This window comes from Rhinopithecus roxellana, chromosome 7, assembly GCF_007565055.1.
Source record: "Rhinopithecus roxellana isolate Shanxi Qingling chromosome 7, ASM756505v1, whole genome shotgun sequence".
Classification (NCBI taxonomy): Eukaryota; Metazoa; Chordata; class Mammalia; order Primates; family Cercopithecidae; genus Rhinopithecus; species Rhinopithecus roxellana.
Genome location: NC_044555.1, coordinates 5754273 through 5826361, shown reverse-complemented (window position 1 = coordinate 5826361; position 72089 = coordinate 5754273). Strand labels below are relative to the sequence as shown.

The 72089-nt window shown below is 36.7% G+C and overlaps 1 protein-coding gene across 1 annotated transcript; it reads left to right on the top strand.

The window, feature by feature from the left end:
- The first annotated feature begins 35205 nt into the window (after window positions 1–35205).
- On the top strand, window positions 35206–64901 carry TMEM47 (transmembrane protein 47). Its single transcript, XM_010370552.2, has 3 exons — window positions 35206–35811; window positions 52268–52408; window positions 61483–64901. Exons 1-3 carry the CDS (start codon window positions 35586–35588, stop codon window positions 61659–61661), a joined length of 546 nt encoding a protein of 181 aa, XP_010368854.1. The 5' UTR covers window positions 35206–35585; the 3' UTR covers window positions 61662–64901.
- Window positions 64902–72089: the final 7188 nt, after the last annotated feature.

Here is a 72089-nt window from a genome sequence, read left to right as displayed (position 1 = left end):
AAATACAAGAAGTGAAGGACCTCTTCAAGGAGAACTACAGACCACTGCTCAAGGAAATCAGAAAGGACACGAACAAATAGAATAACATTCGATGCTCATGGATAGGAAGAATCAATATCATTAAAATGGCCATACTACCCAAAGTAATTTGCAGATTGAATGCTATTCTCATTAAACTACCGTTGACATTCTTCACAGAATTAGAAAAAAACTATTTTAAAATACATATGGAACCAAAAAAGAACCTGAATAGCCAACACAATCCTAAGCAAAAAGAACAAAGTTGGAGGCATCACACTACCCAACTTCAAGCTATACTACAAGGCTACGGTAACCAAAATAGCATTATACTGGCACAAAAACAAACACATAGACTAATGAAACAAAATAGATAACTCAGAAATAAGACCACACATCTACAGCCATCTGATCTTTGAAAAACCTGACAAAAACAAGCAATGGGGAAAGGATTCCCTGTTTATTAAATGATGTTGGGAAAACTGGCTAGCCATATGCAGAAAATCGAAATTGGACCCCTTCCTTACACCTTATACAAAAATTAAATCAAGATGGATTGTAGACTTAGATGTAAAACTCAAAATTGTAAAAACCCTAGAAGAAAACCTAAGCAATAACACTTATAACTCACTTATAACTGGGAGTTGAATAATGAGAACACATGGACACAGAGGGGAACAACATACACTGGGGTCTGTTGTGGGGGACAAGTGGCGGAAGAGCATGAGGAAAAAATAGCTAATGCATGTTGGACTTCATATATAGGTGTTGGCTTGATAGGTGTCGCAAATCAGCATGGCACACATTTGTCTACATAACAAACTTGCACATCTTGCACATGTACCCCAGAACTAAAATAAAATAAATAAATAAAATACATGGTCAGAAGAGACTATAGAAAAAAGAATTTTTCAAAAAATGAAGCATGCCTACACGTCTAGAAAATCGCCTCATAAAAACATATCTAAGAGTTACTGGCCTTAAAGTGGAGGTAGAGAAAGAGATAGGAGAGAAACTTTACTAAAAATGATAATAACAGAGAACTTCCCAAACTTAGAGAAAGATATGAATTTCCAAGTACAAGAAGGTTATAGAATAACAAGCATATTTAACTGAAAGACGACTACCTCAAGATATTTAATAATCCAACTCCTAAACATCAAGAATATAGATTAAAAGCAGAAAGAGAAAAGAAACAAATAACATACAATGGAGCTCCAATACGTCTGGTAGCAGACTTTTCAGTAGAAACCTTACAGGCCAGGAGAGAGTTGAATGACATATTTAAAGCACTGAAGAAAAACCATCTTACCATAGAATAGTATATCCAGTGAAAACATCCTTCAAACATGAAGGAGAAAGAAACACTTTCCCAGGCAAACAAAAGCTGAGGGATTTCATCAATACCATAACTGTCCTACAAGAAAGGTAAAGGGAATTCTAGTCAGAAAGAAAAGGAAAGGAATGAGCAATAAATAATCACTTGAAGGTACAAACTCACTAGTAATAGTAAGTACACAGAAAAACACAGAATGTTGCAACACTCTAACTGTAGTGTGTAAACTACTCTTATCCTATGTAGACAGACTAATGATGAACCAATCAAACATAATCACTACAACTTTTTAAGACATAGTCAATACAATAAGATCTAAATAGAAAAAACAGAAAGTTAAAAAGAGGGAACAAAGTTAAGGCATAGAATCTTTATTAGTTTTCTTTTTGCTTGTTTGTTTGTTTATGCAAATAGTGCTAAGTTGGCATCAGGTTAAAATAGTGGTTTATAGGATAGTATTTGCAAGCTTCATGGTAACCTCAAACCAAAAAATATACAATGAATACACAAAAAAATAAACATCAAGAAACCAAATTATATGACCAGAGAAAATCACCTTTGCTAGAGGAAGACAGGAAGTAAAAAAAGGAGGAAGAGAAGACCACAAAACAACCAGAACACGAAAAACAAAATGGCAGGAGTAAGTTCTTACTTATTAATAATAAAATTGAATGTTAATGGACTACACTTACTAATAAAAAGACAAAGACTGGGCCTGGCACAGTGCTTCATGCCTGTAATCCCATCACTTTGGGAGGCTGAGGTGGGTAGATCGCTTGAGCTCAGGAGTTTGAGACCAGCCTGGACTATATAGTGAGATCCCGCCTCTACTAAAAATACAAAAATTAGCCAATTGTGGGTGGTGCACACCTGTAATCCCAGCTACTAGAGAGGCTGAGGCATGAGAATCACTTGAACCCAGAAGGTAGAGGTTGCAGTGAGCCAAGGTCATGTGACTGCACTCCACCCTGGGCGACATAACAAGAGTCTGTCAAAAAAAAAAAAGAAAAGAAAAAGAAAAAAAAAAAAAGACATAGAATGGCTGAATGGATGAAAAAACAAGACCTATTGATCTCTTGCCTACAGAAAACACACTTCACTTATTAAGACACACCTAGACTGAATAAAAATGAAGGGAAAAAGACATTCCATGCTAATGAAAACAAAAAAAAAGATAGGAGTAACCATGCTCACACAAAATAGATTCCAAGACAAAACTATAAGATGAGGCAAGGAATGTCACTCTATTCACTCTATAATGATAAAGATGTCAATTCAGCAAGAGGTTATAACAATTTTAAATATATATGCACCCAACACTGGAGCATCCAGATATATAAAGAAATATTAAGAGTTAAAGAGAGAGATAGGTCTCAATACACTAATTTGTGGAGACTTTAACTGCCCACTTTCAGCATTAGACAGATCTTCCAGACAGAAAATCAACAAAGAAACATCAGACTTAACTGAACTATAGACTAAATGGATCTAATATATATTTACAGAACATTTCATTTTTTATACTTTTTGGAGAGACAGGGTCTCACCATGTTACCTGCATTGGCCTCAAACTCCTGCACTTAAGCAATCCTTCCACCTTGGCCTTCCATAGTGCTGTGATTACAGGCATGAGCCACCATGCCCAACCTACAGAACATTTAATCCAAGGGCTACAGAATACACGTACTTTTTCTCAGCCCGTGGATCATTCTCAAGGATAGACCATATGTTAGATCCAAAACAAGTCTTAAAACATTCAAAGCAATAGAAATATCAGGCATCTTCTCTTACCACAATGAAATAAAACTAGAAATTAATTACAAAACAAATTTTGGAAACTATACAAATATATGAAAATTAGACAATGTGCTCCTGAATGACCAGTGGATCAATGAAGAAGTTAAGATGGTAATTGAAAAATTTCTTCAAACAAATGGTATTAAAAACACAACATACAAAACCAATGTGATACACGGAAACCAGGACTCAGAGGGAAGATTATAACACTAAGTGCCTACATCAAGAAAAGAGGAAAAACTTCAAATGAACAATCTATCGATATTTGTTAAAGGACTAGAAAAGCAAGAACAAACCAAACCCAAAATTAGTAGAAGACATAATAACAATCAGGGCAGAAATAAATGAAACTAAATGAAAAAAAAAAAAAATCAATGAAACAAAAAGTTGTTTTTTGAAAAGTTGAACACAATTGACAAACCATTAGCCAGACTAAGAAAAAAAGAGAGAAGATCCAAATCAAATTAAAAAATCAGAAATGAAAAGACATTACAACTGATTCTGCAGAAATTTAAAGGATCATTAGTGGCTACTATTAGCAAGTAAACACTAACAGATTGGAAGATCTAGAAGAAATGGACAAATTCCTAGATACATACCACCTACCAAGATCGAACCAGAAGAAATCCAAAACCCAAACAGACCAATAACAAGTAAGAGAATCAAGGCCATAATAAAAAGTCTCCCAGTAAAGGGAAGCCCAGGACTTGATGGCTTCACTGCTGAATTCTACCAAACACTTAAAGAACAACTAATATCAATCCTACTTAAAATTTTCTGAAAAATAGAGAAGGAGGAAATATTTTCAAACTCATTCTATAAGGACAGTATTACCCTGATAGTAAAACAAGAAAAAGACACCAAATAAAGAAAACTACAAGCCAGTTTCTCTGATTAATATTGAAGCAAAAATCCTCAACAATACACTATCAAACCAAATTCAACAATACATTGAAAGTATCATTCATCATAACCAAGTGGAATTTATCCCTGGGATGCAAGAATGGTTCAACCAACACCAATCAATGTGACAAATCATATCAACAGAAGGAATGATAAAAATCATATAATCATTTCAATTGATGCTGAAAATGCACTTGGTAAAATTCAACATTCCTTCATGATAAAAGAAAAATTCTCAAAAAATTGGGGATAGAAAAAAATACCTCAACATAATAAAAGCCATATATTACGGACACATAGCTAGTGCCATACTGAATGGGGAAAAACTGCAAGCCTTTCCTCTAAGATCTGGAACATAACCAGGTTGCCCAATGTCATCACTGACATTATTCAACATAGTACTGGAAGTCCTAGAGAGAGCAATCAAACAATAAAGAGATATAAAAGGCATCCAAATTGAAAAGGAAAAAGTCAAATTATCCTAGTTTGAAATGTTATGATCTTATATTTGAAAAAGCCTAAAGACTCCACAAGAAAAGTGTTAGTACTTATTTAAAAATTTAGTAAAGTTGCTGGATACAAAATCGACATACAAAAATCAGTAGCACTTTTTCTGCTAACAGTGAACAATGTAAAAAAAATTTTTTTTAAGCAATCCCATTTACAACAGCCACACATAAAATGAAATACCTAGGAATTAACAAAGGAAGTAAAAGATCTCTATAAAGAAAACTATAAAACACTGAAGAAACAAATTGAAGAGGACAACAAAAAATGCAAAAATAAGCTAGGCACGGCAGCTCACACCTGTAATCCCAGCAATTTAGGATGCCAAGGTGAGCAGATTGCTTGAGTTCAGGAGGTCAAGACGAGCATGGGCAACATGGTAAAACCCTGTCTCTACAAATATGCAAAAATCTTCTAGGCGTGGTGGCTCACACCTGTAGTCCCCAGCTACTCAGGAGGGTGAGGTGGGAGGATCACTGGAGGCTGGGAAGGAGAGGTTGCAGTGAGCCGAGATTGCACCACTGCACTCTAGTCTGGGTGACAGAGTGAGACCCTGTCTAAAAAAAAAAAAAAATTCCATGTTCACAGATTGGAAGAATGAATATTGTTAAAATGTCCATACTTCTAACAGCAATCTACAGATTCAGTGCAATTCCTATCAAAATACCAATGACATTCTTCACAGAAATAGAAAAATCAATCCTAAAATGTATATGGAACAACAAAAGACCCAGAATAGCAAAGCTAGGCTAAGCAAAATGAACAAAACTTCAGGAATCACATGAGCTGACCTTGAATTATACTACAGAGCCATAGTAACCAAAATAGCATGGTACTGGCCTAGAAAAAGACACACAGAACATTGGAACAGAATAGAGAACCCAGAAACAAATCCACACACCTACAGTGAAGTCATTTTTGACAAAGGCTCCAAGAACATACACTGGGAAAAAGGTAATCTCTTCAATATATGATACTGGAAAAACTAGATATCCATATGCAGAAGAATGAAACTAGACCCCTATCTCTCACCATATACAGAAAAACAAATTAAAATGGATTAAAGACTTAAATCTAAGAACTGAAGTTCTATAACTACTAAAAGAAAACTTTGGGGAAAATCTCCAGGACATTGGTCTGGGCCAAAATTTCTTGAGTAATACTCCACAAGCACAGGCAACTAAAGCAAACATGAACAAATGGTATCATATCAACTTAAAAAGCTTCTGCACGACAAATGATAATACAATCGACAAAGTAAAGAGACAACCCACAGAATAGATTTGCAAACTACCTGTGTTCGTTTGTTCTCATGCTGCTAATAAAGACATACCCAAGACTGGGTAATTTATATATATATTTTAAAGAGGTTTAATTGACTCACAGTTCAGCATGGCTGGGGAGGTGTCAGAAAATTTGCAATTATGGTGGAAGGAAAAGCATAAACATCCTTCTTGACAGGGCAGCAGGAGAAGAAGTGAGAACCAAGCGAAGGGGGAAGCCCCTTATAAAACCATCAGATCTTGTGAGAACTTACTCACTCTCATGAGAATAGCATGGGGGAAACCGTCTGCATGATTAAATTACCTCCCCACATACTATGGGGTCCCTCCCACAGTATGTGGGGATTATGCATACTACAATTCAAGATGAGATTTGAGTGGGGACACAGCCAAACCATATCACTACCCTTCTGACAAGAGATTGATAACCAGAACATAAAAGGAGCTCAAGCAACTCTACAGGAAAAAGATCTAATAATCTGATCAAAAGATAGTCAAAAGATTTGAATAGATATCTCTTAAAAGAAGACACAAATGGCTAACAGGCATATAAAAAAAGTGCTCAACATCTTTGATCATCAGAGAAATGCAAATCAAAACTACAATGAGATATCATCTCATCCCAGTTAAAATGGTTTTTATCCAAAAGACAGATAATAACTAATGCTAGTGAGAATGTGGAGATAAAGGGACATTCATACACTGTTGGTGGGAGTGTAAATTGTAGAACCGCTATGAAGATCAGTTTAGAGGTCCCTAAGAAATCTAAAAATTGAGCTACCATATGATTCAGCAATTCTACTACTGGGTATATACCCCAAAGAAAGGAAATCAGTATTTCAAAGAGATACCTTTGCTCCTATATTTGTTGCAGCACAATTTACAATAGCTAAGATTTGGAAGCAATCTAAGTGCCCATCAACAGATGAATGGATAAAGAAAATGTGGTACATCTACACAATGGAGTACTATTAAGTCATCAAAAATAATGAAATCCAGTCATTTACAAAAACATGGATGGAAATGGAGATCATTACGTTAAATGAAATAATTCAGGCACAGATAGACAAACATCACATGTTCTCACTTGTTTGTGGGATCTAAATATCACAACAATTGAATTCATAAACACAGAGAGTAGCAAGATGGTTACCAGATGCTAAGAAGGTTAGTGGGTAGCTGAGGACGGGGGAAGACTGGGATGGTTAATGAGTACAGCAAAAATAGAAAGAATGAATATAACCTGCAATTTCATGGCACAATTGAGTGACTACAGTCCATGATCACTTAATTGTGCATTTTGAAATAAGCAGTGTAATTCAACTGTTTGTAACTCAAAGGATAAATGCTTGAGAAGATTAATACCCCATTCTCCATGATTTGTTTATTTCACATTGTATACTTTTCTTGAAACATCTCATGTACCCCATAAACATATGGACCTACTATGTACCCATAATTGTTTTAAGAAAAGAAAGAACAAAACCTCTGTGCAATATGGGATTGGCACAGATACCAAATCCATGACTCATTGGAAGCCCTGAAATACAGAGATAATAAATGAGAGAGCCATTTGGAAACATATTTGAGGATATCATTGATAATAATTCCTCCAACCTGTCTACAAAGGCCAGCATTTAAACTCAGGTAATGCAGGGAACCCCTGCAAGATATTATACAAGGTGACCATCCCCAAATCACATAGTCATCTGATTCTCCAAGGTTTACATAAAAGTAAAAATATGAAAAGCAGCAAGAAAGAAGGAGCAGGTCACCTACAAAGGGAACCTCATCAGGCTAACTGAAGACTTTTCCACAGAAAACCTACAGGCCAGAATAAATTGGGAGCCTTTCTTTAGCATTCTAAAAAAAAGAAATTCAGCCAAACTATGCTTCATAAGTGAAGGAGAAATAAGATCCCCTTCAGAGAACTAAATATTCATACTACAGGGTTTTGTTACTATCGGACCTGCCTTACAAGAGGTTCTTAAGGTAATACTAAATATGGAAATGAAATGCTATTACCAGCCAACACAAAAAAGCACTTGTCATAGACCATTGACATTACAAAGCAACTACACAATCAAGTCTGCATAATAACCAGCTAACATGATAATAGGATCAAATTCACATTTAACAATATTAACTTTGAATGTAAACTGACTAAATGCCCCAATTAAAAGACATAGTGTGGCAAGTTGCATAAAGATGCAAGACACAAATATATGCTGTCTTCAGGAGACCAGTCTCACATGGAATGACACCCACAGGCTCAAAGTAAAGGGATGAAGAAAAATCTACCAAGGCAATGGAAAGTAATAAAAGTAGGGATGCTATTTTAAATTCAGACAAAACAGACTTTAAACCAACGACCAAAAAGACAAAGTAAGGCTTTACATAATGCTAAGGGGTTCAATTCAACAAGAAGACTTAACTATCCTAAATATATAAGCACCCAACACTAGAACACGCAGATTCATAAAACTGCTTAGAGACCTACAAGGAGACTTAGATAGCCACACAATAATAGTGGGAACCTTCCACATCCCACTAACAATATTAGACAGATCAGTGAGGCAGAAAACTAACAGAGATATTCAGGATCTGAACTTGACACTCAACCTAATGGACCTGACAGACATCTAGCGAACTTCCTACTGAAAAACAAAAATATATACATTCTTCTCATCTGTATATGGCACATACTTTAAAACTGACCACATGATCAGCCATAAAACAATTCTCAGCAAATTAAAGAAAAACCATGACCCAGTGCAGTAGCTCATGCCTGTAATCCCATCACTTTGGGAGGCCATGGTGCGTGGATCACCTGAGGTCAGGAGTTCGAGACCAGCCTGGACAACATGGTGAAATGCTGTCTCTACTAAAAAAAAAAAAAAAAAAAATTAACCAGGTGTGGTGGTGGGCGCCTGTAATCCCAGCTGCTTGGGAGACTGAGGCACGAGAATCACTTGAACCTGAGAGGCGGAGGTTGCAGTTAACCAAGATCGCGCCATTACACTCTAGCCTGGGCGACAAGAGCGAAACTCCATCTCAAAAAATAAGAAAAATGAAATCATACCAACAACACCCTTGGACCACAGCACAATAAAAATAGAAATCAATGCTGAGAAGATCTCCCAAAACCATACAATTACCGGGAAATTAAATAAGTTACTTCTGAATGACTTCCGGGTAAACAATGAAATTAAGTCAGAAATCAAGAAATTCTTTGAAACTAATGAGAACAAACACACAATATATCAGAATCTCTAGGACACAGCTAAAACAGTATTAACAGGAAAGTTTATAACACTAAATGGCCACATCAAAATGTTATAAAGATTTTAAATTAACAACCTAATATCACACCTTCAGGAACTAGCAAAACAAGAGCAAACTAACCCCAAGACTAGCAGAGGATAAGAAATAAACAAAATCTGAGCTGAACTGAAGAAAAGTGAGACACAAAAAAATACAGAAGATCAACAAATTCAGGTTTTTTGTTTTTAGAGAGAATAAATAAGATTGATAGACTGCTAGCTAGACTAATAAAGAAAAAAGAGAAGACCCAAAGAAACACAATCAGAAGTGACAAAGGGGACATTGCCACTGACTGCACAGAAATACCAAAAATACAAACTATCCTCAGAGACTATTATGAACAGTTCTATGCACACAAAATAGAAAATCCACAATAAATGAATAAATTCCTGAAAACATAAAACCTCCCCAGATTGGACCAGGAAAAAATTGAAAGCCTAAACAGACCAATAATGAATTTTGAAATTGAAACAGTAATAAAAAGCCTACCAACAGAAAAAGCCCAGGACCAGATGTATTCTCAGTAGAATTCTACCAAATTGATACCACTCTCACTGAAGCTATTCTGAAAAAATTGAGGAGGAGGATGGACTCTTTCCTAACTCATTCTATAAGGCCAGCATCATTCTGATAGCAAAATTTGGCAAAGACACCACAAGACAATAAAAAATCAGGCTAATATCCTTGATGAACATAGATGTAAAAATTCTCAACAAAATAGTAGCAAACAAAATGTAGCATTTCAAAAAGGAAATCTACCATGATCAAGTTTTTTTTTTTTTTTCTGGGATGCAAGGTTGGTTCAACATATACAAATCAGTAAATGTGATTCATCACACAAGCAGGGACAAAACAAAAACCACACAACCATTGCAATGGGTACAGAAAAGGCTTTTGATAAAATTCATTATCCCTTCATGTAAAAAAAAAAAAAAAAAAAACTCAACAAACTAGGTATTGAAGGAACATACCTCAAAATAATAAGAGCCATCTATGACAAACCCACATCCAACACCATTCTGAACAAGCAAAAACGGTATGCATTCCTCTTGAGAACAAGAACAAGACAAGATGACCTATTTTCACCATTCCTACTCAGCTGAGTACTGGAAGTCCTAAGAACAGCAATTAGGCAAGTGAGAATAATAAAAGGCATCCAAATAGGAAGACAGAAAGTCAAACTATCCATTTGCAGATGATATGATTTTATACCTAGAAAACCCCATTGTCTGCTGAAAAGTTCCTAGATCTGATTAACAAATTCAGCAAAGTCTTAGGGTACAAAATCAATGTACAAAAATCAGTAGCATTTCAATACACCAACAACGTCCGACCTGAGTGCCAAATAAAGAACACAATCCCATTCACAACAGCCACAAAAAGAATAAAATACCTATACATACAGCTACATATAGAGGCGAAAGATCTCCACAATGAGAATTACAAAGGCTGCTAAAAGAAATCAGAGATGACACAAACAAATGAAAATATATTCCATCTTCACGGATAGAAAGAATCATATTGTTAAAACGGTCATACTGCCCAAAGCAATTTAGAGATTCAACGCTATTTCTGTCGAACTACTAATGACATTCTTCACAGAATAAGAAAAAAACAATTCTAAATTTCATGTGTATTAGTACCTTCTCACACTGCTAATAAGGACATATCCAAGACTGGGTAATTTATAAAGAAAAGAGGTTTAATTGACTCACCGTTCAACATGGCTGGGGAGGCCTCATGAAACTTACCATCATGGTGGAAGGGGAAGCAAACACATCCTTCTTCACATGGTGGCAGCACGGATAAGTGCCGAGCAAAAGGGGGAAAAGCCCCTTTTAAAACCATCAGATGTCATGAGAACTCATTCACTATCAGGAGAACAACAGCATGGGAGTAACTGACCCCATGATTCAATTACCTCCCACCGCGTTCCTCCCATGACACGTGGGAATTATGGGAACTACAATTCAATTCAATTGGAAAAGCATTTAAACAGCATAGGATAATAACAACCAGAATGCTTAAGGAATTGGTTGCTGTTGATTAATTAAATTTTTTAGTTATTAAACAGTTTGCTATAACTTTTTTGTAAAAAGGAAGAAAATATTGTCACAGGCTACAACATGGATGATCCCTGAGGAAATTATGCCAAATGAAATGTCAGTGACAAAAAGACAAATACTGTATGATTCTACTTATATGAGCCATCTAAAATAAATTCATAGAAACAGAAAGTAGAATGCTGGTTACCAGGGGCTGGGCAGAGGGGAAAATGGGGAATTATTATTCAATGGGTATAGCGTTTCAGATCTGCAAGCTGAAAAAGGTCTGGAGGTCTGTCTTACAACAATGTGAATATACTTAAGATTACTGAACTGTAAACTTAAAATGGTTAAAATGATACAATTTTGTGTTGTGTTTTTTACCACATTAAAAAAAAAACACACATTACATGTAGAGTAGTTTAATAAGAGTATTGTCAATTCCACAATCATCTTACAAGAGAATATAGTTGCTAACAGCATTTAATAAGACCAGTCATGGTGGCTTCTGCCTGTAATCCCAACACTTTGGGAAGCCGAGGTGAGACGATCCCTTGAGACCAGAAGTTCAAGATCAGCCCTGGAGATATAAGGAGACTTTGTCTCTATAAAAAATAAATAAATAAATGAAAATTTAGCCGCGCATGGTGGTGCACAACTGTAGTCCCAACTACTTAGGAGGATGAGGTAGGAGGATTGCTTGAGTCTAGTAGGTTGAGGCTGCAGTGAGCCATGGTTGCACCACTGCACTCCAGCCTGGGTGAGAGAGTGAGACCCTGTCTCAAAAAACAAAAGGTTAAATTAAGTTTCACCTATAGCACTCACCTAGGCTGTGAAATATATTTTTAGATCATTGATCTCAGGAAATGTACTTTCAAATGAAAAAGTGAATGATTATTTCCCTTGGCATTTAGAGTAGCTCTACACCACCACTTACAGTGGTTATTTTGCTCTCTGAACCACCAAGAGTAACATGCAAGTTCATTTTCCATACAATTTTAGCTATCTTTAGATTGAAGCATGACATATCTTTGTCCTTAAGCATTTTTTTTTAATTTAAGTATATGTGAAATGACCACTATAGGTAAAATGACCACTATAGGCTACTAGTCTTATTCGTGATTAGGTCTGCTTTTTACATCCTGACAAAAATCAGCCCCTTCTGCATATAGGGATGTTTATTCCTAGGTGGGAAAACCCTATCTATCTGCCAAATTGCTGGTAAACAAAATGCTATACTCCCTGCAAATGAGCTATTTAATATTTTAGCTCTTGGGCCACAAATTAATGTACCAGTTTCTTGGAAGAAATTAGTGCAGTTCAGGGTTCATTTCTTTTATTATAACTGTAGGGATAAAATAAACTTCAGAGGCTTTTTTTGTTGTTGCTAAAATACATGCATTTTAGCAGCATTTTATGCAATCAAGAATTTTCTCTTCTTTTAAAAATATTGTTTATATATGTGCATCTTATCTTTTACCCATGGTAGAAATTTAATCGTCCTTCACACTTTCTCTAACAAATCATCACGATCTGGTGATTTTTATCAAATAACATTATGAAATCCATTCTTTTCGATCAGTTAGTGTTGTTACACTAAGAGTGTAGACTCTGGAACAACATATGCTGGGATGTGTCCAAGTCCATCCATCTCATTCAGTTCAGTTTGCTGAACTGATTTTCAGCATTGTACTTAAAATTTTTGTGCCAGTTTCCCAAAAATGGATATAAAAGTAATTGCTATTGATACCATTGTTGTAGTAAGTGACTTATTATATAAGAAGCTAAAAATGAGTTTGGCACATACACACTGCTAAATAATATTAGCTACTATCAATATTGTCTGTATTATCATTATTGTAGTTTCCAGTTTCGTGAGCTCATCACTGAAGCTATACAACAGTCTCTGAATTGGTCCACTTCGATTCCATCTCCAAATACCTTCTTGAGTGACTGATCTGGAATGCAAATCTGACCACATCACTCCCACACTTATAATCAATTCACAGTTTTCTGTCACTGACAAGACAAAAGACAAAATGTCCTGACATGGCAAACAAGTGCTTCCATGACTAGTTGGCATATTGTCTCTTCAGCCCTATTTCATGCCATCCAGCCACTCACATTACATTCCAACTGCAGTCAAGTATTTATGGTTCCCAAAAATGTCATGTATCATGCCTTCATATAAGTGAAACCATGCTGTTTCCAGCTGCATTTTTTTTTTTAATGTTTTCTCTAGCCACTAAGGCCCATTTTTTCATCTACATAGTAAGTAAAAGTGCTGGGGAATTAACACTTCCCAGGAGAAACTTTCAATCACTGACTAACAAGAACTGGTGTATACAACTCCAGCTCCCTCAACCCTATCAAACACTGAAGAATAACTCAAAAGTGCATATTCTACACTGTTCCCCAGAACTCCCTAGCAGAATCAAGTTCAAATTACCAATAATAAATGCTTGAAAATTAATTTTCTATTGGCTGCTATCTGATCATCATCTTACTTCCTATCTGGCATGTCCTGCTGTCACTTCCCAAATAAACTACTTGTTCTTGAATCCTAGTGTTGGCATCTGTTCCTGGGGGATCCCAAACCTAAAACATACTGCATTAATCGAGGTAATTTACATTACCTACCACTAAAGCCAGGGTTCAAAAATCTCATCACTAAACACAATGTTTGTTTCTCACTTTTGTAAAGTCAAATCAAGACTGGTCAGTCCTCCATATTGAGCACCATCACATGCACAATTTCCTAGGGCATGTCTGGGGGCAGAATGGGATGGAAGAGGCTGATGAGGTTTGGCTCTGTGTCCCCACCCAAATCTCATCTCGAGCTGTAATCCCCACATGTCAAGGGAGGGATCTGGTGGGAGGTAACTGGATCTGGGGGCAGTTTCCTCCATGCTGTTCTCAAGATAGTGAAGGAGTTCTCATAAGATCTGGTGGTTTAAAAGTGGCAATTTCCCCTGCACTCTCTCTCTCCTGATGCCTTGTGAAGAAGCTGCTTGCTTCACCTTTGCCTTCCACCATGATTGTAAGTTTCCTGAGGCCACCCCTGTGAGTCAACTAAATCTCTTTTATTTATAAATTACCCAGTATCAGGTAGTACCTTTATAGCGGTATGAAAACAGACTACTACAGAGGCATTCCCCATTCTTAACTGCCTTAGTTAAGAAGTGACTTATGCTACTCTCACTCATTGTCTATTGGCCAGAACTAGTAATATGGTCAAACCTAACTGCAAAGCAGGTTGTAAAATATAGATGGGATAACTGGCAAGCACCAACTGTTTCTCACCTACCTAACCTCCAATTTTTCTGAAAAAGTCTATTACGGCTCAACCCCTTTGTCTCAGCATACCAGATCAAGGGTCTTTTTCATGTGATTCCATGATGCTTTTTATAAATCTGTTCACTGTACCCATATAATTTATGTTTTTGTCAGTCAGGCTAAACTACCACCCAATGATCTCCTTGAATATAGAGATAATTTTTATTTTTCTTCTAATTTCACCTCTTTTAAATATTTAATAAAAATTATAAATATTTAAGGTGTACAATGTGATATTTTGATGCAGATGCTCATAGTGAACTGATTACTACAGTCAAGCTAATTATCCTATACAACCCCACATAGTTAGCATTTGTGTGTGTGGGTTTGATATAGTCCCACTTGTTTATTTTTACCTGTGCTTTTGGTGCTATATCCAAAAATCTTTGCCAAGGCCAATATCAAGGAGCTTTTCCTCTGTTTTCTTGTGAGAGCTTTATGGTTTCAATGTATTGTATTCTGAAAAATTGCTAAGATAATAGATATTAAGTGTTTTCACCACGATAAAAGTTAAGTGAGGTAATACATATGTTTATTAGCTCAATTGAGTCATTCCACAATACATACATATTTCAAAATACATTGCTATACACAAAAATATATACAATTTTTATTTTTCAATTAAAATTTTAAATAAATGCATAAATGATAAATGCATAAAATGCAAGGATCCAGTTTCATTTTTTGCATGTGGATGTCCCATTTTCCCAAAAGCATTTATTGAAGAAGCTAATACTTCTTCATTGTGTCTTGTTTGTGGCCTTACCAAAAACTGATTGACCATATATGCTTGGGTTTGTCTCTGGGCTCTCTACTTTTTACCATCAGTCTATATTTCTATTTTGGTTCTAACACTATACATTTCTGACTATTATTGCTTTGTAATATAATTTGAAATCAGGAAGTATGATGCCTTCAGCTTTGTTTTTCTTTATCAAGTTTGTTTTGGCCACTCAGGGTCTTTTGTGGCTCCATACAAATTTTATAAGAATTTGTTCTATTTCTGTGAAAAATGCCTTTGTAATTTTGGTAGAAATTGCATTGGATCTGTGTATCATTATAGATAATTTGAAATTTTAACAATATTAATAGATTTTTCTTATCAAGGAGCTTATTATTTTATAAAAGACTGTTATTTTTACTGATATAATTCTATGCTCTTTTAGGCATATATCCCCTGGTTATCAGAATGGATGTCAATGACTTGATAGAAATTAGAAAGAAGTTCAGGGATTGCATTTTATCCATCTCTCTTTCATAGTACCTGTCCAATTACCTAGCATTGCTGGTGAAAGTTAGAAGAAATATAACCCTAAAATAGAGATTATATTGAGTGGTTTTTGCTTATAGCTTTCAGATTCCCAACTTGGAAAATGGTTGTCCACATTTTATACTAATAACTGTGGTTTACATTTGGCTGGTTTCTAGTAGACTTGGGTGATAATATAATTGAATATTTTTCTGTGACATACTAAAATATTGTTTGTTTCCAATTTTATCAACAATTATCAAATTATCAGGATTAATTCTTATCACAGTTTTCTCTCTTCAAAGTAATCATCTGGGAGATAGTAAAGGTTAAACAATACCTAAACAATACTGTACACATAAAAGAGGAAAATAATGTCCATGAAGAGAAAGAGTTTGTAAAGTGGCTCTATTAGAAGCCATGCGGCTGACTTCAAACCCTGAGCATCCCTTCTAAGAAAAACAATGAAAAGTTGCAAAAATGTGAACTTTTTTTAAATGTCACCACTGATTTGGCAAGAAATAAACAATGAAAATATGACAAAAAAATAAAATGAAAGCATAAAGATCAGAATGTAAGAGATAAATAAGGAATCCTTTGTCCACAGGGCGTCTGTAAACCTTGACAACCTTGAGCAGAGTATTATTTGCTGCTACAGAAGGCACAGGGACAAGAGAAGAGTTTAAGGCTTGCTCAAGGCAGGAGTCTAATACAACTGAGAATAAAGCTAGGACCCAAGAGGGAAAGACCTTCCATGTAACAGTAATAAGAAATAAACCTGACACACCAATAAGACAGCAAGAAAACTTGTTGTCTTGACATTCACCTTGTACAAAGGGAGGAAACAACCTCCCCTGAGAATTTTTAAACACAAACTAGTCTCACACAAGTTTGCAGCCTAAATTCATGTAAACAGAAACCTCGAGAGGTGTATTTAAGATAACTGTTCTGAACCCCCAAATGACTGAAATAATAAAACAAATCCTCTTTGAGTGAAACAATTGCAACCCAATTCTCAAATAATTTCCAGAGGTAATAATCTAAGGAACATGAGTTTACAGAAACAAAAATACAAAAGCCACAAGAAGCCAGTTACTATAACTGAGAGAGAGAATATGATGTGCAATGAATCCCAATGTTGGAATCATCAAATCCATAATACAAAATAACTACGTTCATATACTTCAAAACATAAAATAGAGGTTTGAAAATTTAACAATGAATAAGAAACAATAAAAAATACAAAAGCGTATTTGAAGTAGGATCAAGGGCATTTGTAGAAATGAAAACCATAATAATTAAAATTAAAAATTTGATAGTTAAACAGCAAATTGTTCAGTTAAGAAGAAAAGAGATAAATAAAAGATAGATTCATAAAAGCTCTCAAGAATGCATCTCAGAAAGACAGAGTTGGAAAATGTGAAAGAGACTAAATAAATTATGCATGTATAAAGAATGCATACAAAGTAAACTGAAACTCAATAGAATTTTAAAGAGTTTATTTGAGCAAACAATTCATGACTTGGGCAGCTCCAAACCAGAAGCAGTTCAAGAGCTTCATGGAGGAAATACAAAAGGGAGGCTTTTATAGAACAGACACAGAAGTAAAGCAAAGAAAATATTTGATTGGTTAGTTATATAATTGCCTTATTTAATCTATTCCATTGGAAAGTCCTCAGTTGTAGAATTACAAGTTTGTTGGTCATTTCTGATTGGTTGAGCTTAAATTCTGTTTTTCTTTAATATCAGCATTTATAGGAAATAGCTCAACTTAAATTTCACTTACGTTTGCAAATTCATCAAGTTTAGGTCACTTATGAGGCCTAACTAGTTTTGTCTACTCAGGGAATCTTCAGACATGGTCTCTATTTTAATTTATTTTAACAAGAGTTTTACAAGGTGAGAAAAACATTTAATTTGCAAGAAGATAATTATTCTTAACTCATATGTGCCTAATAATATAGCCTTAAGCTATATAGAGCACACATTGACAAAATTAAATGAAAATTTTCAATACTAACACACTGAGAGACTTTAACATATATCTGTATCAACTGATGAATCAAATAGATTTAAAAAATTAGCAAAATACAGAAGATTTAAACACCACAATGAATAAGTTTGATCTAATGAATGCATATGTAACACTGCATTCAGTGATTGAAGGATATATGTTTTCTGCAAAAACTTGGAGAACATTGTAGATATTGACCATGCTCTAGGCCACAAAGCAAATGGAAATATTGTCTTTTTGCTTTCTTTTTCCCCACACTGTTTATTCTCAACTCCACAACTATAATGATCCTGTGAAAATCTTAGCTGGATGAGTCTTACCTCTCTTCATATTACCTCAATGGCTTCTGGTTTTGTCTCTCTTACCTCATCATGTCATCTCCTCCCCTCTCCCTTATTCAGTCTGCTCCAGATACACTGGCCTCTGTTGTTCCATTACCACATTAAACCTGATTCCACCTCTGAACTTTTCACTCGCTATTTCTTCTGTCAGGATCCTTTCTGAAAATATCTGAACACTCGCTCCCTCGTATTCTGCAGGTCTTTTTACAAATGTTATTATTTTTTTTTTTACTGAGGCCTTCACCAAACACCTTCTCGATAACTCAATCTCTATCCCTCATCCATACTTTATTTTTCTCCAAATCATTTCACACCATATACAATATTATGTATCTTATCATGCGTCTCCCCTCTCTAGAATGTAAACTCCCAAATCGTATAGATTTCATTCTGCTATATTTACTGTTATATCACTAGTGACTGGAATAGCTTCTGGTACTTTCTATGTATGTGACAAATACAGGTTGAATAAATAAAAACTGAATGAATTTTGCAACTTAAAGCACCATTTTATATGACCTTTGAGTTAGGAAAAAATCATAAATGAAAAAAATCATAATGAAATTATGAGCCATTTCAAACTAAATAACAAAAATTATACACATCAAAATTGTAGGATCTGGCTAAAGTTGTACTTACAGAAATTTTTAAAGCCTTCAGTATGTATATTGGAAGACAATAATCATTTAAAAATAATTAATCAGGTATCCAACCTAAGAATAAAAACAATAACAGAGTAAACCTTACCCACCTAATAGGAAATAAATAATAAAGATTATTTTAAAAATAGAAACAAAAGAGGTCAACAAAGCCCACCAAAAACAGTTCTTTGAAAAGACTAATAAATCTTGAGTCATAATAATAAATCAAACAAAATAGAGAAGACAAAATAGACTATTAGAAGTGAAAGAGATGAAATAACCACAGATACTAAAGTGATTAAAAAGATAATACTACAAATAATTTGGTCAATAAATTTAAAATATTAGATGAAATGGGGAAAATTTCTTTAAAAATATCACCTACCTTAACTGGTTCAATTAAAAAAATTAAAATTCATTAAAATACAGCATCAATAGTTGATTCTACCAAAAACACAGACAGACAGACACACACACACACACACACACACACACACACACACACTAGAATCAGATGGCTTTACAGGTAAGTAGAGAAAAAGAAGGAATACTTCAAATTATTCAATGATTCCATAAAAACCTTAATAGCAAAAATTTTTAAAGAATAGTGTATTAAAAATGTATAGGACTGGGCTTCCCTGAGAAATAGTTGATTCTAGGACTTGGGTTAGAAATGTACAAGATGAGCCTGGAGCATCTTGTAGTGCTAGAAAGTAAGGATGTGTTTGAAAAAACAAAATGAAACAAAGTACAATGATTGTGTTGTGTGAAAGGATCACAGGAACCAACATTTGAGCAACAAAATCACGTAGCATTAGACTGTAACCTAAACTATAAAATAAATGTCTATGAATCCATAGCTACATAAATAAGTGATTGAATAAATATTTGTAAGAAAATAAATAAATCTCTTGTGCAGAAGATTTACAAATAACTTATGTAAATACTCACCCTTCAAGGAGGTAGATTATAATTCTCCACTCCCAAGTGTGAACCGTGTATAGTGACTTCCTCCCAAAGAGTGTGAGATGCAAAGTTACAAGAACATTTCATGAATATAGATGTTTACTCATGAAGAAACTAGTAACAATATGAATATAGTCTTGTTTATTTTAAAAAATCATCATTATCAAATTGCTATCTCAGGAATTATTTAAATAGTAATAAAGTATTAGTGCAATTCACTACTTTAAGAGACTATAAGAGGAAAAAACCAAGATGAACATATCAATAAATTAATAAAACACATTTGATATAATTCAACATCCTTTCCTGATATGAATTTTTTAAAATTAGAAATGAAAGGGAATCATTAACCACTATTATTAACTATGGAAGGCAGATCCACCATTGTCAGAAGGTTATTGACTGCAAGGGAAAATGAGGAAACTTATAGAGTTTATGAAAATATATCATGATGAGAGTGGAGGTCACATGACTATACATTAGTAAAAGCTCATTGAATTGTACTCTTAAAGTTAATTTTACTGTATGCATATTTCATTTCAATAAAGCTAATAAAAATCAAAAGAGAACTAATAACTCGATAAAGGATACCTACGAACAAAAAATAACACAAAAAGTATTTTAAAATTTTGTACTCTCTTGTGTGTCAACTCTTATTTCATCCCCTGCTTTAGCAACTGCTTCCATACTGTCTTTAATGAGCTTGCTCAGGAGCTACTTAAAGAGCTCTCTCTCCCAAGGGTACACCCTGTACCTCTCCTTTCCAGAATCCATGCTGTCTAGGGTTGCCTGCATGAACTCATCTGCATTCACATATATGAAACCTAAAAGTACAAAGTAGTTAGTTAGCAGCACATGAGTCTATCTTCACCAGAAAGGTAGAAGACCCCATGGATCAATCAGTACTTCCTTCCTTCCTCCTACAGGTGGACAATTCTGAGACGTTACATGGATCAACATCAACTTTGGATCAACATAAACATGGATCAACATGGATCAACATAAACTTTATTTCATGCAGTACTGGTGGAAGTATAAATTGGAAAACAGTTCATTATTGTCCAATAAAAGTAAATAAGATCATACTTTATAACCCATAATTCCACTCCTGAGTACATAATGCTTGCACATACACCCTAAGCAATGCTTACAAGAATATTCTTAGCAGCATTGTTCTTAAAAGCAATAAATGGAACTAGCTCAAATGGCCTTCCACAGAAGAGAGGACACATATTCACTCACTGTATGAATATACATTGGAATATTACACAACAGAAGAAATGAGGGGATAGCAACTACCTGTATCATTATGGAAGACACTCAGAAAAGGGTCACAGAAAAATGCATGCTGTACAATTACATTCATAAAGCACTAAATGAAGTAAAGCTAAATAGCAGATCGTTCTTGTGGGAAAAATGCACAGTAAAAGCAAGAGAAAATTAATATAAAATTTTGTACTGTGGAACATCTAAGCTGAATAGAGAGGGGAAGATGAAGAAGACCATATAGGGGCTTTAAGGTGCTGATTATAATTCTATTCTAAATGTGGGTTGGGCACATGAGTGTTCAGTTAATTGTTGTTGCTTATATTTATATACCCTTTGTTATAAGTATGTTGTACTTCATATTAAGAACTAATTGGGAAGAAACATGGTTTTAGAGTTGGTAATTTGCTCAGAGGCAGAAGCTGCCCAATGTGAACTTGCTTCTCTGGTGTGGAGGAACTCATTTACCATCTATATAGCGATTTAGTGTAACAACCTTTGAGGACCTACCTACACCAGGTTGCAATACCCATCCCAACCCCATCCCATGCCCACTGGTGTTTTCACAAAGTTAGAACACTGTGTATGAATACAGTGGAAACTGAAAAAAAAAATGTCTTCAGCTGAGAAATTACCCACTACTGTCCAAGCCATGTGAGAGCTGGTGACAGCTCCCTCCTGAACAAGTGTGAAGCCTTGTATATCTTGTAAAAATCCATGGCAGCTACTGCTTCTTCTCAGAGAATTTCTCGGTATTCTACCTCTCCACTTTTCACTGTGGGCCCTCTAGACATCATCTCATTCCCTCAGTCCCATCTGGTTGCCATAGGCCTGGATTTTACTTCCTGGTCTGCACTTTAGGGTTGAAAATCTGTTGATGTGGTTTGCCGGGTTTCTCCCCAGCATGCAGTCCCATACATGTCTTGAATTAGCTGCATTCATTGTACTGCTCATGAAGAAGTAATGCTCTGGCCCCGTGCCAGAGCTCTATCATACTTGTTTTCCTCTTTTTTTCATGAGGGAAGGAGGGGTATAAGCACCTACTTTAGCTTAGGTGTTTTAACTACATATTTACGGAATATTTATAATGCTAAAAACAAATAACCTGGATGGAACTAAGTACAAACATTAGCTCACTGCAGTAGCCAAAGCAAGAAAATCTGTGTTTTAACTATAAAGAGTATTTCTAGGGCATGTACCTATAAGTGGAATTATTGGATAAACCAAAAGCAAGAAAATAATGTTAAATGCAAGACATTATACAGGTTGGGTATCCCTTATCCAAAATGCTTGGGACCAAAAATGTTTCAGATTTCAGACTTTGGGGGGTTTTAGAATAGTTGCATTATACTTTAATGATCATCTCAAATCCAAAAATACAAAATCTGAAATGTTCCAGTGAGCATTTTCTTTGAGCACCTTGTTGGGGTTGTTCAAAAGTTTTGGATTTTGAAGCATTACAAATTTCAAATGTTCAGATTTGGGATGCTCAATCTATAATTATTTTTAATAAAATCATTGTTTCTCTAAGTCTGTAGCTTCCTCCATTTGCAAATAAAGTGATACTAAATAATCTTTTGTAAAGATAACTAGAAAATCAGGTTTAATGTGTATGACCTTTTTCAGTAGGTTGAGATGTAAACACAGTCACATCTCTTTTATTTTTCTAATGTATTAAAACCTCACATATCTTTACTAGCAGAGCATCCAGTTTCTTCTTTTTAAGCCCTTTAGCTTGCATTAAGCAAAAAGATAATTTACTTGATCCAAATAAATCTTTTTTCCTCCCAAAAGTTACCCATATAGAGGGCTAGAAAGTCCTGTTCTAATGACACTGTGTTGTTGCCATAAGGATTCTAGTTTAACTCTGGTTCTCTAAAGTATGATGATTGCCTGACCCAGGCTTTTGGTGGTTTGGACCCTTCATGGGACACAGGGGTACCCTGGTCAAGGGCTCCAGCTTTATCATTGGGTTGTGTGTGTGTTGTGTGTATGTGTGTGTGTTTCATGTCACACTCAAACGTTCTCAACCCTTGTTCTTCAACATAAAATGAGACTTTCTCAGAGTATGAGCATCAATTGACCAATCATGTGATACAGGCTCAAGAGACTTCCTTTGAATAAAGGTCCATGGATAGAAGTTCCCTAATATCTTTCATGAATCAATTATTATCCTTTTTGTTCATTTGTTTGTTTGATTTTTAAAAAGAAAGAAAACTTAGATCATTTGGGGTTATTCTGGATTTGGGCTGCATCTAGATTTTTGTCCAACTATTTCCAAAGCTCTACCATTTCTTTTGCCACAGTTAATTTAACAATTAATAGAACATGTGCAATATCACAATGAGGTATCACAGCAAACACAAACCCTTCCTGGTAAATATCTCCATACATGAGTGGGTCAACAATAATGTGATCTACTAACCATGAGTCTTGCATTAGTATGTCTTGGCTTGCTTTACAGACAGAGTGCAGAATGTTAAGTTGGTGAGCTGGATAAGTAGAAATAGATTCCTTACATGAGATCATGATACATCAAAATGATATATAAAGTATTATAGTACAAAAGAAATCTGAACTAGGAAACAATAGTGTACTGACATCTATTATCTCTCACTTGAGACACATCCATTCATCTCTGGTTAATATGCAGATTAAGCATCCTTAATCAGAAAATATTAAATCAAAAATGCATGAAATCTGAGTCTTCTTGGGCAGCAACATGTCACCAGAAGTGGAAAATTCTACTCCTGATACCAGGTGACAGGTGACAGTCAAAAAGTAGTCAAAACTTTATTTCATGCACAAGATTATTTAAAAACACTGTGCAAAATTACCTTCAGGCTATGGGTGGAAGAGATATACATAAAACATGAATGAATTTCATGTTTAGACTTGGGTCTCATCCCCAAGATATCTCATTATATATATGTGACTATTCCAAAATCTAAAAAACAATCCAAAATCCCAAACACTTCTAGTCCTAAGCACGTTGGATAAAGGATATTAAAACTGTAGTAGTCTTACAAATTTTTTCTTTGTATGTGTATTCAGATCATGCTTTACATAAAATTAACTTGGTATGTGTTTTTTGTCAATACTGCTTGGTCTAACAGACTCAGTCTCAAGGTGGAGAGAAAGGCAATTAGCAATACCAAGGGGAAAAGGGGGAGTGATGGGAGTCAGTCCTGAGCTGGTCTACTGTAGTTGTAGGAATAAAACAAAAGGCAATTAGCAGTGCTTGTCAATCCTTGTTCCCTCTGTATAACATAGCTTTTATGTTTTATCAATTTCAGATGACATAAGATTAAAATTTCAGCTTTACTACTTAATTATGTGGCCTTAGGGAAGTAACTCAAATTTTGTGCGATTTGGTTCCCTAACCTGAAAAGAAGGGCTAGCATCTAGTGTACTTGCGTTCATTTAATAAATACAAGCACATGTGTAGAACACCTAGAAAATGATGGCACATAGTAGGCATTCAGTAAGTTATAAAAAATGATATTAGTAAAATAACATGCAGTAAAATCTTTTTAGGAGCTATTTAGATCTCAAATGATGTTATTAATACACACTGTGATAAGATTTAAATCTCTGACAGTTCTTGACCAGCCATCTGAATAATGTTCACACCGTCCCCTCTCTTTGTCAACCTCCTGGCCAAGTTTGGCAGCACATTGTAACTGGGTGTCATAATGGAACTCCCCTTTCCTCAAATTTAAGGGAGGTGCCATATAGAACAGATACCAAGACACCAGAGTGTCTTGATAAAGGTGAAACAGACCCCCTTTTTCCAGTTGCTGAATTTATAAGCAAAACAAAGTGGGACCAATTTCATATTTATTGAACCCCTCAGCCTGATCAAAGACATAAAAATATCCCTAGAAGGGAAGCAGCACCCCTTAAAGAAAGGCTCAGCTTTATATGTCTGACCTGGATCAGGCCTGAGCTACAAAGAAGATTTAATGCTAAATCAAGTTTGAAGTTTTGATTAATGTATTGCAGCTGGCCATTCTAATCAATGACTTGAAATTGTATTTGCAAACTAAAGTTTATTATTAACTCTATTACCTGAAAGTGAACAGAACCCATGAGCTCTGTAAGACATTTCAAGTAGGAGTGAAGAAAAATTAGCCCATACTAAAAATGTTTCAAGTGACCTTGAAAGAGAGCAAAAAATAAAGTTGCCTTTTGAATCAGTTTTTTTTTTTTTTCAAACAGACTGATTACCTAAACATTGTGGAATCATTTCCAATTCTTCACTCTTTAGCATTCACATATCTTGATTGTTTCCAAAGAGGTTTTGCATTTTTTCCTATGCAATGCTTTTCCTAATGTCTCATTCTTATAGAATCACTACCATATCAATTATTCAGTGTTCAGTGAACTCTGCTCAATCTAGACTAACTTCTCTATTTCTGACCTCTTTGCATTTACAGCATCATTAATGATCACCACCAAAAGTATCCTCTTTTATGCACATATTCTACTACTATCTTACATTATCCTTATTCTTCCCAGAAGGGATGATGATAAGGCAAGAAATACCTTTCAAGACTAAAGAGTGCAGCATTAATGCATATGATGATAAACTTGGGCATGGTCAGAAAAACATTTGGAAGTGTGAAGAAAAAATGAAGTTGAGGACAAAGCCATTTAAATGTTTGGCTTCAACGGTAAAGAAGTTTGAGAGGAGAGATCAAGGACAGAGTGAACACTTTGCACTGCAGATTTAGCAATCCTATGTTGCAAATTTGGCAAGACATGCCTGATTTTTAATATTTTGTCTAGTTATTCCTTCAGAATATCTTATCTAGTTTGTCACACCTTGTGTCCCAAATTTGCGTTTGATAAACATACTGGTTGGCATGGATCTGGCTTGGCAATGGCAAAACAAGCACTATATTCAGTAAAATGGCAGTAGAAATAGTATCCCCAAATATGCAGATAGTTTTTAGTTTGATGAAATGTGACTATACCTCAGAGAAAGATGGTTCTACTTCTTTCCTGGGGCAACACAAGAATATTCACAAGGATGGGATGTCATAAAATAATACAGTATGGTCTGTGTGTATGGTGTCTGTGTGTGTGTGTGTGTGTGTGTATGGGTGTGCCTGTGAATGTGTGTGTGTGTTTTCACACAATTTGATTTACTGCTTTCTTATTCCAAAAAATGTGGATCATGTGAGAGACTAAATAAAATAAGATCAGAAAAAGAAATAAAAAGGAGTACGATTTTTCTAAATGGAAAAATTGTAAATTTGTGTACATACTTTAGGAATGCGTTTTGATTGTTTTTATCTCTTTCTGTCTCCGTTTCTCTCATTTTTGATTTGGAAAATGGTAGTAAACATTGAAAACTATCAGGAAAATACCATAAATGTAAAATGATATAATAAATGAATATAGAATTAAGCATGGAATAACTAAAACTATTTTGCAGCAAGTCTATAATTATAACCATATCCTTTAAAATGATTACCACTTTGGTTTTGCTGACTTTAAAGCAAAACTTTAATCTATTTATTTTCTTTCACATTATTTGATCCTGCATTCAGAAACTTGAGCAAATAATGAAAACCAGATTTGTTTTTTTTCTCTTAAAAGGAAGGCTGTTTCTAAGAAAGAAACATATTCCAGGGAAGGCATGAGCAAAATGCATACTAGTTCAGTCACTGAAAAACTAATGTTTTAAAAAATAAGATGACCGAAGGCATGCATGCACACACACACATTATGTGCTTCCCTTCCTGGGCACACTCAAAGTGTTAAAATGCATGACAAAGGAATGCCCAGAGATTGAAATGAAAGTGACAGTGAATTGATAAAAAGGTTCAAAACCTTATGAGAAAAATTGTAATTGGCATTGAATAGAATCTATAGGAAAAATGTATTTCTCTGAATATATTTAGGAATCTGCTTTATCTGTCTAGCTTTATCAAAATTGGTGATACCTTGTCAAGAAATAATAAATGGTTATCAGATATCACAGCTTTACTTAGTTCACTGTAGGGCAGTGGTGTCAAAACACAGAATGATGGTGTCAATCATCCTGATTCAATGTCAGCCATGAAAAGTTGATCCCCACAAAGGTAACTAGCCTGTCCTTTAGTCTTAATGATCAACTCTAGTAATCAATGTTTTATTTCCCTTCTATTTTTTCTCCTAACCTATCAACCATTCATATATAATTGAACTTTTCTAATTCTATTTAAAGTAAATTTCACTTGTCTTCCACTTTAACTTTCTCGCCATTATTCTATAAACCCTATATCCACTATCTCTGTACATCATGTCACCTGGATCCATTTTTCCAAATGCCATCTCTAACTTGCTTTGGCTTCCATAAGCAGCTTCTATTCACAGCACTGTTCATGGGCACACCATTTTTTTGTTTGTCAACTAAGAAGACTATTCGAAAATCTGACAACTGGGTTGGCTAAAGATAAGGGATTTAAAAAGAGCTCAGAGAGCAAATGTCAACGTGGCCACAGTTTGAAACCACAATGCAGCTTCATTCTCTTACTTTAACTAGAGATATCATTTCCAAGTCTGTGACTCTTCCTATTTGATAGTTTTTATCGGTGGGGATTAGTAGCTTTTTTTACTTTGTTTCATGATGTTCTTTCAGATGACTTGGGTAAATGAACTTTTGCTTTTTATTTCTAAATCTCTAGTAGTTTATTTATGCATTGTGAAGCTGTATGAATGTCACAAACTGAATTCACAGAAGCCATATGTCACTCTTTTTATTCCTTTGTCATAAAAGTTGGTGTTTAAGGTGTACCTAGAGAGATGTCCTCATTTATCTTTATCAGCCAATTAATACATTGTCAGAATTATGGGCTGCACTGAGAATCACAGCCCCCAGTAGTGGGAGCATAACAAACAAGGTGGTTTAGAACAATTGAGTGAAGAATACACTTACGTCAGCTAAAACAAAGCTGACTCACCATTGTCAATGGGACCAAAATCAGTGACAAATAGAGCCTGCTGAGAAGTGGACATGAAAGAAACACCATTCACCCAGTCACCACATAATGTGTTGAAGGGTAGGGTGTAAAATAGTGAATTTTTATTCTCTTAACTTTGATACAGTTACTGGGGTAGTTGTTGAGCCCCAAGAGACCTGAGAAGATGACGTGGATCAGCACTTTTCAATCTTCAACCTGTACAAGAGTCACTAGGAATCCCATTTAAACTACAGATTTTGATTCAGTAGGTCTGAATTTCTGGTGGGGCCAGAAATCTGCATTTTCCATCAAACTTCCAGGTGATACCAGTAATAATGGCATATGCACTTCATGTAGCAAGAGTTTACAGCACTAGGGATAGAAACTACTGAATGAGCACTGCAGAAAGAAAGGAGGGAGAAGACTGACAGAGAGAGAAGAGGGCGCAGATGTGGGTTCTGATGAGGCAAGCAAGATATGGAAGTCTTTCCTCTTCATTGTGTAGCACCCCTTTCTTATGACTTCTCAAGCAGTTAGAAAAGTCTTGTATTAACTCAAAACTAAACAGTGCCGTTTGATTTTTTTTTTTTCTCAGAAATTGGTAAAGGGACTGACATTTGCACCCAGGTTTTCAAGGGGAAGAATTCAGTGTAAGATGCAGAGCCAAATACAGAGAACAGAAGAAGCAAGAATTTTGGAAAGGACTTTGTACTCTGAAGGATCATGAAATTGGAGATTTGAGCAAAGTTTACCTAAATCTCCCAGAGATCAGGAGGCCCTCGTTGACATCTGGATTATAATAATGTAATAATCACGGTTCGTGCATACCATATGCCAGACATTACACCTTATGTAAATTACCCCATTAATCCTCACAACAACCCAGTGACACATCATATCATTTTATAAAGGAGGGAACTGAGGTTCATGTCGTGCTCAAAGCCATACAGTCAGTAGGTTTCAAAGTGAGTATTTTAACCTTGGTCTTGATGAATTTAAAGAGATTCCGATTCTTATTTGCCAAAGATAAGAAAGCTTGAAAGGAGAGGGGGGAAGAGTGTGAAACATGTAGACTAAAGTTGAAAAGAAAATGATTCAGAAATGACATAAGCAGAGATCTTCATATTGTTCTAATATTTTTCCACCTATGTTTGTTTGGACACGAATCAACTGACATTTTGAATTTTGACAGACTGTAGACATACCATGCAGTAATACTCACTTTACAGACTAATTTTAAAAGGTGAAATCTAAAGGCGAGAGCTACACTGAAATAAAATTCCTAAGAGAATCTTTATTCCACTATCCTCAATCCCCTGGTACTGCTGACATTTAAGACCAGCTTTTGGAAACTCAAGAGAAATAGCTTAGATGCATTCTTCTAAGTTGGAATGTGAGTATAAACTGTTGTAGGTATTCTTTCTACTTAATGCTTTTTAATTCCAGCTTTTCCTTTAGTTGACATTGAGCCATCACTATACTTCAGATGTACGATTTGGGGTCACTTTTGTCCCCATTGCAAGTGCGAGTCCTTGACCATAAAAGAGAGGAGGTACCCATACTTCCTTATGAAGGAGAATTTTCTGACACTACAGATACAGTGTCCATCAGGCGAACACTGGGGAAGGGCTCCCAGCTACAACAGTTTTGAGATTTTCTATATTACAAAAAATAAGCACATGGCAGTGAACACAACAGTGCTGGTCATCTGTTCAATCAGAATCTATTGCTAAGGTGGGAAACCGACAAAACAGGACTCAAATTCAGGAAGGGGGTGTCTAAGCTGGAAATTCTTAGACTTTTTCCATCTATCTGCAAGCATCTTCATTCAAAGGCACAAGGACAAAACGTTTCTATGAAGATTGTCTATGAAAATTCACCAAGAAGTCCACAAAGATGGATTTGACTAAAATTTAAAGTCACAGATAAAGCTTAACTAGCCAGCTCCACGAAGAGCAGTGGGGGAGGACAAATAACTTCCTGATGCCTTCCTTCTCTACTCTGACCGCTTGATCTGTGTCTTAGTCAACACATAAGTCATGATTCTACACTTAGCCCTCCAAGCTCCAGCAAGAATCAACTAAGCCTGCTCATCCTACCAATGTTTCAGCTACTCAGGGTAACTATTTCTGAGGCTATGGTGTTCCATTTTCCATTTAGTTCCCAAGCACAGGACACTCCAAAACAGATATAGAAATGATGTATGATGATGATGATGTCCAAGGATAACCAAAATTCCACCATGATGAGAGTAAGTTGGTAGGCACGCACTTGCTTCAGGGTAACCAGAAGTTTCAACTTGTAGTTGTAAAAACAAGGAGCCAGAAAGATTAAAACTGCAGTAATGATGTGCTTGATATACATACACCTGGTCATTTCTTCACATAGCTTTAAATGAATACAAATACAATATAAATGTCGAGGAAGAGTTGTCCCTATATGTAACCATTGTTAAGGAAATGAATGCTTGACAAGGAAATGGAAAAGGCATTTAGAATTGGTCCCAAAGAGAATAGTCTAAGTTTCCCATATTCCTACCTCCTGGTCATCTGACGCACACTTCTTTCATTACAATGAACACATTTATTTCAAAACTAATCATCCTTTCCCTCTCATGTCCTTTAGTGTTTCCAATTCCATGATTTGTTTTCTTTTTTTGTGGACTACTATATTATTACGGTCATAGATCCTACTGTGAAACATCAATTACTTTGAAATCAAAACAGCATCTAATGTGAATAGTAAATTAAGTGATATTATTGACTGAAATCTAACTAATTCAACAGTATAGTACATTTTTAAAATAGAAAAGACATTAGAAAATGATAACATTTTGATTTTTAGATGCAGGATTATTAATTTTTATAAACGTTATTTTTTAAATAAAAGCAGAAACAGCAACTATCAATCACCATCATTTATGATCATTTTAAGCGAAAAAATTTGCAACATTGCAATAAGAAATCCCAGAAATGAAACAGAATGTGCCAACAAAGCCATCCCTTTCAAGAGATCTTAAATCTTCTTGACTAGGGACTTGAATTTTCTTCACAGTTCAATCTCATTTCTCAAATCTGGGTCTATTTTAATTTTTGTTTCTGCCAGACACACACACACACACACGTACACATATATATATTCACATATATGATACATATATAAGATATATACATAAATCTTAACTGTCACTTCCCACCCCAACTACCACCCACTTCCAGTCAGATACTTTTTTGGGGGTAGGTTTTCATTCAATGTTTGCTAATTTTGGAATCTCCCATTCTACTTTTCCCATTTTTAGGATAAATACAAGTTTATCATCTTTTTTTTTTCTTTTTTTTTTTTCTTTTTTTTTTTTTTTGAGACAGAACATTGCTCTGTTGCCCAGGCCAGAGTGCAATGGTGCAATCTTGGCTCATCGCCACCTCTGCCTCCTGAGTTCACGTGATTCTCCTGCATCAGCCTCCCCAGTAGCTGGGATTACGGGCATGCATGACCACGCCCGGCTAATTTTTGTATTTTTTGTAGAGACGGGGTTTCGCCCTGTTGGCCAGTCTGGTCTCAAACTCCTGACCTCAGGTGATCCACCTGCCTCATCCTCCCAAAGTGCTGGGATTACAAGCATGAGCCACCACTCCCGGCCAAGTCTACTGTCTTTTATATGAAACTTTTGGGGCCAGCTATGTTGAGCAATTCATGACTTTTCAGATATTTGAAGAATACTATGGTGCATACACTGTAAATTTTACAACAGGATCTCTGCCTACATATTTCTTCACACTGAACGGGATAAATTGAAACCACAGATAGCCTCACATCAGTTTGAAATATGTTTTCCCACTGTTGGGGATCATAAAGCTCTAATCTGAGAAACAGATGCCCCTATATTAGCTAATATGAATCCTACGGTTAAGGGAACAAAATGACTTATGGGTCTAGGGTTTGGGGCCTAGCTAGCATGGCAAATTTGCAGATTCCTATTGCTCTGAACTTCCAAACAATAGGATTTAAGATTCCTACTAACTAATTTACAACCAAGACCACTGCAACTCTGATTGGACATAGTATGGGCCTTAGAAACATTCTCTTCTGATAAGCAATTACAGACCTTAAGCAAATTTCAGCCAGCTTATAGAGGCTGCACAGAAACTGTCTTTGTGTCCTACCGTTCACCTTTTCATGTAAAGAGCCAAATTCCACCTCATTTGAGTGCTAAGACCCTGTCCCAAAGTGAACATGGGATGTTACATATATGTTTGCCCATTGGGCATGTGTTCTTCTCCTCTGATAAATATGTATAGCTTTTCTTCCAAACTTGCTGAATATGTATGATTATATTTTGTAATATGGACCCCGTGAGGTATAAAACCCAACCTGTCCTTCCCCTATTCAAAGAGAGAGCACCTTCGGCTCCTGCCAGAGACCTTCTCTTCCCAGTTTGAAAACTAATATCGACAATAAAGCTCTTCTTTCTACTATTTAACCATCCTGGTGGTCTTTTGGACGATAAAACAAAACCCCCAAATATGGTGCTTTGACAAGCTGAACTCAAGAATCAGCCTCAAGGTCTCTCTCTGACTTTTCCCTGCCTCTCTGTCTCTCTGACTCTCATTGTTTCCTGAAGCACCAGGAGGAATTCCCTCTGGAATCTCCTTATCTAACTAAGAAAACTCCTTTCCAAAAAAATGCAATTATCTTAAGATCCTTTCCCTTGGAATCTCATCAAATAACCAGGCAAGATTAACCACCCAGAAGAGACTGGGAGTTCTCACCATGTCAGGACTGACTTTTCATCTATTCTTTCCAGGGTAGTTCAGAAATTACCTGGGAGCTCCAATCTGCATTACAAGACAACCTTTGCTCACAGTGACATTCTGCTCCTCACCTTACCACCACTTTCCCGAGAGCTCAGAAAAACTTTGTTTCAGGCCACTGTTCTTTGGGCCCAGTTTCCCCTGGCAATCATTTGCTCCTACACCCCCATTTCTCTTTCTATGAAGAAGGGTATATAAGCATCTGGACCTCATTGGGTTATCGGGTAATCACACTCCTGTGATTTTTTTTCCCTCTGCACATAAAATAAATTTTATATGCATTTTTTTCTCCAAATAATCTGCCTTTTCTCAGTTCATTTTCAGTGAACCTTCAGCAGGTGGAGAGGAAGTGTCCCTGTGCCCTTGAGTTTGCTACAAATCTATGAAAAGAAAAAAAAATACTTCTGAGAGTTTGTTGTATTTTGAAATTGAGGATTCGGGGTGGTTGATGGGCCTTATGTTGTGCAAAATTCTATAAATTATTAATAGAGGAATAGAGTTTTTAGGAGAATTTGACTTTTTGTTAAAAATGGTTTACTTTTCTAGTTTTGGAGAAAGCATAGAGACAATTTTTTAGGCAGCATAAAGAAGGATGGAGTAACTCAAGTAAGCAGTTGAGAACAAGCCAGAAAAAAATTAAGCAAAAATGTGGGTGGAGGTGGGGGTTGGGGTAGGGGTAGAGGGGAAAGAAAGCCTACATTGAAGAGAATAAAGAAAACTATTGGCTGATTGGAAAATAAGCTTATTAAAGAGAAGATGATAGAAACTGAAGACACAATAAAGATTTCTTTATATCTTTGAAAACATACTCAAGACATTTTCTTATTACTTTTGAATACACATTATAAATCTAGATAAAAGAACAGTCACACAATCCTGGTCACCTATTGATTGTCCTGGTTTGTAAATTTTTCAGTGTTCCCTAAGTTTTTAAGGAGAAGATGCACTTAGGCTTCTTTCTAGTTGAAAAACCAAGAAGCCCTTTGGGATTTGGAGGTTAGTGAGCTCTGGATGCTCTAGGCATTCTTTGTTAAGGGTCCTGCAATAATTATCATGGTAATGATTGAGAGGTGGGAGAAAAGTTCCCGAAATTGTAAATATAAGAAAAGCCCGGGCGTTTTTATTTTATATTAGGTTCGTTTTCATTTGACACTAACTCGATTGTTTCTTACACCCAAAGTGTTGCTGCAGTCAACATGTGTTCAAGGTATGGAGAGATGTGGTTGGGGGAAAATAATTTTTATCGACCAAAAGTATGAAATCTTGCAACACTGAGGACTGTGTTTCATAAAAGAGAGAATGTGTTTCTTGCATTCTTCAGCTCTTAATCACTGTCTTGGGAGCCTCACCAAATTTTGGGGATGACTAAAGATCTGGAAACATCGCCCTCCCCACTAATCTATTCAGTAAATTATTTCTTTTATAGAGAAGATGGAGATGAGTTAAAGAGCTACAAAAGGCAGATAACCCACAAATCACATACTGAACCAGGCAATTAACAGAATTTCAATTTCAAGAGGTGTTTAGTCCTTACATATAGGGGGAAAATATGGTGCATCTACTTAAGAACAGGACGATGTCCTATTGTGCTGAATCCTTAGACCTTAGATGCTCAACAAATATTTGTAGATTGCTTAGTTTCCCATTCAGGAAATATACACATCACTTTTCCTATTGCAGGTCCTGGGCTAGATCTTGCTAAGGACAAGGACATCTTAATACCCAGGAGGGGAATTAGATCCAGCTTGGCATAATGCAAAGCGGAATTAATAAAGGTTTTAGCCAACACCCAAAGAGCAGAGCAGTGGAGACGCAAATAAAATTTACTTCATATTTTGCAGTAGCTCTCATTTCCTTTTTAGCGCTTGCGTTTTCAGAGCAAATGCCCTTCATCGGGGGGGCGCAAAAGCAGGTGAGCCCGGAGAACAGAAGTGGCAGCAGGCTAGCGGAGAAGTGAGGAAATAGGTAAAACCAGGGGACTCCTGGGCCCGTCCTGGTTTTGAAAAGAGGGCGAAATGCATTTAGTCACTTTTCTTCTCCTTCCTCCAAATCTCTCAGGATGTGAAATTGGCCGGGGAGGGGCGTGTTACATCACTGAGACAGAGGACCTGTCCTTGCTCCAAGAGGCACAGCTTAGGAAACCTAGGAATCCACTTCTGGCGCCTTCTAGAAAACGGCCCACTCTTGCTCCCTAAGAAAAGGAAACCCACGTGACTGGGCGAAGGGGGAGAGCCCGGCGACCTGGAGTCAGCGAGGCTGGGGGCCGGGCCAGGGCCGGGCGAGAGCCGGGCGGGGCGCGGGTCTGCTTCAAGGAACTGCCGCGCGCTCGGGGGCGCGGGCTGGCACTGGGCTCCGCCCGCGGGCCAAAGGCGGGGTAGGGGCGGGACAGGCGCGAGCCTCCGGCACTGGGAACTGGAGCCTAAGCCACCAAGTGCTGGCCCTCCGCCCCTCCCCGTTCGGCACCGCCTCCCGCAGCCCGGGGAGGGGACGGGGCGGAGCGAGCCCGGCCGAGCCGGGCGGAGCGGGTGCGGGCGCGGGCAGAGCGCGGCGCGGGGCCGGCGGCGAAGGTCCGGGGTGGTATCGACGTCTCTGCGGCTGCCGACGACCCCCACCCGGTCGGCCGCCTCCGCAGACCCACCTTGGCCGCGCGGCAGGGGGCGCGCAGAGCCCCGAGGGAGCGAGTCCCCGCGCTTGGCGGCTCGGCGGCTTCCCCCCTTGGGAGGTCCGGCTCCCGGCTCTCCGGACCCTCCTGGCGTCCTCGCCTGCGGCGGGGCAGTCGACAGCGGCTCCCAGGAATGGCTTCGGCGGGCAGCGGCATGGAGGAGGTGCGCGTGTCGGTGCTGACCCCCTTGAAGCTGGTCGGGCTGGTGTGCATCTTTCTGGCGCTGTGTCTGGACCTGGGGGCGGTGCTGAGCCCGGCCTGGGTCACGGCTGACCACCAGTACTACCTGTCCTTGTGGGAGTCCTGCCGGAAACCCGCCAGCTTGGACATCTGGCACTGCGAGTCCACGCTCAGCAGCGGTGAGGGCCCGGCGCGCCGCGACCCCTGCCTCCCGCCCGGGACTGCCTCGCGTCCCACTGCCAGGACAGTCACCACCTGTCCCCACCTCCCCGCGTCCCGTGCCCTGGCCCGTCCCACCCTGTCCAGGCCCTTCTGGGATCCTGGGGCTCCAGCCACCTTCCTGGCCTCCATCCCTCTTCCCTCCACATCCCTGGTCGCCAAACCTAAAGCGACAGCCCACGCCCTCTCCCTCCCCCGTGGCCATTCCTCCTGTTCTGGAGTAACACGTACGCTATTTTGGGTATTTGTTATCATTTGAGGCGAGAGCCATGTGGCTGTGTAAAAAATGCGACGCCTTCCACACCCCCGTTAAAAAAGAAGCAGGCAAAAACTCCCCAACTCCACCGAGATGCTGCGGGCGTTCTCTGTTCGGTCTTCCCCACTCTTTTTTCCCTCCTCTCTCGAGGACGAATTTGCCTAGTGTTCACATTTCTGCCGGTTTCACTCCACCTTATCTGCATTTTCACCAATGTATTTCCGTTTGGATTTTATTTCCTTACGTTTTTGATGGATATGAAGAGTTGGGAGAGGGACAGGCTTATTTTCCTTTCCTTTTTTGGTGACGCCGCCGTTGATTGTGAGTTGCCTTTCTTTCTCTGCCACTCTGAGTAACTCTTCTCTCCTCCAGACCTTTCTTTTCTCCATGAGCTACTCACAGATGCCTAGAAAGTTGTGCTTTATTCCGCCAGCGCTGAAAGCTGCAAATGGATAAGATGGGGGTGGTAAGTGGAGAGTAAGGTAGCTACTGAGGTTACCAGTCTCCAGGGGGCTTTACGGCTTTACGCCCTCCCTGACCCTCCAGTTGCCTTCCCTGGCGCCCCAGTTATGCCCTTAGCAGAAATCTGTCAACTTATGATTTCTTGCTACAAATCCCTTCCTTTCTAATTTTGATTCTTCAACTGCTGGTGTCAGCGCAGAGAAAGGGGAATAAAGGGAGAGGACCTGCCGGCGATTTTCTTTCTTTCTCTCTCTCTCTCTCTCTCTCACACACACACACTCACACACATCCCCCCACACACACACATAGACACCTGAGAAACTCATTACATTCCTTCCAGTTTCATGTCTTCTCGGGACTATTTATAAAGCTTTCCTGGAAACGTTTCAAGTTGTAACAAAGTTGAAATAGCACAAAAAGCCACAAAAATCTGATTTTCCTTTGTCTTTGGTTTCCTGTTATAGCACAGATTAGTTCATTTGATTAACTTTCTTCTGTAAATTTAATTTTGTGTTTAAAAAAGGCTTTTTCTTTGATACTACCTCAAAATTCCCATTGAAGGGTTTCCTCTTTGTTGGTTAATTCACTGTGGAGGGAACTGGTTGGCAGCAGGAGGTCAACATTTAGGTCCCTCAATTCTTTCAGGGTTGGCTGTTTACAACTAAAGATAAAATAAATCGGCAGAATTTCTTTCTTTGGTAACCAGGGGATCCAAATAAACTTTGGCGAAAATATCTCCTTTCCCCTCGTCAATAATAAAATTTCTGTAGGAATGACAGCTTCTGCACGTCTCCTTAGCAACGTGAATGTTTTGCCCCTTTCTCTCTGTCTCCTGAAATAATAGCCCCCGATTGCATAAAGACTTTTCAGATAGGTTAGAGAAACCAGTTTCAACTCACATTTGCTTTTTAGGCCAGTATCCATTTTTCTTGGCCAGGAATGTAGGGAATGGGGAGAAGCCAGCTCGACTTTGTAGAGCAACATACAGTGTTTGCTAACCTTTTCTTAATTGCCTCCATACCCATTTATCTCAGCTTTTTTCCTCTCTAGTCAAGGAAATATGGAGACACAAGCCTAATGCAAATATAGCGGTAATATCACTCTGCAGAGTAAAAATCAAAGGCAGGCCCAGTTTGGGATTTTTCCCCGTTTATTCTACCCCCTTGCTGAAAGTCATAGCCCAGTGTATATTTCTATTTGTGTTTCTGAAAATCAACTTTCATCTTATCTTGCCTTAAAAAAATAGTTTTCAGCCCAGATAAAGTAGAATTCATAAGCAAATGGGTAAAAAGTAGAGATGGTTTTGTTAGAGGTTTTCTGGAACAAGTTCTTGACTTTCTGTATATATAATAGCAGTTCATTTTTTGCTCTCCACGGTGATGGTGGGACGCAGGGCGGGGGTGGAGGAAAGGAAACAAGATATGGAAAATTGCTCTGTGTCCCCACTTTACAAAATGTGCTTTCTTATGTTATGTGAACTTGAAGCTTCTCTCCACCAGTGTTTTGAAAGGAAGGGGAATGCCCGAATCAAAACCAGCAGTGCTTTTCTTGTCTGTTCCAAAGGGCAAGCAGCTTTTTTCAGTCAGTTTGCTGTGTGGAGTAGCAGAAAACAGGGAGGGAAATGTCTTCTGTGAAGATTTTAAGAGATCCACATCTTTGTCTTTCAAAATAAATTACCTTGGGAGGAACCACCAAGGACAATTTTACTGAAGGCCCTTCACCAGGATATTTAAGGCTTAATTAAAAATGTTTGTCTTAATTAGAATTAAAACTGCTGTGAAAAGGCAGGCCTGTATTTACTGAAGGAGCATTTCAGGAATGTTTCTACTCACAATAGTATGCCCTACTTAGACCCAGTTTCCACTGAAACTTTCCCCTAAGCCATTATTTTTAAACTTGCATTTTAATTTTGGTACCAAATGTGCATCGTTTGCTGTTTATAACCTGTTTTATGATTTTAAGCAAAAGTAGAACCATGCCTCTTGTGTTCTGGTGTATTGAAGGTTGCGTCAGCTCTTCTAGTACGAACCAGTAATCCGGTTGTCAGTCAGCCGTAATGCTTTTCTCTGGTGTCCCAATTCAACGTATGGAGGACAGTTGAGGCACTCGTCTTAAGTTCTAAGTGTTCCAAAAAGACATATGAGAAAGCGGCTAATTGACTGTGATTAATGGTGGAAAGAAAAAAAAATAAAGTGTGCTTGTTCGGAAGTTTAGAATAGGCAGTACTCACATGGCTGCCGGCCACAGAATTCTTTCTTAGGATAGTTTTCCCTGGTACTGTTTTGGGGAACCTTTTAATAAACCTTAAATCTTACACAAATTATAGTAATATTTTACACTTCTGCTTAGTCACATTTAGTTTGCTAACTTTATTTCTAGGACATAGTTGCTAGGGTTTCACAGCAATTACAAGAATCCTTAGTGTAAATAGGATAGGCACAAGTGTATACAGAATGCTGATGCCCTAAATTTGATATCAAATGTGCTGTATAACCTCTAAGGAGACTTTACGTTTCTTCTTTAAAATGTGTAAATACATAGCTATTTCATATAAAGCATATTGCTTTTTCGTGTCTGTAATTTGTTGACTAAGCAAAAAGCAAGGACATACAGATGGCCAAATGAATACTTTTACTAACAGTCATTTAGGGATATAACATTCATTTTTCTGTTTTATCATCCACAAAATACTTGATCAAATAGTACCTTTTTCAAGGGATATTGTTAACATCATTCACATACTATCCTAAAAATAGCTGCATTTGTAACATGAGTCACTGGTAGTTTTGAAATGGCAGTATACCGTATGCTAATCACAGGTGAATATTATTATTTCTAATTGACAAGAAATTCTTTTTAGGGTGCTTTATATGTAGATCTTTTTTTAACTTCAGTATAAAAAGCTACTTTAAAAGGAATTTATAAGAAAGCCTATCTTAGGTGTTAAAGATAAATGGAACTGCCTAACCACCTGCAAGTCTTATCAAATCTGAGATATAGTGATTCTGAGTTCAAACATGTTTCATCTGTTCATATTTTGCATTTATTCCTTAATTCAAAAACACGGTTTCATTAGGAAACCTCACAATGTGATTTGCTCCAGGGAAGGTTCAGCTTGTTGCTTGAAATGTGTTAGTATTGATGCATTTTCACAAATAGCCCAGCAAGCCTGGAAGTCACCATCGTTATACCCACTTCTAACTTCCTTGAAAAGAACATAAGAAGAATAAATGCAGTTTTCTTTAACCTCGACAGCATAGACGGGTGGACAGTTAGGAGTACCAGAGAGCACCAAAACTTTCTCTACTGATAAGCCAGAGAAAACCAAGTATAACTTATTTCAAGATTTTCCTGATGACTTTCTGTTAATGTCTTTTAAATTTTCAAGTTCCTTAGATTTACTTTTACAAAGGACATTTTAATTTGTGAACAGATACAATTTTTCTTTTGCTCACATTCTTAGAAGGATTGTAATCCCCAGGGAGCCACTTAGATGAATCTTGGCAGCTAAGGGATTTGATGGGTGTGGGAAAAGCCTGGCCTTTAATAAAACATTTCAAAACCAAACAAAAACAAACAAAAGCATATCTCAAGCAATAGATTTCACCTGCTGCCGGGAATACGTTTCAAGAAATTTCCTGCAAGTTTTTGTTTAATAGTAAGACCACTTACAGAGACCATAGGTATAGTCAGTGCTACTAGACATGTTAGTGAAATGGATATAGACGCTTCAAAATATGTCTCTGGAATAGCTAACCTAAATACCACAGCAGGGAGCTCCCTGAACCTCTTCTGGTTCTGAGGGCTACCCCCAAATAACTAACTGAATAAATAAATAAATACCACAACAAACTTCCATGTGAGCTATGCTAAATTATAATGTAATTCTGTGTCAGAGTAGAGTAGTATTTTGGAGAATTCACGAGACATTGGGTTCTAACTGACCTGAACTTGGCCACTTACCAATCATGTGACCTCATACAACTCAATGTCTGGTTTATCATAAAGATTAAATATAGGAAAGTGCCTGTTTGTTAGTGTTATGTTTCTTCCTAGTTATATATTCAGTAAAACCCAGTGATACTTTTTTTCAACAATTGAAGATTTTTCCCCTTTAAGGAGTAAAGTCTCTGCATTGCATAATGCATTGCATAATGAAGTACCTTGTTAATTTTAAATTTAAATTTTGATATGCATTACCTAGCATGTAACAATGCTCTTGGTTGATCACAAATTTATTATCCTTTTATTCAGTACTATTACAGGCCAGACACCTCAGTTATCCCCAATGTCACAATAAACTTGCAAGGTAGCTAAAGTTATCCCTATATATTATTGAGGAAACTTTGGATTTTTGTTAAGATTACCAAGGTCTCAATTAACTGGTGGTAAAGACAGATTCTTACCAAGAGTATTCCAGTTGCTTATGCCGGGAAACTAACCACAACAAAAGTTAGTCATACAAAAGAGCCATTTTATTATACTCATGAATTCTGTGGGTCAGGAATTCAGATAGGACATAATGAGGATGGATGTCTGGAGCCCTTGCTGAAGATAGCTTGAATGGCTAGGAACCGGAACGTCTGGAACTGTAGGGTCATTTTCCAAATGATTTCGCTCACAGGTTTGGCACCTTGGTGGGGAAAGCCGTGAGATACTGGGCAAAGGTGTGACTCTCCCTGGAATGCCTACAGGTGGCCTTTCTAGCATTGTGGTCTTAGGATAGTTGGAATTCTTACAAATTGAGTGAGTCCTGCAGGGCAAGAGTCATAAGAGAGCCAGACTCTCTCTGACCTAGGCTGAGAAATCACACATCTCTTCTACCACATTCAGTTGGTTACAAAGGAGCCATATGGCTAGCTTGGATTTAAGGGAAGGACAATTGAATGCCACCTTTTGATGGAGCAGTGGCAAGGTCACATTGTAGAAGAGAATGTGGGATAGGAGTTGCTGTTGGGCTATGTTTGGAGCATACTGTCTGACGCTGAGTCTAAATGCAAATCTGCATTCTTTATTGCCTTTGAAGAACAATAACAACAAATAGCCAACCAACTTGTCTGTGCTTTGTAGCTTCTGTACTTAAGAACTTTGAATTGATTATATAAATAATGTCTGACTGGGACAGAAACTTCCCTCAGCCAGCATATGGCTTTAATGACTGGTTACTTGTATTTTGGATAGGAGATGGAATGAACTCAAGAACCTAACTTTTCCACAAACAGAGAGATACATATAAAACCTTCCAGAATCTTTGGTTTAGTCTCATACAACCAAGGCTCAAACTGATTATGAATCTGGACTGTAATTTGCTACTTTATGTTGTATGATAAGATTTTACTCTTTTTTTAGAAAGTTGTGAATGCATCTGATGATATGCTTGGTACATGAACACTAAAACATTAAGATTCCAGACAGGAGCCAAGTTTTATAGTGCCAGAGAAGTGTTAGAGTTATTTTTTGTTTGTTTCCTTTTCCTTTGTTTTAATAACATAACTCTTCTCTTGACTACTGTCCATGTGTTGAATCACAGAGTTGTAACATGTTTAAAATAGACAAGATTTTTAACATAACCCAGTCTAATCACATTTATTACATGATTAAGGAACATGAGGAAGGATACAATGTTAAAGACTCAGTAGAGAGGGTACATTTTGACATAGTATTTTTGGAGGGTTGGTTTTTAAAATGTTCTGTAATATTGTAGGTAACTGTCACTTGGTGTTTGAAGGATTGTTGAATGATGTCATGTATGGCAGTTTGGATGAAGAGGTGAAGGACTGCATGTGAAATAGCTGCCCACTCTTTGTAAGATTATCAGCCATGATTTGAATTCACATAGAGGCCGGGCGCGGTGGCTCAAGCCTGTAATCCCAGCACTTTGGGAGGCCGAGACGGGCGGATCACGAGGTCAGGAGATCGAGACCATCCTGGCTAACACGGTGAAACCCCGTCTCTACTAAAAAAAATACAAAAAACTAGCCGGGCGAGGTGGCGGGCGCCTGTAGTCCCAGCTACTCGGGAGGCTGAGGCAGGAGAATGGCATAAACCCGGGAGGCAGAGCTTGCAGTGAGCTGAGATCTGGCCACTGCACTCCAGCCTGGGCGACAGAGCGAGACTCCGTCTCAAAAAAAAAAAAAAAAAAAAAAAAAGCGTCTGTTCATGTCATTTGCCCGTTCTTAATGGGGTTGTTTATTTTTCTCTTGTAAATTCATTTAAGTTCTTTATAGATGCTGGCTATTAGACCTTTGTCAGATGTATAGCTTGCAAATATTTATCCCATTTTGTAGGTTGTGTACTCTGTTGATAGTTGCTTTTGCTGTGCAGAAACTCTTAACTTTCATTGATCCAATTTTTCAATTATTACTTTTGTTGCAATTGCTTTTGGTGTCTTTGTTATGAAATCTCTGTCCATTCCTGTGTCCAGGATGGTATTGCCTACCTTGTCTTCTAGGGTTGACAACGTAGTTTATAGTTTATGGTTTTGGGTTTTACATTTAAATCTTTAACCCACCTTGAATTGATTTTGTATGTGGTGTAAGAAAGGGGTCAATCTTCTGTATATGCCTAGCCAGTTATCCCAGCATCATTTGTTGAATAAGGAGTCTTTTCTCCATTGCTTGTTTTTGTCAATTTTGTCTAAGTTCACATGGTTGTAGGTGTGCAGCCTTATTTCTGGGCTCTCCATTCTGTTCCATTGGTCTATATACCTGTTTTTGTACTACTAGTACCATGCTGTTTTAGTTACTGTAGCCCTGTTATATAGTTTGAAGTCAGGTAATGTGATGCCACCAACTTTGTTCTTTTTGTATAGGATTGCCTTTGCTATTCGGGCTCTTTTTTTGGTTCCATATGAATTTGAAAATAGGTTTTCTAGTTCTGTGAAGAATGCCATAGGTAATTTGATAGGAATAGCATTGAATCTGTAGATTCCTTTGGGCAGTATGGCCATGTTAATGCTATTGATTCTTCCTATCCATGAGCATGGAATGTTTTTCCATTTGTTTGTGTCTTCTGTGCTTTATTTGAGCAGTGTTTTATAATTATCCCTATAGATATTTCTCGCCCCTGGTTAGCTGCATTCCTAGATATTTTATTTTATTTTTATTTTTTTGTGGCAATTGCAAATGGGATTGCCTTCGTGATTTGGCTCTCGGCTTGGCTAACAATAGCTTAATTTTAAGTTGAATAAGAGTTCCCAAAATTATGTGGAAGTCAGCTATGTTAAGTTTCTTAAATTGATTAAATGAATATTAATTTTTCATTCAACAACTTAATTGCATTCTGGCTTTATTAAAAATATGTATTAATTTATCAAAAAAGATAGAATGTTCTTTCAGCAGAATTTCAGCCTCTCACATTAAAGGCACTGACAGTTAAATTTTACTAATCTTTTCAAACTATTGGTTCACCTCCCTTGAAAATTAGACAAGGACACCTTTCCTTAACATTTTTACTCCTAGGTTTATGTGTGATTTGGGGACACTTGTAGATCATCAATTTTCTATTCTAATCATGGACACCAAGGACTCTCACTTAAAAATGTATAACGAAACATCCATGCTCTTCCAAAGAACCGGGAAAAAATATCTATATTACCTTTGTCTCTATCAGCTTATTGACTGTTATGAGGTTTAAAATGATATTTTAATGAGCCATGTTTCAAAAGATCACAAATATTTATGCTTTCTGTTCAAAATGTGTGTTTATCAGGCAAAACAATGTTAAAAAAATAGAAGTTGAGACCCCTGAATTACTTATTCTCTGTACATAAAAAGGGACAGACACAAAATAACTCAAATTTTCATCAAAGAAGATTTTATTGCCATCATGTTTAAGGTCCCTAAACCAAATATTCACCAGAATGCTGCCATGATACTCTGTGAATGAAGCCTAGAATCTATTCTTAGCTCCTCTGGGTAACTTAAAGGGAGGTACATTCCAGTGCTTCCCTCTATTTTCCCATCTTCTCACATGTACTCAATGAGTTAACTTCATTGAAACATAGTCATTGATTTTCTAGCAGGGGGTAGACATTATTCTGACACAATGTCAGCCAGTTAGTCTGTGTTCCAGGCATTGTGGAAGGTAGTGAGAATAAAATGATGAGTGAAACAAATGGTGTGTTTTAAACAAATTATTAATAATTAAATAAATGTGCAAAGTGCTGTGAAGGAGGAAACAAAGGTTCTATTTCTGCAGCAGGGCATTAAGAAGGAGCTGGTGGGAGTACTAGCTTTGCCAGTTTTATTCCTCTGTATTTACTAAAGGAATATCTTAATACTCATCGTGGCTGGCTGGCTGGCTTTCTTCATTCTACTCTTTGATTATTCTTAGCTCCCCTAAACCCATCACAGTAACTTTAGTTGCTTAAAGGAAGTTTCACCCACTCCTAATCCTGGAGTAGTAGGTTTTCTTTGTGCTTTTCAAAATAATCAAGTTTTCCTAGTTGTAACCTAATTCAGTTTTTATTCAAAGAGTGAAAAAAGAGCAATGTTCAAAATACCAAAGTCATCACAACTTGGTAGAAATACCATGATGAGAAATTATTATTGAAAAATACCAGTACCTGTTAGATAACACTAGTTACCATCAAATGCTAATGAAAGCTTTCAAAGATGGTGTATGGTAAGAAACAGCAGTCATTAGAGATGATAGTGTCTTTCTTTTTGTCCACATACTGGAACTTGCCTTAATAGCAAGGCTCTTTGCTAAATACTGTATTCAAATGGTTTTATTTGAGGAAAAAACACCATATGTTATTGTGGTTAGATTATTAATTACATTTCCACTGAATTGTCTAAGAATTCTATGAAGCAGCTAAAATGTTCCTTTATTTGTTAAAAATAAAAAGTATGTGTATTTTTTTTTCTAACATCAACATAAAACAGCTCCAAGATCTTGAATGAAATTGTCATTGTTAAACACTAGTAACACCCGTCTGGCATTTTGGACAACCGGGATTTTCCAAAAGTTGGCAAAATTAACATGCATTTTGGTCATTAGGGTAATTGCATCATCTGTTTGAATGGTTACCTGGGGTCATTTATGTCTGTAGTTTAAAATCAGGTTAGCACCATACTTTGGAGGCAGTCTGTATCTGTGAATGGGCCTAAAGGGTAGCTTTTGAAATCAAATTGTTGCCAGCCTGATTACTAGTATGGATACCTAACATAGTTGCTTTTGCAAACATCTATTTTGCTTTGTGTGTCACAACACACATAGTATTTATATCGTAAATGTATAAAATACAAATAGTTACTTGCCTTATATTGGATAGAAAGGCTGTATCCTCATATACAAAGAAATATTTCTTTGCCTGAGAAAAATTATAGTTTTGATATCAGTTGTTTTAATAAAAGAAGTGGTCATTTTAATTATTGAAATTAGAATCGGAATGCATTTGGCTGCCTTTCTTTGTGTCTACATCACAGAGTGGTGGAAAATTAATATAGTATCGACAAATTTAGGTCGGAATGCAACTTAGCCAACAAACCAAGATTTAAACTGCCTCAGTAACGGTTTCAGTTTTCCACTTCATTAGTCACATGCAGACTAACTTTTAAAAGTTAAGTAGATCATTTGATACCTTTAGAAGTAGGTAGGCTAAGTTTATATTTCTACACAAAATAGCATTCCATTCTTTGTACGTGAGGATACAGCCTTCCTATCCAAACTTAGAAATATGTAGCATTAATATTAAGAAAAAATCTTTAGTTACATTTGGTGAAAATAATTAAATGCCATAATTTCTGACAAAGTGAGCTAGTTGGGAAGAAGACATAGTCTTTGGTGAATAGATGGATAATTTAGGGAATGTGAGTTTGAAATATTCTTCTGTATCTGAGCTTTTTTTTTTTTTTTTTTTGCCTTTAGTACTAAACCATCCCACTATTTCCAGTTTCTGATGATAGAATGGGATTAGCAATACTAACTTAACTAAGTTCTCAACAATATAATTTAAATGTTTTGCTATAAATATGTCCTACAAATGAATACAAGTATTTAGAAAAGCTGAATGTTTAATGGGAATGAGCGAAAATAATCCAGTCTGTGTGGGTGAATTAGGGAGAATTTGTATATAACTTGTAATTCAAGATGAAAGGGAAAAATCATTGTTCTAACTTGTCTAGTGAATTATTTTATTACAGTTATAGATATCATTTTGGATAATATAATTTCCTTTTGGAGGCGTTCAAAAATGAAAATACAAGTGCCAGTCTGACAAATGAGAACGTGATTTAAAAATCAGTGTTTTAATTTGTGATGAGAATTATAGAAAAGGGAGAATCATCCATAAAAACAACAGAATACATTGAGGGAAATACTACCCACCTAAACAGTAGGACTTCTGTTTCTAAGGTTAAAAACATATTTTTCCATTGCTTTTAAATTGTATCTAATTTTCTAAAGGAAATAGCCATTGTGTGCTCAGGGATTTATGTATAGTAGAATGAATCTCAGCATATAACCAATAGCTACAGAGGTAAATAAATTAGCCAGTGTTTGACAAGTGAAATTTTTCTAAATGAGGTGAGTGGAGGCAGAAAGCTTTAGGAACTGGTTTTGTGTGTTGCCCTTGGCTCGAAAATATGGAAAACGTATCCGCGTTAAAATTCTGTCTTTTCTGAAAATTGGAAGTGACTTTTGATCATGAATTCCCCAAGGGAATGACAATTCTCCATTTGGACAATTATAATGTGGTCCATAGAATTTTCATAATGCAGTGGCGATTTCAGACCAGTCTCATATGTTACACTGCTAAAGTAAGTCAGCACAATTCTGCAGAATACTAAACCATTTATAGACATTGGAAACTCTGATGCCACCTAATAAAAATACCTTGAAAGAGGACTTGAAATCAGTTCCTGAGTTGCATCTTAATGTTGAACTCGATGGTGTAGTATAGGGACTGCCTGATTTTTATCCTGTAACTGCAAGAGGAATATAACATTATGCATATATATTTTCCTGGCGTTTTTTTTTTTTTTTTTCATTTTACTTTTTTTTTTTTTTTTTTTTCTGTTATAGAAAACACTAGTAGAGAAGGATACACTTATTTTGAGCTTCCACTTCTTTGGGTGCAGTTTGAATGCCCCCAGTGTGTCACTGTGTCAATTTTGCCAAAATTCTCTTGAGAGAACCTGACACGTAACATGGCAGCCTGATTTCAGGTTTGGTCTTCAGATCCAAAACATGCCTCCCGGCCCATTCGAACTCTCACCAATTTATCAACCAAGGATGTATGTTATTTCCTCAAAACTGATTTCACCTGTTCTCTGTGGTCTCAGAAATCAAACTCAGATTTCCAATCAGCTGGCCTGACATTGAACAATGGCCCGTTTTAATTGTGCAGAGCACTGCAATTTGTAAAACAGCACCATGGTCATTGATGTTCTGCAGGTCTGGTTTATGTTTACTGTTCCACTATAGTATTGGTATATTATTTATAGAAAGGTAGAAAACTAATGCGGAGTAATAAATCTTTATAGACTCTTAACACCTGATCTGACTAAATACCGTGAAGGCTATAATTGGACAACTAAGATTGATACAGAAATTAACTGATTGTGAAAACTTAAAATGCATGACTTTTTTGAATAAATGGTGCTGGAAACAGAGAATTTTATGAAATTTTAATTTGTTTTGCAAACACTGAGTGTAGGTTAGTAAATATTTGTGGCATGCAAATCTTTTAGTGGAAAAGTCAGGGTAGAACAAGTTTTCTGGTCACTTACAATATTACTGTAAAATTGTCCAAGTCTTATGTATATATTCTTGCTAAATCTAGTATTGGATTTCGGATGGTAAGTAAATATCTGTCCAACTGTGTCAATATAAAGCCCAGCCTATTATTTTAATGGCCATTAGTAGGTGTCTATAAAATATTTTTCGCTTTTTATTTTCACTCCCCATACTTTAGTCTTGTTCAGTAAGAGAGAGGGAAATGGTAACTGGCTGATTTACACAGTCCCTGATTTTAGTTCACCTCTTAGGCTGGCGCTATTATTTGGACAATGGATTCTAGTTGTTTACTGAAAGAGATATGATGCCACAGGCCCTGTTTGCAGCTCCAAAGTACCCACACTGAACCTTGAAATGCACCTCGGACCTCCTTGACTATGATAGCCATATCGAACCACTTTTTCAGCTTCCTGATTGAGGTTAAACTGATCAGCAATTTAAAGTTTTGGTTCTGGGCAACTGGCCTGAGTGAATCATTCCAAATGGATATAATGACAACAATTCTAAAATTTGGCACCATTCGCCAGGGATATAGTCTCAATAATCCAGTCTAAGCCCCAGGTTTTGGCCAGAACAGTGGCAGTCATGGCCCATTTCTAGTTTCTTTTGGAAAATAAAATGACTTCTGTTTGAGCAGGCATATCTCTGTTTGTGAACCAAAGGAAAGGTAGAAATATCACAACAGTGGTAATGCGGATGCTTCTCCTTGTTGACTTTACATCTAGGGTAACTTTGTCATTAGCTACAACCTCAGTGCTGAAAATAAACATAGGACATTTCGAAGAAAATCCAGAACTGGTTACATTTATCTACATTTTAGAAGTCTCTCCTATGCTATAGGAGGTTCTTTTTCTAATTAGGTTCTAGTCCCTTTTACTAACTTTTATTCTCCTGGTGCTTTCTACTATAGCATTTTACTCATTTTCCAAATGAAATGAAGAATTACTATATTGAGGAAATGTAAAAAATGCGATTAGGAATTTTTTGGAATTTTCTGTCGCTATGTTGGTTAAGCATCACTTTGCACTCCTGTATTATTCATTTATTAAATTAACTTCATTGTGTGTTTTGTAGTTTAAGAGATCTTTACCTAGAAAAAAGTTCAACATTTGAAATGCTATATGAAGTATAGTGGTTAGCAAACAGCAGCTCAGCCATGGAGTCCAAAACAACCCACCACCTGTTTTTGTAGATTAAGTTTTATTGGTTCCGGGCTCAGTGGCTCATGCCTATAATCCCAGCACTTTGGGAGGCCAAGGCGGGTGGATCACTTGAAGTCAGGAGTTTGAGACCAGCCTGACCAACATGGCGAACCCGGTCTCTACTAAAAATACAAAAATTAGCTGGGTGTGGTGGTGCATTCCTGTAATCCCTGCTACTTGGGAGGCTGAGGCATGAGAATCACTTGAACCCAGGAGACGGAGGTTGCAGTGAGCCGAGATCGTGCCAGTGCACTCCAGCCTGGGTGACAGAGTGAGACTCTGTCTCAAAAAAATAAATAAATAAGTTTTATTGGGACACAGCCAGCTTGTTTACACATTGTCTATGGCTCCTTTCACACTATCGTGCAGAGTTGAGTGGGTACAACAGAGACCATAAATCATAAATCCAAAAATATTTCTCATCTGACCCTTTATACGGAAAGTTTGCTAATCATTTTCTACCTTAGTCTATCTTTACAAAATGCAAAACAACATGTGTATTTTAGCTATTTTTTTGAGGATGTTTAAAATAGATAAAAGTGATCAAAATTAATTCCTGTTTGAATAATGGCTGAAAGTGAACAGTCAAATGTGTGGCATTTTTTTTTTCGCATTGAGCTATATGAAAGAGCTTATCAGGAAAAAGAGATCTGTTGCACTTTCATTTTAAGATATTTTATATGGGTAGATAGTTAGTCACATTTTGATTTAAATGAAGCCAATGCTTTAAAGTTTTTACTTATGTAAAATAATTTAGGATAAGTTGCTAACAGTAATAATCATTCTATAAAATAATAGACCAACTAGAACATATTCGGCATAGGCTTTCTTAAACTCTCCAGGAACTGGATGGATGGATGGCTGGATGGATGGATTTTATTTTTTTCATTGTACACTTTTATATAATTAAACTTTGACTTTTTTAATGCAGAAATTTCAATTTACACACCTGTTTTTAGAAGAATTTCCATCATGCCAAAGTGCAATATAATTGTTTACTTGTATAAACTTTTCCCAAGAAATTTAGAGACTTCAAATGTAAGGACTATATATATATTTTTTTGGCTTTTTAATTCAATGCTACATGCTGTTATGGAATAAAAAAGCCCAGTATGGCTATCCTTTTAACTTCTAGTTAAAAGGCAGATATACTTTTGTTTGAAGTTGTATCGCTTTGTTACAAATAGATGGCATTAAAAAGATGCTCTCCACTTTGTTGTGATTCATCTTTATATTTTAAGAAGTTTGGATTTGTTCTATTTTCCCCTTGTTTGTTTCTTGATTGCAGTGCAAGTTCTAGCTGAGAGCCTGTGAAGCATCCACAATTTCGTAGGAGGAGAGGATGTGGAAGAGGATGCTTGAGGCAGGGATATACAAATATAAATAAAAGAAAATCTTAGGGTATTGGCAATTCCTCTGCTCATCGTTTATCCTACCATAACAAAGAGTGTATTTTGGAAGCTTTCTGGGGGGATAATTTCAGAGGGAAGCATCAAAATACCATGACTTCTGGACTTAGGATAGAATCTATTGCAATTTAATGATAGATTAAAATCCACTTGCATTTTCTGCACTTACATTAAATTGAGGGCCAGAAGAGGCACTTGGGGCTTTTAAACAACTGCTGCTCTCCACAGTATAGTTTTATATGATGTTTTCCAACCTATATAGTACTTTCATAGATTCCCTTTGTCTCTTTTGAGAGAATATTTTACCATTCTTATGAATGGAAAATGAGCCAGTTTTTCATCATATTATTTCTACATTTTTGTTTTATAAGAAATGAGTGCATTTCAATAAGATTTATGTGTCACTAAGAGTGTGAGAACAGAGGCCTGCACATAACAAGTGATCAGTATATGCTTACTGTTTCTGTGTATGAATGAAGGGGCTGAGCAGCCATTCAGAGTCCCTTCTGGCTCCCTGGGAATACTTAATTTTAGAAACTACACCCGTGGTGGTAAATACAACAGTGAGACTAGAATCAAATAAAAAAGAAGTGGAAAAAACAAACAATATTCCTGATGCTAATTTGATGGGGAGTTGTTTTTTAGAGGGAGTGGAGGAGAGACAAATAAAAACTTTGGAGATTTTTATATGATTAAGGAAGGCTTTCTAAGAAATAGCAATAAAAAAAGAATATACTACTGTCACATGCAACAACATGGATGAATATGAGAAACTTAAAAACCAGACGCAAAATAGTTTATACCATTTATATGAAGTTTAAGAATAGGCAAAACTCGATCTGTGGTGACGGATGTCCTCAGTAGCCCAGGTGGGAGGGTCATTATTGACTGGGGAAGGGGCGCAAGAGAACAATCTGGGTGATAGAAATGTCCTGTATTTTAATCTGGATGGTATATAAATATCTATAAAAATTCATCTACTTCTCTACTTTCTATACTTAAGATTTGTGAACTTTATTGCTCAATAAAAATTTAAATCATAATAATATTGAAAATAGGTCATGGAGGGGACACTTGATTTAACATGAATACGTAATAGAGTCCTTGGAAGAAAATCCTAGCAAACCCCTGGTCTAAAAACTCTGCTGAGCTTAGCATAGGAGACTTTTCTGAATAAGTACATTTCCTATTCATTTTTGTTGCAAAACATTTGAAACGCCAAAGGATGCTTAGCATGCGGTAAAATCACATCTGTTGAGCCACTGCAAGGTGAAGGCTGCTGAATATAGTTATGTTGATTCTTTGAGGACTTACCACTCAAAAACAATTTCTTTTTTCTTTCCAGATTGGCAGATTGCTACTCTGGCTTTACTCCTGGGCGGTGCTGCCATCATTCTCATTGCATTCCTGGTGGGTTTGATTTCTATCTGCGTGGGATCTCGAAGGCGTTTCTATAGACCTGTTGCGGTCATGCTTTTTGCAGCAGGTAAACAGATTTATTACTTTTAAATGAGCATTAAAGTTTCATGAACCTTTCTACCATCCTCCTTTCTTATGCAGAAGAGGTATGTGTTTGCTGTATTACATAAAAATTGAGAGGCATTTACTATATTTTTAAGGTAACTTGGCTAAAGCTTTATCAGATTATAAGTTTTCAGTGTGTTAAGCATTTCACAGAACACAATGGCAGTTTCTAAACCTCTAACTAAAGCATGAATAAATAATACTGCCTGACAGGGCTATTACCTTAGGAATTGCAGCAGGTGTATTTACTAACAGTCTTTTTTTACATCCAGTTTTTTCCCCCTTTTTTACTGCTTCCCTGGTGATCTTAAGGCAGCATTATTTTTTCTGATAAGGAACTGAAAACAAATTCCAAAATGTGTACCCTTAAAGCTGTATATCTCTTTGAAAATAAACATAGTTATCCTGAAAATGTGTGATGTATAACTCCAACCATTAGACAAGTCAATTATATGAAGTCAATTGTATGTTAATTAATTTATCAACCATCATTCTATGAAGCAAAGCTTGGATTAAAGTATCAACCAATGAAATGAAAAGAGAGGGGACTGTTTAGAAAAGGGGCTTGCAGACTAAAAGCCCAATACATGATTCAATACATGATTTGATGTGAGCTTTAATTTTCATTTATAAAAATACCTTTGAATATATTGTTCTTTTTGACTCAAACTGCAACATTCTATGGTGCCTTCAATTTACCCTGTCAGTCATATCTGATTTGAAGACTGCAAAATAAGCTTCTGTGACTGTCAATAATGAAGACACTGACAAAACCATCTAGGCTGTTAGATGGATTTTTAAAAGCTGTTTCAAGATTGAAATAGATTAAATTTATCAGGATTTAAAGGGTAGTTTGAGCTAAAAATACAAAACAGAAGTGTTCTGCTGCCCCCTACTGTTTGTGTTCATTTTCTTATACCCATGAAGGCTGGTCAGAATTGGGGGTGTCATAAAAACGAAGGTCCAAAGGGGTGAAGGAATCCAGAAGTACATCTAATTCAAATCTTTAAGTGACTTGCTCAAGATTGCCTAGTAGCTACTGGCAGACCTGGGCCTGGGAGGCTTCTGAATCTTAATCTAGTGGTTCATTAACCACTGACTCCCTCACTTATTTATGCAACTATTTCTTAGGTGCCTATTACAGGCTAAACACAGTATCAGACACCTATAAAACTGGCCACAGTATCACCACAGATACTCACTAATAGAGTAAAAAGCTTTGAAGTCTTAGTCCCAGTTATTCAGGATGCTGAGATGGGAGAATCACTGGAGTCTGGGATCTCGAGACTACAGTGAGCCGACAGCACACCATTGCATTCCCGCCTGGGCAACAGAGTAAGACTCTGTCTCAAGGAAAAAAATAAAATAAAAAGTCTTTTTTTCTGCCGAGACACGTGCAGTACATAAAATCAAAACAGACATATTGCTACTACCGCTTGGAAACCTCTCTGTCTGAGACTTCACACTTACTTGATTTAGTACTGTGTGCTATGCCTGGTACTCATATACACGCAATAAATAGTTTTTGAATGAATGATATAAAAATGACTAAGGCACGTAGCTCATAATCTGGTAGGGTAAAACAGGCATGTAAACAAATAAGTAACTGTAATTCAGGTTTTTTTATTTAAGCCATTTCTCTTTTGGAGTCTTAGGAAGCAGCTAGTTTCACGTGACTACAAAGGTAAGACCAAAAGAGCTCAAAAAAGTAATAATTATCAAAAGGATGTTTTTTCATATATTTATGTTTTTACTTATTTAATATGTTGGGCTCCTACACTATACAAGTAGACAATCTTGGTGGTATAAAATATACTCAAGGGGTTTTTTTGTTTGTTTGTTTGTTCATTTTTTGGGACGGAGTCTCGCTCTGTCGCCCAGGCTGGAGTGCTGCGGCGCAATCTCTGCTCACTGCAAGCTCCGCCTCCCGGGTTCACGTCATTCTCCTGCCTCAGCCTCCCGAGTAGCTGGGAATACAGGCACCCGCCACCACGTCCGGCTAATTTTTTTGTACTGTTAGTAGAGACAGGGTTTCACCATGTTAGCCAGGATGGTCTTGAACTCCTGACCTCATGATCCACCCACCTCGGCCTTCCAAAGTACTGGGATTACAGGTGTGAGCCACAGCGCCCGGCCACTCTAAGGGTTTTTACTGAAAACTGATAATTAAGTCTCATAAAGATAGCCAAACAGATTTTAAAGATTTTGTCTTCTTTTTTTTCTCTGAGGTCTTTTATTTAGGGTGGCCTTATTACCTTCTTGAATAGTTGCTAGAAGAGCTAAGAGCTAGCCATTGCTGTAGCCCATCTAAAATACTGTCCTTTTTTCCACAACCCTCTTTCTCACCAGTCCTAGAAATCTAGACTTCAGAATTAGATACTTTTATAATAATAATGCTGATAAGAATGATTAATTAAGCACCTGTCATACGTCACAGTGCTAGACACTTAACATACACTGTCTCGGATATAACAGTCTTAAAGTTAGCTATTTATTTTCTCCATATTATCAATGAAGAAACAGGGTTCAGAAAAACTAAGTAATTTCCCAGGGTTATTTTAACTAGTAAGTTGTACATCTAGGGTTTAAATTCAGGATACCTATCTGACTTGAAAACCCGAATGAGGATTCCCCAGTTATCTTTACTTCAGTACATATCACATATAGGAAAAATCAGTGCAGAATCAGCCTTGATTTTGAATTCAGTTGCCAACTGTGCACTACAGTTGGAGTCCATCGTGTAACTCCAGTTACTCCGTTTCTTGGGAGCAACAGCTGAAGGAATTCAGTACCTTGAGATGTCACAAAGACCACAAACTGATGAGTGCAGCATGGCTAAACCGTAGCACATAATGAAAGCTATGCACATTTCCAGTACAGTTGACTACAGCATATTCCTTTTTGTGTAACTGACAGTGATAGGTAATATATGATGTGATTCTGATAACTGGCATCCAGTTCTCACTAAAGACTTGGTGAAATTAGAGGAACTGCCTCTTTCCAGGTTCTCTTCTTTCATTGTCTGGTTTCGAACTATCCGCAGGTCATTTGTATGTCCCACAGGAATGTAGGATGAGTGTTTTCTTTCTTCCCAAGACCTTTAATACAAATTGCAGAAAATTCTCTTTTATAATATGATTTTACATACAGAATCCCCATTTATTATGTTATTAAGGATGATTCCTTTATGTTATATCTGCAGAAAGCCTCCTATAAGGATTGTTTATATAGAAAGGTGATTTTTTTTTTTCAGGGACCTGCAACTGATTTCCATGTCTGAGCTATCTCTGATTAGAGACTTGTGTTTTACAGCCCTCATCACCATCCTATAAGTCACAGTGAGATACTGTGGAGCCATTTCAAGTCTAGATTTTGGTAGAAAAATCAGTGTTCAGTTTAGATTTCAAACTGAAAGGGAGTTCTTCTATTCACAATATTTAGATTCCATGTTAATTTCCCTGTACCGTTATCAAACTACACTTTGGCTAGAACAATTTACAGTATCACAACCCAATAATTACTTTCATACTGCTACCATGAGTAGTTACAAATTGAATTTTAAAAAGAAAATAAATTGATACCTTCATGTTAACTTTTCACTGGCAAATGCTTTTTATTCTCCAAATTATTGTTTCTTTTATGTCAATTTTATATTTAGGGACCAACCTGGCTGGAGGGCCTATCAACCTTTGCCTTTAAATTATCTCCTAATTTTATACCATTTTTTTCATACACCATCATTATTTCCTTAGTCAAGGCCACAATTTTTCCCTAAATGGAATGTCTCAGTCCCCAAATTTGGTCTTCCCTTACTTCGTTTTGTTTTTCTATGGCAATATCTGACTGTTTTAAGATGTTAATGTGACTCCTTTCTTTTGCCTTCTTGAGAATCTAGTTTTTCAGTTCTTTCTTTTAGTCTTTCTTTAGATTCCCTGGCTTTTCTTTCCCACTGAGGACACCTTAGTCATCACTGCCCACAGGTCCCCACAAACTGAATGACCTCCTAGGGGCCTGTCCTTCTCTAGTCTCTTCCCCATGTAATCTGTCTTGGATACAACACGAGGTCTCCTTGTGACATAAACATCTGGTCTTGTCACTTGTCCCTTTGATTTCCTCAGAAGCAAACCCCGAGACAAGAAATCAAGTGCATATACTTTATTTGCAAGGTAAAAGAAGGGATATGATAAGGTGTATGGAAAAATGAGACAGGGATGGGAAAGCAGCCATTAAAAGGTTACATGATCAAGCCAGTTGTCACTTGAAGCAGCTGGAGCTTAGTCTTCTTGGGGAAACTTTGAAAACCGGTGTAGAACACACACCTCGAGAATTATCTCATTCGGAGGACTACAGAGCTGGGGTATTAATACAGCAAATTTGGAGAGTCATTGGTTGAGAAATGTCGGTTATGATCAAGGGGGAGAAGTGTTAGTTTTCTGGACCTGGCCTGCCCCATAGGCAGCTTAAGTAGCTTTAGTGGCCAGAGGAAACTCAGGCAAAGAAATGCAGGCGCTGGCATTTGGAAGTCAGGCTAGCATGTACTGAAGTGGTGAGGATAAAAATATATGAATAGGACACCAACCGCATATACAATTACAATAACCTCTCAGATGGTCTCCCTAGAGAAACGAAAGTTTATTACTTTACGAAACACTATGCTATTATAGTATGAACTAAACAGCCTTGTGCATGCGCCCTTCATTTTACCCATGCGAATTGCTTCTAGCCATACTCTCTTATACCTATAAGTGCTATATAATCTGCTTCATCTTCCTAGAGGTCTTTTCTTTCCTCTGCCTCTTCTGACCAACTTTCATCCATCCTTTAAGAAGCAATTCAAATGATGTCCCTCTGAAGCCCTCCTTTCTTTCTCTAAGCTGAATCAGTACTTGACACAATGTTCGAGCTCAGTAAATGTATGTTGAACGTATTATAAGTAAACATGCCTCTACTATTGCTGTTGAACGCATTGATTTGTAATTACTTGTGTGCCTGTCTGCACTATCAGAGTATGAATTATCAAAGGGCGAGGGCCATGTCTTATCTATCTTATCCCCTTCATCTAGCACACAGTAGGCACCCAATATGTGTTTGTCAAAATATTGAAATATCCTCCTTAGAAGAAAATAATGAATATTTCAGTATCAATGCTTTGAATATTTTAATATTGAAAACACTGAAAAATATCCCCTTAAAACTAGAATAAAACACAAGAATGAGTAGGCATTCCCGTCATGCCTCTGGTCCACACAATTTCATGGTTAATAGTTTCATTGCCTGTTTTCAAAAAAGTGCAGGGGGCATAAAATGAACCCCAAATCTCTTAAGATTCTAAAATGTTCCAGAACTATACCTATGTTATCTTTGAGGTAGAGCATAGAGAATACCATATCCAATGCCTATTTTGTTTCATTGATTGGTAGTAAAATGGAAATATAGTATAATGGTATTTTCTTGACTTCTGAACTCTTTATGTTTTTTTTTTTTCTTCCCTCTACAGAATCTATGAAAGGCAAGAAGGCATTTTTACCTACATCTGTGAATTTTATTACATGGAGAAAATTATTTACAAATGCAGAATTATATTTTTCTCAGTTTTGCTATTACATTCATTTTTCTCTGTGATTCCAAAGGGAGTCGAATAATTCAGAGGCACGAAGTGTTTTACAGTAATTTTTATTGAGCTCCAACACAATAAAAGTCTAAGAAAGCTGTTCAGGAGAGTATGCCAGTGGAGCCTAATGGAGTTGTATTTCCATTTTTCCACTAGAGGGAAATTATATCATTATATTATACCATGGAGGCCAAATATTTGCTAAATAAAACACGTTGAAATGAATATTAAAAGCAGCCTAGGTAAACACCTCACTCCAGGGACTAGTCAGTTCACAAAAGAAGCAGTGTAATTATTTTAGAGTAATTCAGATTAGTTATTACTCTTCTGCTCTAACTCTTCTACCAGCTGCCTGTCACACTTAGAATAAAATCTATACCCTAGCTATGGTTCACAGGCTGTCCATGAACCATGAAGGGCCCCTGCAGTCTCTTCCATCATATCTCATGCTTCTCCCTCCCTGCTCTCTGTACTGCAATCACAGCCTTCTGACTTCTGTTCCAATGCACCAGATGTGCTCCTGTGTCGGGAGTTTTGCAGTGCCTGTGCCTTTCACTTCGGAATGCTCGGTCCCCACTACGTTGTTCTGCACCCCTAGTTCATTCAGATCTGTGCTCAGTATCTCCTCTTCAGAGCAGTCTTCTCTCACGATTGATCTAAAAGAGCAGCCCTCATCCCTGTGTCTGTCTGCTTTCTTGCATTTCTTGTCTCTTAGCAATATGTGACATTATATTTTATATTTGTTTACTAACGGACTGACTACCCATGAGAGTAGCAGCTTTGTCTCTTTTGATACCACTAATGCCTTAAACCGTATCACTTTAGAAACATTCAGATATTTATTGAATGGATGCATTTATTGAATGAGTGAATGAATTACTATACCTAACTCACATCCTGGTTTCAGTCATATCCTGGTAGGATCAGTGCGTATTTGACAAGTGACCAGAATATAGAAACCTAAGGAGAAGTGCCTTTTTTTTTTTTTCAAATGTACTTGGCAACTGGAATTTTTTTTTCTGTAGTCATGGTTGATAGTAATTGACTTCTTGTTAGTTTTATGACGTTTAAAACATGAAAGCTCCCTTTTCCTCACAAAGGCACAGAGCCAACTGGGCTTTTTTTTAAATTAATGCACATTTTAGCACTTACCAGCTGGAAATAGATGAAGTGTGGGTCATATAATATGCCATCAGCTGAGTCCTAACAACAACCAAAACTTTTTCTGAGAAGGTCTGATTTCTGTTTTGGATATCAGTAGCGTATCCTCTTATACAAACTTACTTATGTATCCACTCTCAGTAGTAATGGTAGGCACAGTGCTGACCCAGAGCAGTGTTGGGCTACACAGCAGAAATGTTGGGTATTTTTATATCTAGTTCCAGGTAGGTCCTTTGACACTTAGCCAGAGCCTTATAGAAAGAAATTTTGAGGAATCATTTCCTCATGAACTTGCTGTATTTCACCAGTTTTATGGGAGAGAAAGATGACTATTTATGTAGACTTCCTAGGAAGCTTCATCATACTGGTAATAATCTTTTACATGTGCTAAAAATAGATGAGAGTACATTTTAAAACATAAAATTCCATCTTAATTAAACACACTATCCATCCTAATGTTCTTTTTAAAAAATATAAGCTATATCAAAAATATTTATGTACATAGTTTTACTATGTCAGTTTGTTCCCTCCTTTTCTTTAATTATTCACATTTTTGTTCTTTTAAGATGAATTAAACAAAAATTACTTTACCCCCTAAAATTATTTCATATGTCAGGGGTTAGCAAACCTTTTTTGTTAAGGGCAAGAAAGTAAATACTTTTGGCTTTGTGAGCTGTGTGGTTTCTTTTGCAGTTTCTCAACTCTGCCATTGTTGCATAGAAAATACATACATGAATGAGTGTGGCTGTGTTCCAATAAAACTTTTTCAAAAACAAAAAAGCAGACCAGATTTGGTAGTTTGCCAACCCCTGTTAAATATAACTGTACTCCGTATTTTTTAGGGAAAAGATTGTCTATTTCTTGAGGGTGGAAGCTGTCCTGTGATAGAGAATGAAGCTGTAGTTAACTAATTGTAGTTAAACTGATTAAAATAAAATTACATAATAATTGATCTAATAGAAAGTTAAGACTTTTAAGTGGAAGACATTATCTCTTGTGCATATCCACAAGATAAATTTCATTTTATTTTAGATAGTAAAAACAACACAAAACAAAACTAAAACAAAATAAACTTTCCCTTCCTGATTATTTTGGTTTATTTTATTCGGGATGACTAATCATATTTTCCCTTTAGCCCTGACAGAACTAGGATCTCACCAGGGACTAAGAGCTACCTTTTGACCTCTGTTATAGTAGCCATAATTAGCCTAGGTTTTCCTGTGCCATTATCTCTCTTGCCTTTAGAGACTTAATTCCTTTTTGAAAGTAGGTGGAAAATAGATATGAAAATAGCATCTGTTAATAACTTTTAAGACACTTTTTAAAGACAAGAGGCATAGACTGGATGAGAAGAAAATAATGAAAGTAGCTTTGGATCAGAGTAACGTAAGCAAAGGCATCATGGTAGGGCTTTCTGGCATATTGGTATGAGTTAGTATTACAAAGCAGCAACAACATCAAAAGCACATTATTACTCACAGGTTGACCAATTGCATCAATAGAAATTAATTTGAATTTCCTAATTCCTTAATAGCATACATAAATAACAAGAGTTTCAGTTGGCATTGGGGTCACTATTCTTTTTTTTGAGACGAAATCTCACTGTGTCGCCCAGGCTGGAGTGCAGTGGCGCGGGTCTCAGCTCACTGCAACCTCCCCCTCCTGGGTTCAAGTGATTTTCCTGCCTTAGCCTCCTGAGTAGCTGGGATTACAGGTGCACGCCACCACACTGGGCTAATTTTTGTGTTTTCAGTAGAGACGGTGTTTCACCATGTTGGGCAGGCTGGTCTCAAACTCCTGACCTCATGATCTGCCCACCTGGGCCTTCCAAAGTGCTGGAATTACAGGCATGATCCACTGAGCCTGGCTGGGGTCACTATTCTTGAGGAGCTACTTACACGTTTTAGTAGTGGCACAATTTAGTTTAACTAGTACTACTTGGCATAATAATAATATTATATTTGTAAGGCGAAAATCACTACTTTGTATGCTCATATAAATTATTATATTGCACTAATTATTTCGTCAATACTAATAATGATTTACTAATTAATAGGATAATTCTTATATACTGGGAAAAGGTATTTAAACAAAAACATTGTTAGTATTTTAAAGTATACCATCTAGAACAAGCAATCGTTAAAATTTTTGGCCTTTATGTGTATTTGATTACAAAGTTACTCTCATACATATACAGTTATATATTTATATTATTTTATTTGCTGTAAATAACATTTTCTAATTTTGATTTGCTTTGCTTTCAGTTGTTTTACAGGTTTGCAGCCTGGTCCTTTACCCAATCAAGTTCATTGAAACTGTGAGCTTGAAAATTTACCATGAGTTCAACTGGGGTTATGGCCTGGCCTGGGGTGCAACTATATTTTCGTTTGGGGGTGCCATCCTTTATTGCCTGAACCCTAAGAACTATGAAGACTACTACTAGAGCCAATAGTCTCAAAGTAAAAACAACCACCACCATCCAACAAAAGGATTACATCTGCATCTTTTCTAACTTACTATTTTCTAAAACACTTGTGGAGCATCAAGCAGTTTGCTCAGTTGATTTAATCTTTTTTGCCTTTTGGCTGTCAACATCATAACCAGCTTTTACATCCATGTTAGAAATCTGCACAAATTAAGAAAGCTGATTAGACATAGGCAAATGCTGCAAACTTCCAATATGTTCATATCGTTTTTCTTGACAAATGAAGGGTCTACATGACAGCAACCATTGTGAGAAACTAGTTGGAATGAGATTTGCCTCCATCTCCTATTGCCTGCAGGGGAGCAGTTGGCATAAGCAACATTTAGAAGTTCCTTTGCGCTGACAAGGATTCCACTGTTAGAGCCCTTACTGCCTGCTTATCCTACCAAATGACTACATTGGCTGTTGGTTGTTTGCTTGAATGAGCCCTTGAAAAATGAACTGCCCTTCAGCATCTAATGGGAGTTGTGAATGTAACTGGTTAATGGTACACATTCCACCTTCAAGAATACTCTTTTTAATGGGAGGTTATGCTTTGGCAATCAGCATCTCCCTGGGAGGAGAGTCAAGACTTGGAGACATGTGCTTCTCATTATGTGGTTAGAAATTGGTGCCTCAGCCCTATCTAGACTGGGGAAAAAATTGAGGATCTGTGTTTTTCCTGGGGCAAACAGAAAGAAATCTGCATGAGTTGCTTTTGTACCCTTTAAATCATTTGCCAAACATTGCAGCAAACAAGTGTGCATATGTAACAAGCTTCCATGTTTTTATAGAAGGTGAACCATTAGTATAAATGGTAATTAGTTGTTCCTTAACCCTCCACATACATTTGCCTATTACACATAAAATTAATATTTACTCTAGTGAAGTGGTTTGAACACTAACCTTGTACGCATTGTTAAGAGGCTTAGATTGTTCATGCTTATTTACCATACAAAAGTATGGTACCTTAAAGCTTTTGCTCTATGTTCTTTACTGTTTCACTGGAAAGTGTTAATAGAGTTGCCTAAGAATAAAAATTGAAATGGTGTTAATCTGAAAATTAATGATTCTCTGTAAGCACTGTAGTTGAAAAGAGAATAGCAATTAGGATGATCATTTTGTGTAAAATTCATTAAAATAGAAGGCTGCTATTTTTTGCAAGTATTTTAAATGTCTTCATTTTTTAAAAAAAAGGAATAGCGATAGATTTATATAAATATCTAAATGTCTGAGTAGAGGAGTAGAATTCATCTGGTTATCACCTGGTCCTCTGAAGTTAACTGATGGGCTAACCGATTTGTGCACACACTTAGGGTGGATTTATGTTAAGGGAATTACTTACTGACTGTTCAATGGAAGGAAGTATTAATAATAGGGAATAAGTTTGCAACTAATCTCATGCTGCAAACTTGTGTTAATTCTGTTTCATATACAAATTTGGATAGCTTAATTGTAAACATATTTTTATATCAAATATACAGTTCTAATATAAAAGTTATAAATAATTATTTTTGTTAACAAAGACACTAAAACAGTATGTTCTGGTTTTGGCCCTCTTGCAGAAAGAAGCATTAGAAAAATTACTTAAAAAGTAGCTATGTGTTACTGTATTGCAAAATCTGTTAAGACCAGGACCACATCGATAGTATGTAATAATTTGTTTTACCTCCCAAAGCACAGTTCTACTTTCAGCTAGTCTTAAGAATGGTTGCCAAAAACAACAGCCAAAAAAAAAAAAAAAAAAAAACCTACTTTATTATCCAAATGCTAAAAACACACTTATGACTTTTCTATAAAATCACAAATATGAAGTACCAGGTTTAGTCTTACTTTAGCAATGATAGACAAAAGTGAATAAATACATCATAGACAGAAACCTTTATAAAAATATACGATTCTGTAAAGAATCATTAGAAATTATGAGTGGAAATTTTCCAGAAAGATAATATTATAGAGTCTTTTGAAGCACGTTTTTGAGAAACAGTAAAATTTGGGGCAGACTGTCTTGCAGTTAATTGCATATTGTCAGAGCAGCGTGAGAAATATGGTATTTGGATAGGGATTTCAGCAACTAAACATTCTCTGTTCTGAGATCTCTTTATTCCTGAATAATGAAAGAATAGTAGTTTGGTGCTGACACCAATGAGTCCCTTCTCTTGGTCCTAGTAGAGGATGCAGTGTCCTGTTAAACCAGTATCACATCTCGAGTCTTATCAAGTTTTCATTCTCTGTCAATATGACAAGCTCAAAGTGACAGGATATGTTATAGGTTGAGGCACACATATTTGCAGTTTACTGAAAACTAGATTTCTTATGTGACTTTTTTCCCTTCCCAGCAAAGAGCCCTATGCTATATTTCTACCATCACTGATATTTGGAAGTGTTTCATTACTAACAATCTCAGTACAACATGAAAATTGTTGCTTCTCATCTGAATTACAATTTTGTCTATCAGAATAAACACAAGTGAAATTGTCACCTACATTAACATGATGTCTTTGCAGCTTTAGGTTTGTTTGATGTGTTCTTAAGCAGAATTGTTAGCCACAAACCCATTGTTAGATATCTATGGATATAGAGCTATATCTATAGATATAGGTATACACACACATATATACTCACACATATAGCATAAAATACTCAGCAGGGCTAGTTATTCCAATTTCTTGCACAATTATTTAGCTTTTTGTAAGTTCAACATGTAAATTTTAAAGACATAAATATAGAGAGACTTATGTGTTTGAATATAAATGATATATATGGATTAGCATGTACCTGTATATTATTAAACATGCAATGAACTGACTGGTAAGTGACGTCTAATTGTATGGCTAGCAATGTAATTTATTCAGACTGTATTTTTGTACAGAGCAGCGCACTCTAACCTATGCCTCTGTGTCCTCTTTAATGCCTAAAACTGTGCCTAGAAATTTCATCTGTCTTAAAAAATAAAATATACTTCATGCTGTTTATGCTATTAGTTTCTGTACTGCTATTCTATATTTATTATTTTTAAATATATGACATGTTTACTACTTAAACATGAATTCATGGTATCCTGGTTACTTTTTTTTAAGTCATCTGGGGGAAAACCTGTTTATCACTCTAGTGATTTTGAGTTTGCAGTTTCACAATCAGTTCTTCATTTCATGATTTTTGTAGTTGACATGAAGTTATCTATGTGGAAAAAAATAAAAATAAAAGTGATTTCACGGATGTGGTTTGACTTTGTGTCTTCTCTGTTGTGTAAACTCTTTAGATAGCGCTTCTAAATTACATATATTCATTACATTTTCTCCTTCAAAATATATATTGTTTACAAAACATCTTAATATGACATGCTGATTTTACTTGAAAACATTTTTAAATTTCTTATCACAGATTATCTCCCAAGATCCTTCCATTCTCCACAGCCTTTGTGCGATCAGTGATAAAGGAATACTATTAAATATCTTTTTTAACCTTCTGTTTTAAAAGGTACACAAAGGAGATGTAGTGTTGGCTTCCATTATTCCAACTCTAATCACACAACTGGAAATAATTAGTCAGAGGGTTTGATATGGTATTTTGTTCTTTGTGTAATTTTCAATGTTTGCAGAGTGTTAAAGCAGGCTTGTCTGTATTATCTCTTTCTTAGAAAGACTAAAAATTCAGTGTGCATGTGTGCATGAGCATGTGTGTGTCCAATGTGCATGTGTGAAGAAACTGATAAAACTCATCACCCTTTGATGTATATAAATGGTGAGTATATGTGGAAAGCAATTTAAATTAGACATTCGATAAAATTCACTTGCGTGTATGCCAATTTTTTTTTCTTTTTCTTTTTCTTTTTCTTTTTTTTTTTTTGAGAAGGGGTCTCACTCTGTCACCACTCAGGCTGGAGTGCAGTGGCGCAATCTCAGCCCACTGCAACCTCTGCTTCCCAGGTTCAAGCTATCCTCCCACTTCAGCCTTCCAAGTAACCGGGACCACAGGCACATGGTACCATGCCCGGCTAATTTTTTGTATTTGTAGAGATGGGGTTTTGCCATGTTGCCCAGGCTGGTCTTAAACTTTTCCGCTAGTGCTATCTGCTGCCTTGGCCTCCCAAAGTGCTGAGATTACAGGCGTGCACCACTGTACCTGGCCCAAAAATTTTTCTTGAAGATATAAATAGAACCACAGTTGAGCAAACTTGCTTTTGTTGATAAAATCAGTTTGAATATAAAATATATATTTGTCATCAAGACGTTTTTTCATGTCTCATAGGAACCATCACATTTTGCAAGGATCACAGTATATTTGTTTTGCTAAGAAGAAAATACTACAAATTCCCTATAAGCCTATGATATATTTAATATCACACTTTCAGATGTATCCATACTTAAGTTAGAACTTCTAACCTTTTCACAGTTTTTCTGTCATTTTAGAAATTTTCCTTTTCAGTGGCCTTACTCTAATTTGATGGAGTAGCAGCATTCATTTGATGTATTGTATTTTCAGTATAAGTGCTTTCATTTTTATACAGCATACTCTTGAGTAAATCACCTTTACAAACATGGCTTGCCTAGTAATTATCCATGACCCAGTCTCTCTGAATTTGGAAGACATGGAGACATAGTTTCACTAGAATTTGACAAGAAAAAATCCTTTGCCTTCAGAGCTTTCACTGTGAACATAAAACAGAAAAGCAATTTCAATTTACTTTTCCATAATGGCCATATGGGCTGTTGCAGTTTGAATTATGAAATCAGGCACATGTTATGTCAACACTGTTCCATTTTGATGGGTTTTAAGTCATTTTGGTTAGAAAGTAAATTGATAGTGAAATTGTTTTGTATTCTGTAGACTAAATCACTGAATACCTAAATTATCAAATTTTCATGCTATTATTTTCTGTTCATAGCTTTTCAGAAGTGTGATGTTAACTAAGATTAAAAGAACACAAATTAGGCCAGGAGCAGTGGCTTGCGTCTGAAATCCCAGCACTCTGGGAGGCCAAGGCCGGCAGATCACAAGGTGAGGAGTTCGAGACCAGCCTGACCAACATGGTGAAACCCCATCTCTACTAAAAATACAAAAAATTAACCGGGCGTGGTTGCCCACGCCTGTACTCAGGAGGCCGAGGCAGGAGAATCGCTTGAACCTGGGAGGTGGAAGTTGCGGTGACCCCGAGATTGTGCCGCTGCACTCCAGCCTGGGTGACAGAGCAAGACACCATCTCAAAAAAAAAACAAAAAAACAAAAAAAAACCCAGAAATTAGAATTCAGTGCTTAAGAGTATTTTCACAGGAAACACTAATTTATTTGACTTTTTACTATGTCAAGTGTTTGGTCGTGGTACCGTAGCACCTTAATCCCAGTAAGTTAAAATCAGACTAGATAATAAAACCCCATGTAATAAAATGTCAACAGTGTTTCCTATACAAGGCAGGCTTGGGGACTGAGAAGTCCTCACATTTCTAACAACTACTGAATGATGTCCTGGGCAGAGTGTCCCTATACGTATATATAATATATGTACACATACGTGGAAAATCTTTTTTCAAAGAGTCATCAGCTAGGTGACTCACATTTGTATTCTACAAGTAACTCTAATGGTCCAAAGTATAACTAAAAGAACAGGAGCTGAACTGTTCAGTTGGGAAGGAAAATATGTGGTGTTTCTAAGCCAAGATTAACAGCACACAAAGAATGGTGTTCTTTGTAAAACTAAAGCTGTGTTGAGTGGTTCACCAGAGAAACTCAGTTTTGGCAAGCAATTATTTCCAAGTTGAATGACTTCATAGAAATAATGGTTATAAAAGAAACTTGGAACAAGTACTGGAAAATCATGCCATCGAACCACCAGAAACCTTGAATACTTCAATTTTTACACGTGACAAGGCTTAATGAAGAAAATTGTATCTAAAAGATAATTCTATGTATGCTGCATTTGCATGTATGAAGCTATGTCTATGATGACCTGAAGGCATTCTTACACTAGATGAGAGCAGTCAGTCATGGAATTAAGCCTAAAATACTACATATATGGAATGATGGTACCATAGGCTACCCCTCAGCTTGCTTTGAATTTGTCATCATAAAGGTAAAATAAATGAAAATCATCCCTACATTCTATTTAATTTTTAAATTAAAATATAGTTAACGAAGACATTGAAGGAATTGTTTTAAACCTGAGCAGGAAGTATTTCTCTTAAGATTCTTATGAATGGAAAGTTATATTGTTAAGGGTTAAATGGAGAAGAATGACTACTTTGCTAGTCTTTGATACTGTATGTTAACAGAAAGGCAGATAATACGATCATGCTTGGTAACCTCTCCCGGGCAAACTTCTCCTGCATCAAAGCATGTTTGGAGAGTAGGTCTGTCTTTGTCTATATCAGTGCTCAGTGGTGTGACAACTTCTGACATCAAGCACAAGTTTTCCTATTTTTAAATTTTAGGTGATTTCTTAAACACTATCTAGCTATGATGGTCATGTTAATTCTTTGAGGCACATGGTTTGTGTGAAGGCAGCAAAATAAGTTGTGATAAAACATTTAACACTTATAATCATGAAAAGTATGTTTCTCATTTGACCACAAGGTACAAATGCCACTTCTCATTGGAATATACTGGCATAAATTTGACAATATAGAAATCCTTATAGGGACATACTGTTTCATTAAAAATTTCCAATTATATTCTTTGAAGACATTAGCGTTTTTCACTGCTTCATAATGAAGAGGAATTTTGCAAAATTCATTGCTCAGTATATTTCTCTGTACAAACTTCAGTATTTAGCACTTATCTTTCCAGCCAACTTGTGAGACATGGAATATTTTGAGTTACCTTCCCCCATTGTTCAGGCTTGAGTAAAAATAAGTTTTCCCTGTCTGTCTCAGACAGTCAATAAACATTAGTACATATTTAGCCAGGCATTTGAGCTTTGAGGATGTTACAAGTATGAGCCAAAATACAGCAAACTACTGCTACCAGTGATTGCATGACATCTTTGAATCAGAAATGCTCTAAAAGATGAGACAACAATTAAGCCCTCTTATGCTCATTCAAACCAAAAGTGCTGTTTGGCTTCAGTGAGGCTTGTTTGACTATTGTGCTGTTTGGATGGAGAAATCACTTGTAATATGCTATTTTCCTGAAGTTGGGCTGGTTTTTATTTATAAGTATAAATAGATATAAATTGCATACATTTATGTACTTTGAATGGTTTGTGTGGTATCTATTTTGAAATGAGAACACTTTTAAAATTGTTTATAACTTATGGAATACAAAGAAGGAGGATTGGGGGAAGTTATTTAATAGGAAAAGGAAGTCAAAGATTTGGATCTTCCAAGTGCTGCCATTTAGTCATGATTATATGTTATAAGAGCGTGCAGGTATGAGAAAAAGAAATCTGGCCGAGGTTGGTGGATTACCTGAGGTCAGGAGTTCAAGACCAGCCTGGCCGACATGGTAAAACTCTGTGGTAAACCCCTGCCCCCCGTCTCTACTAAAAATACAAAACATTAGCCAGACGTGGTGGTGGGTGCCTGTAATCCCAGCTACTCAGGAGGCTGAGGCAGGAGAATCACTTGAACCTGGGAGGCGGAGGTTGCAGTGAGCCGAGAATGTGCCATTGCACTCCAGCCTGGGCGACAAGAGTGAAACTCTGTCTCAAAAAAAAAAAAAAAAAGAGTAGAAATCTGACTGGTTGATGGAATTGATTAACTTTGGAGTTTATGCTCCACCCATAATGGTTTCTTAGAGACAAACAGAAGATTTGGCAGGTAGCCACATTTGTACCACATGACCCTACACCCCTGGTCAAAGACGATTAGACAGAGATAGTTCCTGCCTTTAACTAGCCACTCTGTTTCTCTTGCCTATTAATTTGGAATTGGTCTCTACATGTAGCTAGTAATAAAATGCATAAACTATAGGCTTTGGGGTATGCAGAGATGCAAAGAAAACAAACTGGGAAGAATAAAGAAATGAAATAGATATGCACAGAGAAGTAGTCAAGAGAGAATCCTGTAGGACCCAGAGAGAACAAGAGTGGGTGGTCTCAGTTCTTAGTGAGGTCAAGTTGCCTTATAGTCCATAAAATACTCCTGTGTTCTTCCAATAATTTCCTGTTTTGATTAAACTAGGTTTAGTTGGATGCAAGAGAATCTTGATGAAGATCCTTGTTTTAAATGATTCAATATTCATATTGTGCTAACTCTCCAAACAAGAATTGAAAAGTACACAAAGGTTTGTTTACAAACTTCCCATCCCACCTGTGCCAAACACTCTCTATTGCCCCCATCAAAAATGGGTTCCAATTGTCTTACAGTAGAATATAACTAAGTGAAAAACATTTTAGTGCCAAACACTCTCTATTGCCCCCATCAAAAATGGGTTCCAATTGTCTTACAGTAGAATATAACTAAGTGAAAAACATTTTAGTATTAATTCTCCATTTTTGTGTTTATTTTTCTCTGGATCAAAGTCATGTGCTAAGGGGAGAAAATCAATCATTATCAGATGACATGAAAACTGTCCTGGAATCTCTGAAATCACTCATGGTAGTTTCTTCTCCATCTTATCTTTAGGATACATCGACATTCTGCATTGGCCTATAAGAGAGTATCATTCATGTGTATTCTCCAGTAATGCTAGTTTAGTTGACTGCTTCTTTGTGCTTACGGCTGCTCTTGAGGATTTTACAGTATTGTATCACACAAATAACTACCAACTGGGGTTTCTACTGTGTTCACTCTAGTGCCACTTTGGGCTCAGGTGAATCAAGTCCAGGTAGAACCAAGCTTGTGGAAGCAGACATGTTAATTGACTATGGACAAAGATTGTACTTATCCAAGTCTCTGGTGACTTGACCTACATGACTGCTTAAGCAAGTCAGCCTAACAGTTACAACTATTGTTAGATCATCCCTTGGCTAACATAGTGACTATGCGTATGAAAAAATGATTATACACAAGTACGGACAGGTGAACCCAAGGTCAGGACCTAGTCTCTACATTTGTGTTCCCAAGTCAGCCTGGGGTTAAATAAAAGAAGGGAAGTAAAATCCCACTTTCTTGCTATCAGGTTTCCTAAAGGCAAATCTACTTATTCTTTGTGTGTGTGTGTGTGAAAAGATTATGACTTGTATGTATTTCAATCTCAAGTGCACCTACAACATAGATAAAAACCTTCAAATAAAGGACTGCTTCCTATGACATAAACACCTACAAAAAAAGGAAAGGTTTTTTTTTTTTTTTTTTTTTTTTGGCAAAGAAACAAAAAAAGAAATTAGGTGTTTAAATGATGTGGTGGAATGATTTTAATAACTGTAATCAGAGTGTATTATAAGCAATCAAATTATCTGTCATTTCCACAGCTTTTTTCCAGGGCCAAAGAAAAGCATCCACTTTGAGAAGTTTTGTTTTTTTTTTTTTCCCCTCCACTTTGAGAAGTTTTAATTCCAAAAAGAAAGTTCTATTGATTGATTGACAATCAAGCTTTGATGGATATTTTTCTGATTCTGTATGACAGAAGATAGCCTTAGGCCCTTAAGACAAATTGATTCATCATTGAAAATGTCCACTGGTATAATACACCATCCCTACTTTGTTGTAAACAATATCTTCAAGTTTGGTAGCGAAGCCACATACACTCAGAACACAAGACAAAGGAATGATTTTGATAACTTTTGCCATGGAAAGAAGAGCCCTATAAGACTTGATTGACAGGAAAAGACTTGGGCAATATGGTGGGACTTCCGACAGGCCATTTTAGTTCTGTCAGTATTTGATATTACTACGTAGTCTACATTATAATTTTCTCATTTGTTTACATTTCTCAAGCCTTCAAAAGACTCTTGGACATACATAATGAAAATTCTAACCCTTTAGCCCATTCCTTTTTCCTATGGCCTGCGTAGCAAAAGCTATTCGTTTTTGAAATACTAGGAAACTGTCACATTTCCTGGGTCAAAAGAAAATACGTGCCTTGTTATTTTCCATTCTTATTTGGATCTAACAATGTGGGGCAAAATAATTTTGCATTCCTGACTCCTTCATCAGGAAAATGACATATGAATCCACATAACAAACATAGCATAAGGCATTTAAGAGTGCTGTATTTTACACACTATATTTAAGTGTAGCAGGAATAAGAATAGAGTCTTAAAAATATATCCGGTCAAGACTTGCTTCCTCCTTTCTCCACAATCTTTAAATGCAAATACATGCATACTGACAGCTCTCAGAAAAATAGGCCTAATGAGAACTCTCCCTTTCCCAAGGGATGCCCTCTGCCACCATCTATTTATGGAATAATAGCTGGCTCCCTACTTCATTCTTACATCGTACGTTTAAAAGAGCAATTTCCATTTTTGAAGTATTGCTGAAAGGAAAGAAGTCATCTTTTATCACAGTCAGGAAAGGTCAGCAAGTC

Coding starts and splice junctions, on each gene's coding strand:
- TMEM47 (XM_010370552.2), top strand. CDS start 35,586: ATGGCTTCGGCGGGCAGCGGCATGGAGGAGGTGCGCGTGTCGGTGCTG. Junction 35,812..52,267: donor CGAGTCCACGCTCAGCAGCG/GTGAGGGCCCGG, acceptor TTTTCTTTCCAG/ATTGGCAGATTGCTACTCTG. Junction 52,409..61,482: donor GGTCATGCTTTTTGCAGCAG/GTAAACAGATTT, acceptor CTTTGCTTTCAG/TTGTTTTACAGGTTTGCAGC.